Source organism: Cornus florida, unplaced genomic scaffold (genome assembly GCF_030987335.1).
Source record: "Cornus florida cultivar Cherokee Brave unplaced genomic scaffold, ASM3098733v1 CherokeeBrave_3.0.0_Hap2_Chr02, whole genome shotgun sequence".
Classification (NCBI taxonomy): Eukaryota; Viridiplantae; Streptophyta; class Magnoliopsida; order Cornales; family Cornaceae; genus Cornus; species Cornus florida.
In genome coordinates, this window is record NW_026775572.1 from 93,094,725 (window position 1) to 93,166,813 (window position 72,089).

At 35.7% G+C, this 72,089-nt stretch overlaps 1 protein-coding gene and 2 pseudogenes across 1 annotated transcript; 1 reads left to right on the forward strand and 2 right to left on the reverse strand.

The window, feature by feature from the left end:
- The first annotated feature begins 3,290 nt into the window (after positions 1-3,290).
- On the forward strand, positions 3,291-6,092 carry LOC132296545 (histidine kinase CKI1-like). The gene is made up of 4 exons (XM_059794737.1): positions 3,291-3,609; positions 3,727-4,307; positions 4,564-5,646; positions 5,883-6,092. The coding sequence occupies exons 1-4, from the start codon at positions 3,291-3,293 to the stop codon at positions 6,090-6,092; spliced, it is 2,193 nt and encodes a 730-aa protein (XP_059650720.1).
- A 10,834-nt stretch (positions 6,093-16,926) lies between these two features.
- LOC132298047 (small nucleolar RNA R71) lies at positions 16,927-17,025 on the reverse strand (annotated as a pseudogene).
- Positions 17,026-33,382: 16,357 nt separating this feature from the next.
- On the reverse strand, positions 33,383-33,481 carry LOC132297966 (small nucleolar RNA R71; annotated as a pseudogene).
- Positions 33,482-72,089: the final 38,608 nt, after the last annotated feature.

Sequence of the window (72,089 nt, forward strand, 5' to 3'; positions counted from 1 at the left end):
GGGTTGGGTTAAATTAAATTACTATGGTTCAGAATAACAATAAATAAATCTTGAATTAGTGTGGTGTGAGTGTTGCTTAAAGTGAAGCATTTTAAAAAGCTGTTTAATCACCAAATAAATACAAAGTAAATTGGTATACAATTTATTCAACTACCATATATCTAAAATCTCCATTCTAGCTAGATATAATAACAAAGAATAGGAAAAGAGAATTCATGTGCCCTACCTCATTAATATGGAGTTAAGGCAAAGATTGTGATGATGATTCCCGCTAGATTAAAAGGGAAAACAGAAGGCAAACGGTATGAAAAATGTAAAAGTTTCTTCTTCAGTGTCCCTCCTACATTTTTTTTCCCTTTTTTCCCAAGCATTTTCCATGGTAACCAAATAAAGAAGAAGGATTTCCTCGACAATTCTTATCTTTTTCCTTACTATATCAGGGAATTACATAACTGCTAGAAGATGATAATAGTATATGATATGCTTTCTTAGAGATCGATACACACAATGTGTATCATAGCGATGAATAAATCTTGCTTATGTCTTTGAAGTACTCTTCTATTTCTTGAGCAAAAGACACACTCTCTCTCTCTCTCTTCCTCTCTTGCCCTCTCTAATAATATTAAAATATAATCCCATTACATGTCTTTACTTCTTCTAGCTCTTGTTGTACTTGTGTTCATGGTTCTAACATGGTGTTAACACCTCTTTTTCCCCTCATTATTATACTTCACATACTATCCTGTTTATATAAAATCTTAGCCTTTGCTTAGGAAAATTTTGATGCTACATAACATAAATAAGACCATGAATCTTAACCGTATTATTGTCTAATTACCTTGAATTTCCAGAAAATGGTTGGTTAAAGACTTAAAAGTAACAATGAACCAATAATCAAGGAGTCATTTTGTAACTTGGAGCTGGCTTGGGAGGATGTTTTCAGAGCTGTCATATTTAAAATTAACAATAAAGTAGTAATCCAGATGATACACACAGTAAACTAATTGACTGGCTCCATTATATATAATCAAATTTGCAAAAAAAACGTAATAAATATTTTGCCTTTTTAAAACTTATAAAAAAAAATATATATTTTTTTCCTTTTTAAGAGTGAAGTTATGCATTAAGAAAATTACTAATTATTTGGAGAGTGCTATAGTGAATTCACCACAAGCTAGGAAGCACGGACTGGCCTAAAAGGGCAAAGAATTCGTGTCGGACATTGACATGCGCCGGGCACTTCCCGACATGTATCGGACATGCCAAATATCCATTTTGTTTTCATATATATTTTTTAATATTTGGACATGGACACGTCGTAGACACACCTTTGACATAACCATGGATATGTGCCCGACAAAGCATGTTGCATTCTTGGGAATTTTCAAGAAAGTTTTAGAAAGAAAGCTCGAAGTGTAAATTTGAAGAATTGTTTAATAACTTTCAATAATATGGCGGTCAATACATAATTACTTAAAAGTTGTTGTCTTATAAAATAATTTTATGTTAAAATAATCAGATATTTAGGTTTAGATTTTAGTTCAATGGTTCATACTCTTGCGCGATCAACTTTAGTTTAGCTCTTTCTTGTTCTCCCACCGACCAAGCTTCTCTGCGGCTCTCTCTCTCTCTCCTCTTACTCCTCTTTTCTTTCTTTTTCACAAACCCTATATATTTCATTTTTTTTTTTCACAACAAAATTCTTTGTTGTTGTGGTTGATTTTTTTTTTTTCCCTACAAATTCACACCTTTATTTTTAAATAAGCCCTAATTTTGTTTTCTAACAATACCTTAATTCTCTTTGTTTCTTTGTTTTTTCCTTTTTCTTACTTTTCCTCAGCAAAACACAATTTTTTTTCATTATTAGGTTAATAAAAAAGAATATTTCTCTTAATTTCTTAAAGTATATTATCATATGTATATAATATAAAATATTTACCATTTCCTGTATCTGTGTCCTAATTTTTAGAATTTTCCTTGTCTCCGTGTCCATGTCGTACGTCTGTCCCGTATCGGTTTCCCAGCTTCTTAAACCACATGTTACTGTACCATCTTAGAGTTTTAGTTAATAAACAATTGTTAAAATGGTTAAAAGTATTAGCATGACATTTAACAAAGAGGAATAAGTAAATTACCGACTTACTAGACTAATAACAACTTCACCCCCGCTTTATTTTTCTAACAAAGGAGATGATAAATAACCCCTCAAAAGTGGAGCGTGAGTGCGGTTTTAAAAATAATTATGGACTATGACAATGTTTTGAAAGATTTCGTGTTATTTACTTTTTTCTTTTTCTCAACAAATAGCACACCCACCTGTTACGATTATTTATCTTTTCACTTTAAAATGTTGAGGAGATCCGATTGACTTATACTTTTTAAAATAAGTTTGACACTTTTTTTTGGTATATTGTTGTGCAATTGTAAGATGATTTTAGAACAGGCATATGCTAACTAGATTAAAGACATACAATTTGGATATTCAATTTTGAACACACTTCTAGTGACAAGAGTGCGGTTTTAAAAGGAAGTTTATATACAATTGTTTAAGTTTTCTCTATCGCTTTTTTAATTTTTAATTTTTAATTTATTTTTTAATTTTTTATTGGGGTTCTTTCAATATTTTTATTCTCATGTTTTTTTGGTAAAAAACTTCAAGGTCCTGTGTAGAAAGAAACAAGTAATGTTAGTTTAGAGAAGGTGGTTTTGTTGTATTAGGAAAGGAGAAAAGTTAATATGCAATATCACCCTCAAATTATATATAAGGATCACTCTACTTGGTGTGGAGAAAGTTTCTTGCTTACCGGTGAGCAAGTGTTCAATTCTGTATATATATATATATAATCTTTTTCTTTTGGTCATAAATAAATAATCACTAATCTGTTACAACACCTTAGTTCCATCATTACATCTCTTCCTTCTCTTTGACAATTAGGACTAGTTTCACTCTGCAATTCCATGAGGTAATTTTTCAGTAATTTTCTATATTAAGTCTATGTTATGAGGAATTAATTTTAGATCAATTGTTTGATTTTCAATATTACTTCAAATCTCTTTGGTTCTCAATCTACATTTCTATAGAATCACTGATCATGCATACATGTTCACACTCAACTCATTGTTACCTGAAATATAGTGAATATGCATTATAAACATGATTGGTATTTCTTTTACTTACTTGGCCATTCTTTGTTATTTTCTTAACATAATTGCTAATTTATATAGGTTTCAGGTATATGTATTGGCTTTACCACAAAAGGAACTAGAAAACAATTTCAGAAGAACACATCATGTTCACATTCGCGTTATTTCTTATAATCATCGGCACTATGGTTATATCCATCGTCCCATTCATGTTCTTAATTGTTAGAGCAGCTAGAAGAGAGATGCACTTATGTGCTGCACTCATAAGACAAATGGAATCAACCCAACAAGCAGAAAGAAAGAGTATGAACAAGAGTCTCGCATTTGCAAGCGCAAGCCATGACGTGCGTGCCTCTCTAGCCGGCATTACTGGTTTGATAGAGATATGTCGCGAGGAAGTTGCCCCTCTGTCAGAATTCGAAACAAATTTAATGCAGATGGAAGTTTGTATAAATGACCTTCTGGGTATGTTTACTAACTAGTTTTCTATTTCTTCGTAACATTTTTTAAATTCAATTGGAAAGTCTGCACATTGATAAAGATTTATGTCATTAATAAGAAATCTAAAATGTGTTTATCCAGGGTTATTGAATTCAATTCTTGACACAAGTAAAATTGAAGCTGGCAAGATGCAACTTGAAGAGGAGGAATTTGATCTGGCGCAGTTTCTTGAAGATGCCGTTGATTTACATTATCCTGTAGGAATGAAAAAAGGGGTAGATTTGGTGTTGGACCCTTGTGACGGTTCCATTTCTAAATCTGCACTCGTTAAAGGTGACCGGGGAAAATTGAAACAGATATTGTGCAACTTACTGAGTAATGCTGTCAAATTTACCTCCGAGGGACATGTAACGGTTCGAGCTTGGGCAAAGAAACCGAGCTTCAAGAATTCAATACTCGATTCCAATAGGAAAAGTTCATTGAGTTGCTTATCATGCTTATTTTTTAAGAACCATGAAGCATACAATGACCCTGAAGTTGAAGCCATGAAAACAATCCAACAAAATTCAGATTGTCTGGAATTTGTGGTTGAGGTGGATGATACAGGAAAAGGAATTCCGAAAGAGAAGAAAGAATCTGTATTCGAAAACTATGTCCAGGTCAAAGAGACAGCTCTTGGACAAGGAGGCACTGGCTTAGGACTTGGTATTGTTCAATCTTTGGTGCGTCAATACTTAGCCCTAATAATTTCAGCTAAACTTAAGCCGGTTTCAACTACTCAATTGTGTTGCATTTGTTTTCCATCCATAAAAGCACTGCCAAAATATTAGATTTCCCTTCTATTACGTGTTCCGATTTTTCAAAATATTAGATTTTCCTTCTATTACTAGGTTCAGTTTTTTTTTTTTTGCACGAATTAATTGCCAATATTTGAAAATGACTTGGAGTATTTTTAATTCAGATATTTTTTCCCACTAGGTACGTCTGATGGGTGGAGAGATACAAATTGTGGATAAGGAAATTGGTGAAAAGGGAACCATCTTCAGGTTCAATGCCTTCCTCACAACATGTACTAGTAGCTATGCAAGAGAAGATGTCGAATCACATGGTGGTTATATATCCAGTGATTCATATCAAAACTCAGGGCCAAGTAATTGCACCCCCAGCCCAAAGCCAGAGTTGTCCCAAGTCATACTCTTCATTCAAAGCGATGAACGTCAAAGAACTTCACAAAAATTCATGGAGAGCCTAGGGATAAAAGTGCATGCAGTAAAACAATGGGAGCAACTTCCTCATTACCTGAAGAAGATAAAACAGAAACTGAACTTTTGGTGGTTCAGCCCTTCAGGAAGATCAGATGTGAGCTCGAGGAGTGATTACATGAGCAGAACGGGTACTAGAGCAAAGGATTTGCCTTTAAGTGCCATGGATGGGTCAGACCAGATACCACCCGTTCACAGGAGGACTAATTATAGAGGTGTGCCCAACTTCATACTAATTGTGATTGATACTAATGCTGGACCATTTCGGGAATTAAGCAAGGCTGTGGCTGAATTCAGAAGAGACCTTGTTAATACTTTCTGCAGAGTTGTTTGGATAGATAAACCAGGTGCTCATAACATCCATTCGAAAGGCCTCAATGGGGACAAGCTCCCTCCAACCGATCTCATCATATCTAAGCCGTTACACGGCTCTCGTTTATATCATCTGATTGGACTTCTACCGGAGTTTGGAGGTACATTGCAGTGTAATACAACCGAAACAAGGAGGCCAAACAAGTACCAAGTTGAAAAAATTTCTTCCGAGTCCAAACAAGGAGGCCAAACAGGTAGCATGAGCAGTGATCAGCAACCTTTGAGTGGGAAAAGAGTGTTGGTTGCTGAGGATAATGCCTTGTTGCTTAAGCTGACTATGTCTATTTTATCTCGGCTTGGTGCAACTGTTGAACTCTGTGAAAATGGAGAAGCAGCTTTGGAACTGGTTTGCAAAGGTCTAAGTGATCAAAGGAAAAGCAGAGCTTCTGGGGTTCTTCCTTATGATTATATATTAATGGACTGTGAGGTAAATGATTGTTTCTCTCATGCATCTCTGCATATCTTATTGCTTGTTCTACTTAGTGAATGCACACATAAATACTAAATAGTATAACTCTTGGTGACAATATTCCAAACCCACATTTTGTATACTTGCATTCAGTTTTCAAGAAAGGAAGCTAGCCATCCAAGTTTTGTGTTATATCATATGGGTATTTTTTTATTTTTTATTATGAAATACAAGTGCTATTCATTGTTTGACAGATGCCGGTAATGGATGGGTTCGAGGCAACAAGACGTATACGGGAGGAGGAGACATATTACGGTGTTCACATACCCATCATTGCATTGACTGCTCATACAGCAGGTGAGGAAGCAGGAAGGATGATCGAAGCTGGATTGGATTTTCATTTAACCAAGCCTCTGAAAAAGGAACAGCTATTGGAAGCCATCAAATACATCCATAGTAAATGAAATAGCATCTATCTTTAGTCCTCTTTTACCTTTTTTTTCTTCTAGTACTTGTGTACATTGTCTGTTCTTTTTGGTGAATTTATATGATTATGCAAAAATATTTTAATTGTATTCCATGTGAATACAAAAATAAAATTTTCTATTTTTTGTGCAATTCTTGACTTCCCAGTTGGTTCTAACATAATGTTAAAAGTTTTTCTTTGCTAATAGTTTAATAGTCATTTTCATGAAAGATTACTCCTAGAATTAAAGTAAACATATTATCTTTAAGTTTTGATTAAGGCCAAAGCTCTCATAATGGTTAAAATTGTTAGAGTAATATCGAACAGAGAGGAAGAGTTAATTACTCCCACAGGACATATCAATAATCACTTTGATCAAGCAATTACAATCTCTTACACTCAACTCATATACACTTTCAGCCTAATTGATTTTTTATTTTTTTATTTTTAATAGAGAAGAAGATAAATTACCCCTTCAAAATGGAGTGCAAGTACACTTTTTTAAGTTATTGTGAACTGTGGGAGTGTTTTTGAAATATAAAATTGTCATTTTATTTTTGTTTTTTAATGACACTGTGTTAATTGATGTGTTGGAGATACATCAATGTGTTAAATTCAGTTATTTCAACTTCTATTGATCTTCAAGTATATGTTGTATGATGCACCATGTGTGATGGTGAAAAGTTTGTTGTTTTATGGATGATAATATTTCAAGGTATTACCAATCTTCATTAGCTAACTTGAGCAAACTCTGAGATGTGCTTTGACAGATGCTTTAATAGAGAGATTCCTATGGTTGATATTTCTAGCTTAGCTTTTGTTTTGTTTTGGAAACATGTTTATTAAAGGATCTTACCATTTTAATTCTCTTTGCTCTTTTTCTTTATATATTTATGTAGGTAGTGGGTTCTGATCACAGTAATATGAGTCCTAATAAATGGTGAAAAGTTTGTTGTTTTATGGATGATATTACTTCATTCGGCTTATTCGCAGTGGCAACATTAACTTCATTTGGCTTATTGGCAGCGGCAGTAGTTGAGCATTAATAGTCTATCATGACACGTGTTTCACCATTCCCTTGGTTGAGCTCACTATTTCAAGCATGCTTTAGTGTCTCATCCACCATTTCAAAATCCTTGAAGTGTCCCATGTAACTTTGTGTTGTTATCTTGGGGCTCCTATCTGTGCCCTCTCGATACCACCAGTTTTGAAGGCTTGTGACTCAAGGTCTAGGCATCGATGTGTATTTGTTCTAAAATTGTCTCAGGGTCTATAGGACACGATGATTTGGCACTTTGCAGTTTGGGTCTCAATGAGTCTTGCTCAAGGTTTGCTAGACATGAATTTGTCTCGGGGTTTTAACGACTCGGGGAACATTTCTCGAGGTTTGGGACTCGAGGGGCAACGCTAGAGGTTTTTGACCTAATTTATTTCAAGGTTTCTTAGGATTGAAGTTCAGGACTCGAATGGTTTACATTTGAGGTTTTGTTTGACGTGAGAATGTTTAAAGGTTTTCTTCACTCAAGAATTGCTTTACTAGACGGCTGCTGCTGGAGGTCTATTAAGAGCAGCTCCAATGGCCCATAATTTAGAGATTCTGGACCTTTTTTAGCTATTGGACTGCTCCAATAGAGTCTCCAAAAAATGGGCCCCATGTTCTGGGTTGCAGAATGGGTCGCCCTTTTTGGCTACCCAATTAGCGATTGCAGGCTTCTGATGTGTGAGCCCATCCATTGTTTGGATTTTAAACTTTTGTAGCCTAGCAAAACTGTAGCACGGAATACATTTAAGGGCGTGTTTGGCAGTGAAAAAATTTCCAAAAATTAGTTTTTTTTTTTTTCCCTTAAGATAATTGAACTAAAGAGCCGTTAAGGCGCTGTTTGTGTCAGCCAAACAGTGCCTTAAAGGCTTTTTTGGGCCAAAAAATGTTTTAAAAAATTGAAAAAAAGTTAATTTTTTTTTTTTTAATGTTTCTATTGACATTATATTAGTTTTAGGTATTGTTTGGCTGACCCAAACAGTGCCTTAACTGCTATATTGACTAACCAAACAATTTTTTTCTCCTAAAAATAGAAAAAAATAATTTATTAAATATGTAAAAAATATTAAAATATTAATATTTGTGTAAAGCGAAAATGCACTATTGGAGTACATGCGATGACTAAAAATTAAAAATTCTAAAACGTTAACGTGATTATGAAAAATGCTAAAGTGATTATTAAAAATTGTTAATGTGACAAATTAAAGAACCAAAATCTATTGGAGATGCTCTGAAATTGGGAAGTTATCGAGTATTTGTTTTGAATCAAAGTGTTCTTTTATCTTGACCTAAACTGACGTGGTCTTTGTTTCATTTTTGGTGATGTGACCTTGGTTTTACCTTTGCTGACTTTACTAGTACACGTAAGCAGTGTATTTATATGCCTCCGTTGTAATTGTAGGTGAACTATCAGTTTTCACTTTCTTTTTTTTATGAATATGACATTAAACAGAGGTGGATCAAGAAGTAGATATCTGTTGTTTGCTATGAATAGATTTTTTTTCCGTCATCTTTTTGTACTTCCAGAGTATATAATTATTTCTGATTTTTAGAGAATTTGAATGGTGCCATCTTCTTAAGCATGGCATCTATCATTAGACGATAAATGGGTTAATTTTTATAGATGCTATCTTATGCACAACAAGATACCTAAATCCAATTGTTGTAAATATTACTAACGGTTAGTGCTCATCAGTATCAGCTTCTTATTTCTTAAAAAAAAATTAGAGGTTTAAGTTTCAGAAGAGGTGTGTGTGTGAGTACCCAACTAGAAAAAAAAATTTATTGTAAATCCTTTTCTTGATATGTTTTGAGAATTGAAACCCTTAATGGGTTATTTTATTTGGTGCTTTGTAAAAAGTAATGTCAATTGAAATTGATTAGGCTGTGTTTGGTGACATGGAATTGGAATCTTGGAATTAGAATTGGAAAAAATTTTGTGAGTTATTTTTTTTTTTCAATTCCACCGATTTCAATTCTAAAGCTCCAATTTCATGCATGCCAAATATAACCTTAGGGTTTGTGAAGACCCTGTAAATTAATCCGAGTTTAAGCTTCATTGGCATTCACCTCGAAATTTTTTAAGGCCAACTCTACATTTTTAAACAGGTGGAACAAAGTTTCCAGTTTTTACTTTTAGGAAGCTCTTCTCTTCCCTAGAGAATAGGCGTACTAGCACTTTCATTCGGCTCATTTATGAAGTCACAAAAATAGATAATTAAAAGCAAAAAATAGACAAATCTGCTCATGCTATTTCAGGTGAGGCAAACAAGGCATTAAGGAAGTTTTGGCCTTGCATTCTTTTTGGCATTCATTTCTTGTACCTTTTTTTGTTTTTTGTTTTTTTGTTTTCTTTTAGCTATTTCTTGTTATTAAAACCACATCCAACATTACAGACCACCAGGAACTGTCACATTTTCACGAAAAAAATAATTCTTTCTTCAGGGGCTGCCTTTTCTGTTTTTTCTTTCTTTCTGGGAAAGGTATTTTAGACTTTGTAGTTAGGCAAGACAAATATTGAGATAGCTATCTCGAGATGGTACTTGTGCAAACGTTGGGAGTTGTGGTAGTTTACGGTTGCATAGGCCACAAAAAGTAGAGTTGTTTCTAGGTGCTAAGGTCTGTTTGGTTCACATTTTGTTTTTACTTTTTTATTTTAATCTGAAACAAAATAAGTGTTTTGTTGTAGATTGCTTTCAACAATAATCGAAAGCATGTTTTGTAATGCCCATTTATTACAAGATTTTTGGAAGCAAAAGTATGAAAAATGTATTTGGTAAAAAAATGTTGCAAGTTTAAAAATGTCATTTAAGAGAGTTCTTCAAATATATATATTTTTTACTATTCATTGCTATAATATCCGTTCCTACATTGCTGTAATATATAAAAATGTCAAATTGAATTTTTGATTCTTGGTCACTATTCACGAAATATTTTAGCACCGTGCAAAGCAAAACATTTTGGCCACTATTCAAGAAACGTTTTAGTATTGTGCAAAACAAAACAATTTTCCCCAAATGAGTTGTTTTATTTATCACTGCTACAATACTGGACAAAAATAAAAATACGAAAAATAAAACGTGTACCGAAAAATTTCCTTTTCAAATTCATCCATGACCCCTTTTTAGTGGTGAATAAATAAATGGAACTTATCCTTCATATGTTATTTGTAATAATACCTTTGCATTTGCATTTCTTTTCACTTGAATATGTTTAAGTTTGTGAGATATATTTTTGTAATTGGCATATTTCAGTAACAAAACAAGTCCTAATCGAGTTGTACTTTCAGTTACTATATCAGACTTGACATTGACTGTGGAATTCAGAGGTTGTTCAGAAAAGGAAAGTACAGTTGATCATCGAAAAGGAAAGAACAACATATTAGGATTTCGTTTCCCACTTAGGACACAATTACCTACAAGGTATATTTTCAGAGTTCCAAAAATACAGAAAATCCAAGTTAAAGTTGGATTCTGTCAAGTGGGAACCGGTACCTACATTTGGGAACCGGTTCCACAAGCTAAGATTTGAGAACATCTTTTTGTCCTTTGGGAACCGGTACCAAGATTAGGAGCTGGTTCCAGAAGTCCTGATTGCAAAAGGTTTATAGTTTTATTGTTCTGTTTAATTCCTTTTTGATTCAACTTTCCTTTCAAGTCTTATGCACAAAATTTCCTTTACTTTCAGAAGGAATAGGACTTTGCAAACCTCTATATAATCATGTCATACACATAGGTTTATTCACGGCTTTACATCATTATTCATAGATCATACAAAGCCTTAGGAAGTTTATTCCTCTCAGAAAATCAAAGTTGATTTTTTCTGTTGTCTTCCTAGAACACACACATATTCACCTAGTGAGGTTAGAGTTATGGAGTTCGAATCCTGATCGTGATCATACAGTTGTATCTATATCGATCAGAAAAAAGCAGATCTTCGTCTGCATCAAGTGCAGACGGTTGAAGAACAGAAGTAAAAACGATCACTCTTTGAAAGGGTTGGAGCATTCAAGGAGTGTTGTCTAATCTACCTACTACTCTTCTACAAATATCAAGCCTAAGTCTGAGGTCAAGTTGCTGTTGGACGGGGAGTCGTAAAGCCAGAGAATTGTCAACAGTTGGTGTTTGGTAAAATGATAGGGTGTGAGCTAGAGTCAAAGTTTAGTGTACTTTGTTTCAAGCATAGTGTATCGGTTTACTTTGGACTGCACAGTCCACGAGGTTTTCCCATAACAGTTGACGTATTTTATTGTAACAACCCAAGAAGATACCAAATAATAATAATAAAATGTATAAAATTTTGGCATAACCTCCGCAGAAAGGTTGTAACGTCCTAAACCTGAAGGTCCAAACGATTAACCGGGTCCTCACTCGAACCCGAGGTCAACTAAACCCATCCACGTCACTTCTAGTGTCAAGTGTCACTATTACACCTGAATTATACCTTTAGAAGATCTCAAACAACATCCCAAGGCTTAAAGTGACAATGGATGGAGAAATGGACGAAGACTACATGAACAGCTCATTTCGGCTGACCGTAGAATGACAATGGCTGGAGAAATGGATGAAGACTACATGAATAGCTTCATTTCGGTCGACCGAAGTGGAGCTTCGGTCGGCCGAAATGAGCTCTCTGCTCCGGTCGACCGAAGTGGCCAACCAGTTGGCCGAACCCCAAAAGTCCCAAGAGCAACCAAAGAATTGGTTGACCGAAATGGCTCTGATAAGCCCTGGACCTGATGCTGAGTTACTGCACTTGTAAAAATGAATAGAGATTGGAATGGGGGCTTTCAAATGATCTATATTTGCTTTAAGAACACTTCAAATGAAAAATCATGCACAGTCTTTACATTAATTCCATTTTCAACAAAATAGAGCTAAGGCTCATAATTGGATTACAAGGCCATGTTAGCAAGTTTAAATACAGTCCAAAATAAACTTTTACAAAAGAATGGCCTAAATACGAAAAGAAAAAATAGGCTTCTAGTACTCCATCAAATTTGTGGTAGATTGTCATTTGCCACTTCCTCCCCATGACTTGAAAAATGTTAAATATAAATGGGTGAGCATAAGCTCAGTAGGAAGTGCCTAAGATACACTTCTTATATCCCCGCGAATCCATATAATAAATAGATAAAAAGTGAACGGGATCATGCCGTAGGTAAACGCACATTCTCAACCACAACAACAAGTATGTAGTAAATCTCAACTAATCACAAATTTCTTACAATGTCATGAAGTGCAATGTTATGCAAATGTCGCTCCCCATTTCCGAAACATTTCCGTTTGAACTTCCAAACTGTTAGTGTAATCCAACCCAAGGCACCTCCAAGGCGTCACAAATGGAGGGTTGACTAACTATCCACGACCACAAGGCACCTCCAAAGCGTCGCATCCGGCCTAGTTAGCTCAACCATACTCCCTTTTAGACTACACTAATAACACCGACCACTAGGCACCTCCTAGGCGTCCGGTTTTCACAAACACCTTCGAAAATATTTTTCCAAAAATAATTTCATTTGTTTTAAAACTTTTTTCCCCCTTTTTTCTTTCCCCATGGATGCATGAAATGTTCATACTTCAATTTATCAATCCCAGCCATAAAACTTTCACACATGCTATACAAAACAAATTTATAAACTACATACTAAAACTCTTATTTAACATTAACTTTGCATAACTAGCATATAAGGTATGGATTCAAATTCATGTGAGCATGTTTAATCACCGTAAAACAACTAGCATGATTAATCACCCCAAGATAACTAACAAATAATCACCTATATTCCATGCTTATCATCTACACAAAGTTTTGCACAAAATTTTACATCAATTGAACATGTTAGACATCAATTTAAGCTAGAAAACTCACAAAAGTATAAGAATTCATGCATTAGAACACCCCTACGTCAAATTGTAGAGAAACCCTCAAAATGGGTCTCAAAACTCAAAATCCTAGGGGAGGCTAAAACTGAAATTGCTTGTACTCACACGTAGATCTCGCCGCGCTCTCCATTTTGCCGCAAACGGCTCCCAAAAACTCAAAGAAATGAGAGATTAATTGAAACTTTAGTTTTTGACACAAAGGAAAAAGAAAAATGAAGAACAAGAGAGGGAGAGAGAGGATTACGAGAGAGAAAGAGAATCTGTGAGGCCAATGGTAGCCTTTTGACACTTAAAGTAGTGGTGGGTCCCACCACCAAAACTATTTTATTTATTTATTTATTTTTTCTTTTATTTTCTTTTCCTTTTTACACCACACAATTATATATACACATTTAATAATTCACAATCACATAAATATAATAAATAAGATGCATGAGGTGCAAATGGACCCAACTAAAAATCCTTGAACGCAACAATTCGGGTAGTGGGTCCCACATGGAACCTTTCGGCCCCAAAAATGAAAAAATGCAAAAAATGGTAACCTTGGCATTTTAAAGAGTCCTGGACGCAATGAAATGTCCCAACTAGTTCTCGGACACAACCGGCACATTCCGCGATGTCCGGCACGCAAAATGAGAAAAGACGAGAATGCCTTCCAGAAAAATGAAAAATAGCAAAATTCGGTAAATAATTACAATCTACCTGATGAGCGCTGAAAAGTGCGTATTTAAGCCCCTTAAGCTTAAGCATTCTAGTGCATTTATCTATCTTATTTTACCATTTTATATTGATTTTGTATTATTTCCATTTTCAGGCACTTATCCTGAAAATAAGCTAACTCAGCCAAATAAGAGCAGAAATGAAGCAATTCTGGGATAAATCATAGAAAGGAGCTAAGTGGAAGCAAAAGGAAGAAAAAGGTGGAAATCAACGTCTTCGATCGATCTCAGATCAAAGTTCGATCGATCCAACATGATCGATCTCAGATCAAAGTTCGATCGATCCAACATGATCGATCTCAGCACTTCAAGATGGATCAGAGCCATGATGACATTTTCAGAGATCTCAAAAGTTCGATCGATCCAACATCATTCTTCGATCGATCGAACTACTTTGTCCTTATCCAAATGATTGATCTTATCTAGTTGTACCACCCTACCAACCACTTTTGTCCTTTTCCCAAAAATATCTTCAAAATATCTCAGATTTGTCTTTATCCAAAAAGCGCCACCAATGAAGATCGATCCAGCCTAAGTTCGATGGATCTCAGCTATGTTCGATCGATCCAAGTCCAAGGTTCGATCGATCGAACTTCCTCCAGTGCGAAAAAGTTAAATTTCCAGGTCATTGAAAGTTTTCCTTTATCCAATCATTAGGGAATATTGTGTGTACGACCCCAGTTCATTTTGGGTGTCATTTGACCTACCTATATAAGGATAAGGATTGTTTTTTACAAGGAGAGCCAATATCATATCATATCATCTCTTGGAGAGCAAGCTTAGAGGAGGAGGAGGCTAGAGACACCATTGGAGACTCTTCATCAACCAAGGAGCAAATCTCTACCATGGAGTTAGCCCTTGAGGGTTGGAGAAGCAATACTATGAGTGGCTAGACATCCTCTTGGGGCTAGAGTTAGCCCCAAGCATACTTTTTACATCTTGATTTTATGTATTATTGAGGGATTAGTGTTGTAATATATGTTTTTGCACTTATATATATATAGATCTTGTTTATTCAATGATTTATGTGGTTTAATGCTTTCAATTGATCATTTCCTTCTATCCATATGTTAATGTATGTTAGAATAGATGTTCATGTGTTTGTCTCTATTTCTTGTGTTATTGATGCATGTTTATGTGTATTAACGCTATAGATCTAGAGATTATCAAAACATTGTGCTTAAAAGAATGCTCTTGTGATTTTCTAGATGGTCCATGCTCATTTATTGATGGATTGTACCTCTCCCTTAGCTTAATTAGTTTAATTTCATGTCATTAACTTAATTGTAGTGTAGTGGTAGCATAGTTGTTAGATGGGAGGACAATCCATGCTTGTTATTTGATGTTTCATACTTTTGAATGCAAGTAGCATATGTCTTTAACCTTATGGTGTATTTGGCTTGTGAGCTTAATGAAATGATTAATAACTTGTTAGATATATTGTGCTTTTCACATGCTATTTAGACAATATATACTTAATTGCTAGATATATTGTGCTTTGCACATGTTGATTAGACAATGTATGCTTAATTGGTCACCCTTCCTAATTGAATCAACCAAACACACACACATATCAATATTGCAACACAAATTTTCCTCATTAGTTATTAGTTAAGGGTGTAGAAAAGCATTGCTTGGTGGTAACCTCTAAACCCCAAGATCTCTCTCTCTCTTTCTTACTCCTTATTGCATTCAATTATTTAGTTTAATTTGCTCTCTAGTTTAATCAACCAACCAACCATTTGTTTGATCACTCGACCTACAAACCCTAATTGCGATTCCACAAACTAGTATGACTCCAATCCCTTGGGATGATCCCTACTCACTTTCGCTACGTTAGTAGTAGTGGTGGTAGTGGTTTTTATAAATTTAAACTTAACCAAAAAGGCTTTTCTTGAACCTCACATTCACTACATCAATTTAGTGTGTAGGAACGGCACTCTGTCAAATTTTGGCGCCATTGCCTGGGATCTAGGCAACGTCGTATTTGTGGAATTCATTAGGAATTAGTACTTTTTTGATCGTGTCTTTACTTTGTTTTTATTTTTCTTTTGATTACTTATTGTGTTTGTTCATCTTTGACAAGAAGCATTGAGCTAGGAGCAAAGCAAAGGAGCATCCAAGCAAAGGAGCTAAGCAAGCAAGGAAAAATGCTAAAAATTTAAAAAAATTGCTAAGCTAAGCGATAAATTTGGAGTTGAAGTGCTAAAGGACCTTTGTGAGCTTTTTCTTACTCAATCTCTTAGTTAAATCGTCGGCCTGCGTGGAGGCTTGTTTTTAATTTCTTAGATAAATCGTGAGCCCGCATGGAGGCAATCTTTAATTGTCCTTTGCATCATTTTTGTTAAAGCATAGGAGTATGGGTTAAGTGTTTGTGGAGGAAATTTCATTGAAATTGTTGTGAAATTGAAGTGTCTGTTCATTCAATGTGTTTATATGTTTTCACATTGTGCATGTATGGTCGTAGATCACTAAGACCAACTCTTGTCCCTCTTGATTTGCATTTTGAATCCGTAGTTAGAAATCCTAGGAGAAGAGGAAGTTCTAGTTCTACCTAATCCATTACATCAATGGAAGGCTATAATGAAGAGAATGTAGAGGACCTTGGTCACATAGACCAACAACGTATCCTTCATCCAAATGTGCATCATGAGAACATTCAAGCACCATCAGGCATCCCTAGGCTATTTATTCACCAACCACAACAACAACAAGGCCAAGTTCCATTTGGAATGCCAAGGCCAATGTATGCTCCACAACCTCTCATCATTCAAGGAAATCAAAATCAAGGTGCCCATGTTGCACCTCAAATTACTAATCCTCCACTTGCTTTAAGAGATCACTATGTGCCTAATGAATATAATGCACCCACATGCATTCAATTGCCACTATTTAGAGCACATCACTATAAAATTAAGCTACAAACCATTCAAATGCTTCCTAACTATCATGGACTTCCAAGTGAAGAACCTAATAAGCATTTGGATGAGTTTCTTGAAGTATGTTCCACCGTAAAATATATGGACATGCCGGAAGAGGTTTTAAGACTCAAACTTTTTCCATTCACCTTAAAAGACAAGGCAAAGTATTGGTTTAACAATCTTAGGCCTTTTCAATCACTTCTTGGGCAGAAATGCAACAAGAGTTCTTGAAGAAGTACTATCCGGTCTCTAAGACCAATGCCATGAGAACCTCAATTCTAGAATTTTCACATGGGGATGGAGAAACGTTTCATGAGGCATATGAACGCTTTAATGAATTGTTTAGGAAGTGTCCACATCATGACATGCCCAAATGGCAATTAGTTCAATATTTCTTTGAGAGCTTATCGGACAATTACAAAGGCATGGTTGATGCTTCCATAGGTGGCTCATACAATGATAGGCATGAGGATAACGTGTGGCGTCTTTATGAGAGCATGAGTGAAAATTCTTTGCATAGAACATTATCATCCAAGAATGGTAAAAATTCACAAGGTAGGAAGAGTGTTGGCTTACATCAAGTCGACCACTCAAATGAAATAGCCGCCGAAATGAAGTCTTTATCTCAAAGGTTTGATCAATTCTTGATTAACCAAAACTCGGCGAACCAAGTATCTTCCTTCCCTAACCATTCTCATCGTGCATCAAATGAAACATGTATGACTTGTTCTAGTGTTCTTCATTCTACTTCTCATTGTCCTCATGGACAAGTGCAAAATGAACCTAATGAACAAGTCAATGCAGCTTTTGTGAACCAAGGGAACAATCCTTATGGTACTCACTACAATCCAAGCTGGAGAAATCATCCGAATTTCTCATGGAAAAACCAAGGAGAGGGCTCAAACCCTTCCCAAGGCGGTTTTCAAGGGAAATACATTCCACCTCCACTTCAAAACCAAGGATCCCAAAGTTATAGACCTTATCAATTACAAGGGAATCAATTTGCTAATTGTAATTTTCCCAACCAATCTTATTCCCAAGGAAATACTAGAAGTCCCGCCTTTAAAGAAAAAGTTTTAAATACTTTGGGCACTTTAGAGGCTAACACACAATTGCTTCATTCTCACTCTCAATCTATTGCGAAGCTAGAAACCCAAGTAGGGTAAATAGCAAGCACTCTTAATGCAAGAGAGAAGGGAAAGATGCCTATTAATGTCCCACGTAAGCAACAATGTGTTGTGGAAACCCATTCCTCATCGGAAGGCCACACCATTGAACATGTTAATGCGGTGACTACCTTGTGGAGTGGTAGGATTGTGGACAATCAAGTTGGAATGTCCAATGAAGAAAGTGAACCGGTGCAACCTCAAGTTGTCACCCATCCCGTTCACATCCCATTCCTCCTTCATTGCATATACATGATCTTATGAATGAGAAAACTTAAAAATGTGATTTGAAGAACGATTTTGAAAATGATTTGAAGAAAGATTTGCGAAAAAAAATGAATTTGAAAAGGTTTTGTTGAAAAATGATTTAAAACTAAATGATTTAAAAACTTCTTGTGCTGAAGAGACTTCAAAGAAAAATTCTGAAAAAGTGTTTGAACCAAAAGTTCCATTTCCGGATGCCTTGAAAGGATCCATTTCAAAAGACAAACAAAAGGTAAACACTAATGAAATCATGGAAATGTTTAGGCAAGTAAAAGTCAATCTTTCACTTCTAGATGCAATCAAGCAAATTCCAGCTTATGCCAAATTCTTGAAAGACTTATGCACCCAAAAGCGGAAGAACAAGAGCCAAGCACCAAGAAAAGTGGTTTTGACCGAGCAAGTAAGCTCAATTTTGCAACATAACACTTTACCAAAGTTTAAGGACCCCGGTTCACCTACTACTTCATGCATTATTGGTGATCATATCATTAATCTGGCACTTCTTAACGTAGGAGCAAGTGTTAACCTTCTTCCATACTCGGTTTATGTCAAATTGGGCCTAGGTGAATTAAAACCAACGTCGGTAGTTTTACAACTTGCCGACCGATCCATTAAGAAGCCTAGGGGTATAATTGACGATTTTTTGATAAAGATTGACAAATTCTTCTTTCCCGTTGATTTCGTTGTCATTGACATGGAACCGGTCCCCAATCCTAAGAGCCAAATTCCCGTTATCCTTGGCCGTCCTTTCTTGGCAACCGCTAATGCTAACATCAATTGTAGGACGGGGATAATAAAGATCTCATTTGGCCACATGAAGGTGAAGCTAAATATCTTTAATCCCATACCTAATTCATTTGACAAATATGAAGGAGAGGTTAATGTTGTAGAAAAATTTCATGATCTTCAATGTCAAGGAAGTGAGCTTTTGTGTAAGGCCAAAACTTCAAAAGGATCATCTTCAACCTTGCATTCTAAAAGTCTTGTTTTAAATTCTTACTTTGAAAGGGTATGGAAGCCCAAAGATTGTTCTTGCATTGACAAGGGAACAAAAGTTTCTTTTGAGCTTAATCCAACAAGTTCTTCGAAGAACCATTTGTTGGGTTGAGTTCAAAGCATCTATCACCCCAACAAGGAGGGGATGCATTACAAGATCTTTGATCTGGGCTAAAAGAGCCCAATGTCTTGCTAGAAATGTTAAAGACTAGCAAAACCATTTCGTAGGGTGTCAAAACCCTATTCCTCCCTCATTTCTATCTTAAATTTCATTTCTTGCGAAGTCTAGATACTTGTTTTTGGTTCATATGCATTGATAGGAATTGTGATTAGGATTGCATGAATTTTTATGTTGTGATTGAGCATTTTGCATAAGTTTGATCGATCTCAAATGAGAGTTCGATCGATCAAACTTCCACCTGCACCCAACACTTAGAAAAATTTTCTACCTGCATCCACCTGCATCTAAATCACCTCTCTATCCCATCGTTCGAACTTATTCTTAGATTGATCAGGAGACCTTCGATCGATCCAACTTCAAAGTTTGATAGATCTCATGATCTAACACTTAGAAAAATTGTGAGCCTGCATCAACCTGCATATTTCAGCTCTCTGTCTCATCGATTGAAAACATTCCAAGATCGATCTGAAGTTCTTCGATCAATCCAACTTCAAAGTTTGATCGATCTTCAAGTTTCAACACGTAGCCAAATTTTTTGAACCAAAAACCTGCATATTTTTTGCCCTCTGTCTGATTGATCGAACTCTTGTTCCGATCGATCTCAGTTCTTCATTTCATTATTTAACTTTGTTTTGACTTTTTCAATTTTTAAAATCCGAAATATTTTATTCTATTTTATTTTATTTTACAATTTTTAATTTTAATTCTAATTTTTAATTTTAATTTTTCAATTTTCAAAAATTTCAAAACAAAAAATACTTTGAGGAGAGTTCATCAAAGTTCAATCGATCTGAAATCTCAGTTCGATCGATCGAACTAATAGGGAAATGTTTTTAAAAATAAAACCGAGAGTTGTGAGATCGATTATAAAGATCAATCCAACAACTCCCTACCCTACCCCTTGCTTCCCTCATCGTCGCCGTGAACCCCCATCACCCTTTCCATTTCTGGTGAACCTTTGGCATCATCTAGCTCACCTTGAATCATTCTTTCTCTTCATCGCAACTCGGATTTCATCTTTCCCTTTTCGCATCCACTTCTCTCCTTTGGTTGAGGTAAGATCCGAGGCACCGTGCTTGATTTCGGCTTAGATCTCATGTTTACATGCTTTATATGTTGAATCCATGTTATTTTTATGATCAAATCTCCATTGTTGACCTTCGAAGCACTGTATCTCCATATCCATATATATGTGTTGCTTCGTGTGTATATTTTGTATATTTTGATGATGTTGATTTTGATTTAGGGAGTATGGGCCTTATTTGGGTGATCGTAGTTACTGATTTGTTGTGTTGATGGGCCCACGACTTTGTTCGTGTGGCCCCCGTGCTTCTAAAGTCACAGATCTGTGACCTTTGAGTTTTCACCTTCTCACAGTTCGATCGATCGAACTTCAATCTCAGATCGATCTTGAGAGATCGATCGAACTCATACCTCAGATCGATCGAAGTTTTGAGATCGATCTCAAACCTTTATGTGATCGATCGAACTTCACAGATCTCACACACACACTTCATTCATCATGCCTTATGTTCATGCTATCTCATATATGCCAAATGCCTATGATATTCTACATTGGATGCATTCATACTTACATTGTTTAGCATGTTTCATATCTTGTCACTTCCATAGATTCATGTCATATATGTTTTATCTATCTTATTTGGCATGCATGTTTCTATTTTGTGCTTTCAATTCTTAATTCTGGCACTAACTCCCCTTATAAGTTTTTAAATTATTTTTTAGGCTATGACTAAGCGTAAGACTATTGCCAAGAGGAAACATGGGCCTCAGCGACATATCAGACCACGGATATATGAGCCAGCAAAGCCCTCTCATGCACAGGAGGAGCCAATACAGCCTACTCCACCTCAGTCACCTGCTCATGAGGCTGAGGTTCCATCCACCTCTGTAGCTCAGGCTGCATTTACATCATCACCATCTCCACTATATGCTGGAGCTGAGCATTCACTAGTACCATCTCCACCACGCCAGCCAGCTCAGCCAGCTCAGGAGCGTGAAAAGCCAGCGCCTAGATATGCACATATGGCAGTGGACCATGAGTCGGTGTTTGACACAGACTTTTTCTCCAGATCGGTGCTGACCCGATCAGCTTACCATGACATTATTCAAAGGGGCCTTGCAACTATTCTTGCCCCAGTTACAGGGCCAGTCTACCTACGGCTGGTATGGTTGTTCTTCCATAACCTCCGACCGTCCTCGTGTACCACAGCAGAGCTGGTCACTACAATAGATGGCCATCAGATTACTATCACTATGGACTCGCTAGCCCGCTCTTGCCATTGTCCACACAGATGCCCTTCGAAGCTACGGAAGCTATATCCGAGGCTATACAGGCCTTCTTATGCCGACATGGCCGTATTTCTTACAGGTCACCATGCCGATGGCGAGACTTTCGCCACCCACACATTCCTTCCAGATGACCTATGGTTCTTCGATTCCATTCTTTTTTAGAATATATATATGGCCGGGCACAAGATCTAGCGGAGAGGAGACTATTTGATAGCCCTCTATGCATTCTATACAGGCCACTGGGTATCTATTCCCGCGCTCATCTGGAGCGTGATGAGGAAGCTATTTGACGAGTATATCAGCAAGGAGAAGCCTGGACGGGCTAAGTCTCTCCCATTCGGCCACCTCATCACCCAGATTTTGATCGACCAATGCTACCCTATTCATCCTCAAGAGTACCCTGAGAGAGGTTCCTGTCACTTCTTGAAGAAGGACTGGGACAAGAGCTACAATGCCATCATTACTAGACTGCAGGACCACGTAGTAGTGGCTATAGAGGAGCTAGAGGTTGAGGAGACAGAGGTAGCAACAGCAGATCCCGCAGCGGACGATGTACCAGTCGGTCCAGTTGCCAAGCATATAGATATTGATTTGGAGCGACCTGCAGATGACACAGAGCAGTACTCTCCAACTGGGTCGCCAGTACATAAGCAGGAGCAAACTCAGGAGCTTTCTTCTGATTTATCCCTACTTGAGGCTCTTAGTCAGACCCCCGGCTTTGGAGAGCGTCTTCAGGCTCTTGAGGATGCAGTAGTTGCTACCAGAGCTGATATTGCTGCCATTCGAGCCGATACTGTAGCCCACCGAGCTGATTTTGCTACATTTCGCACGGATGTCATGACTGCACTCTGACACTTATCTCGCGATATCTGCGGAGCTCGCCCTGCCCCGACCTGCCTCCTCCACCTGAGATTTCCAGTTCTTCTATCTTTTTATATTACACATCTGTGCTCTATACTTCATTTTTATCACTGTATATTATTTGCATCCGGTCTGTCGGCTTTGATCTTTTGATGTACTCTATACTCTATTTTCCTTATATATGCTTTTGTTATGGATGTCATGTGTTATATTCTTATCTCTGTATGTTTGACTCCATCAGGTACATCATAGTGACTTCAGTGAAAGAGCATTACCCAATTTTCAGGACCACCCTTATACCCTTCTCACTGTTTTATTTCATTTACACTTGCATGTCCACTGTGCACTGATTATCCCTTTTTGTTATTTGATGAGTTTATCCGAGTGCCAAATTTCAGGACCACAGTTAATCCTAAGTTTAGGGGGGTCGTGCCACCTAATTTGGATACTTCAGTCCCGATCATTCTTTCCCGTAATTACACCGGTATACTCTTTCCTTTTGTTCTCTTTGCACATTGAGGACATTATGCCGTTTAAGTTTGGGGGTAATGGTGTATTTTACAGTGTTTGCTTTTAACTTTAAAATTTTGAGCATGCCTTGTGTACTTGAGAGATTTTCTATGATTGGTCTATATCTAGCTATGATTTTGATCTTTTGAGGACTATATTGCTTAAAATTTAAAAATTGCTTGACTTGAGAGTCTAATACTCCTTGTATGCCTTGTGGATGCCATTTAGGAGTAAATTTTTTAAAAGATTGATATCATGCTTGCACTTGTGGTCCACATCATCTTGATTTTGTTATTGTTTTGAGATTCATTCTAGGATTCTACACTAGCACAGACGCACTCTAGCATTCATTTGTGGGGTACATGCTTTGTTGATTATTGAATTGGTTATATCCCAATTAGGCTAGTAGTGCATTGAAAGCTTTCATTCTTGATAAAGGTAAATAACCCCTTTTCACTGAGTAGCTGGGATTCTAGCCTCATCAAGCACTGAACTTCTCGTGCCGAAAGGTAGAGGGCCCAAACTCTAGGTTAATAATTGAACTTGTTTATTCAAAAAGAAAAAGAAAAAGAAAAAGAAAAAGAAAAAGAAAAAAGAATGCAATAAAAAAGTGAGGATTTCTCCCAAAAGGTGAGAAGTGCGAAATGATTAGATGGAGGTTGTCTTGATTTATAGCTTAGTTGATTTGAGCTTGTGAGTTCGTAGGGGTGTTTGAACGTCTAATGCCTTAAAGCCGTCTAGTTTGGGAGTCATTGACCTAACGCTCGACCTCATGGATCGCTAGAAAGCTTAATAGATCTACACATTGCACCATGCTTCCATCTTTGATCCTATAAAAAAAAAAAAAAATCGAGTGAAAAGAATAAGCGCACTTAGAACAATAACGCTTTAATAAAAGGTTCACTTTTTGTCTTGATGATTGGTACTAGATTTGTGTGCTAGTTTGAGGGTAAGGATGTGATTAATTCTTTAGTTAACTTAGATAGCAACATATTTGATGCCGGTCCACTCAAAAGGATTCTAGAGTTGTTTTGATTTTCATGATCATTTTCTTGATGTGTGGAGGACCATACTTGCTTGCTTGATGTTGAGATTTTGGGAGATTGCTTAGAAATGTTTGAAACATTGCATACTTAAGGTAGTCTTCTCCCAATGCTTGTTTGCAATATTGGTGCATTTTTTGAAAGAGTGAGCTTAATGTTTATGGGTAATCATTTCTCGAAACCCTCACGAGACTTCACTCGTCCGCTAGGGGTAACCTAGGGGTTTAAAAGGCTTGTTGTATATGCTAAATGCAATCGTGTTCCCTATGAAAGTGACGTTATCCATTTATTATTTTCTAGATTCATACTTGTATAGTTGTTCATTTCATTCCTTTACTTTCTAGTTCATTGCTAGGGACTAGCAATATTTAAGTTTGGGGGTGTGATGAGAGCTGAAAAGTGCGTATTTAAATCCTTAAGCTTAAGCATTTTAGTGCATTTATCTATCTTACTTTACCGTTTTAGATTGATTTCGTATTATATCAATTTTCAGGCACTTATCCCGAAAATAAGCTAACTCAGCCAAATAAGAGTAGAAATGAAGCAATTTTGGGATAAATCAAAGAAAGGAGCCAAGTGGAAGCAAAAGGAAGAAAAAGGTGGAAATTAACATCTTTGATCGATCCCAGATCAAAGTTCGATTGATCCAACATGATCGATCTCAAATCAAAGTTCGATCGATCCAATATGATGGATCTTAGCACTTCAAGATGGATCAGAGCCATGATGACATTTTCAGAGATCTCAAAAGATCGATCGATCCAACATCATTCTTCGATCGATCGAACTGCTTTGTCCTTATCCAAATGATTGATCTTATCTAGTTGTACCACCCTACCAACCACTTTTGTCCTTTTCTTAAAAATATCTTCAAAATATCTCAGATTTTTCTTTATCCAAAAAGCGCCGCCAATGAAGATCGATCTAGCCTAAGTTCGATAGATCTCAGCCATGTTCGATCGATCTAAGTCCAAGGTTCGATCGATCGAACTTCCTCTAGTGCGAAAAAGTTAAATTTCCAGCTTATTGAAAGTTGTCCTTTATCCAAGGATAAGGATTGCTTTTTACAAGGGGGAGCCAATATCATATCATATCATCTCTTGGAGAGCAAGCTTAGAGGAGGAGGAGGCTAGAGACACCATTAGAGATTCTTCATCAACCAAGGAGCAAATCTCTACCATGGAGTTAGCCCTTGAGGGTTGGAGAAGCACTATCATGAGTGGCTAGACATCCTCTTGGGGCTAGAGTTAGCTCTAAGCATGCTTTTTACATCTTGATTTTGTGTATTATTAAGGGATTAGTATTGTAATACATGTTTTGGCACTTTTATATATATAGATCTTGTTTATTCAATGATTTATGTGGTTTAATACTTTTAATTGATCATTTCCTTCTATCCATATGTCTATGTATGTTAGAATAGATGTTCATGTGTTTGTCTTTATTTCTTATGTTATTGATGCATGTTTATGTGTATTAATACTATAGATTGTCAAAACATTGTGTTTAAGAGAATGCTCTTGTGATTTTCTAGATGGTCCATGCTCATTTCTTGATGGATTGTGCCTCTCCCTTTGCTTAATTAGTTTAATTTCATGTCATTAGCTTAATTGTAGTGTAGTGGTAGCATAGTTGTTAGATGGGAGGACAATCCATGCTTGTTGTTTGATGTTCCATACTTTTGAATGCAAGTAGCATATGTCTATAACCTTGTGGTGTATTTGGCTTATGAGCTTAATGAAAGGATTAATGACTTGTTAGATATATTGTGCTTTTCACATGCTATTTAGACAATATATACTTAATTGATAGATATATTGTGCTTTTCACATGTTGATTAGACAATGTAAGCTTAATTGGTCACCCTTGCTAATTGAATCAACCAAACACACACACACACACACATCAATATTGCAACACACATTTCCCTCATTAGTCACTAGTTAAGGGTGTAGAAAAGTATTACTTGGTGGTGAACTCTAAACCCCAAGATCTCTCTCTCTTTTTCTTACTCCTTATTGCATTCAATTATTTAGGTTAATTTGGTTAATTTGCTCTTTATTTTAGTCAACCAACCAACCATTTGTTTGATCACTCTACTTACTAACCCTAATTGCGATTGCACAAACTAGTACGACTCCAATCCCTTGGGACGATCCTTACTCACATTCGCTACATTAGTAGTAGTGGTGGTAGTGGTTTTTATAAATTTAAACTTGACCAAAAAGGCTTTTCTTGAACCGCACATTCACTACATCAATTTGGCATGTAAGGACGGCGCTCTATCACTACCCTCCTTAAAAGATTTCGTTCTCAAAATCTACCCTCCTTAAAGAAGGAAACCCACAGCCACACACACCTTCCGAGAACACCTCACCAACCCCGAGACTAAAAGCTTAACAACCTTGTTGCCTTTGACACCCAATGTGTAGGACCAAGAAGGGGTGTGAATTGGTCAATACCTTCTTTCAAAAACAAATTAATAACAGTTAAAATAATAAGCAATGAACGCTGCAACAGGAATTATAAGGAAACCCTTTTAATCAGGGAAAACCTTGGTTCTTGGCAAATGCCAATTCAATCATCCACTAGCTGTAAGTAAACTATTACACACTCAGCTGTCTCACTCTCTGCACACACCCTTGTCATAGAAGTAGACACTAGTTTTCACACGTTCTACTCACACACTAGCTCAACAAGTGTATACACACACTCCCCCTATCCTAGGCAACCCTGCCTGGACCAAACAAGCTCTCTACGCTCACCAAATACATCAAAGTATATGAAATACAATAAACACCATCCCTTCCTTCAATTGAAATAGGCCAGACAATTTAGAATGCCAAATTAGCACTTCATAACATCAATTTGCTGCAATTAGTACTTGAAGGGTAAAATGGGAATTTCCTTCCGTGAATCAATCAATAGCATCATATTCAGTCTTCATTCTCTGTGGTACTCATGATCATAACTTAAAACAATGAATTGTAGCATGAGATGATCACAAAGCTCATAGCAGCCCTTGTTTCAACAAAACTTAGTTTAAGTCCTAGGGTTTGAATACTGAAAATTGTAGCTAACCAAAATACTATCACAAAGTCAACTTCAACAAACTAGATTCATCAAAATATACTTGTTAGAAGATCAAAAACTCATAATACAGCACGATACAATCAATTAGTACTTAAATCCAAGAATCTGTCAGCAAATCAAGCAACACCGATGAGTTTACTGTCCAAGATTGATTTCAGCAGGTTTTCAACAAAGCTTTGTATTGAGCAAGTGTAAATAAGTGAATTATACCTGTGTTAGCCCTTAGACTCGACCATAACACCTTTGAACTCAAATTCACTACTCAATCCAACCCTTGCAGCAGTAGTAACAGCAGCAGCAACATCTCTTTAGTAAAATACTTCAGTAAAGCTTGAATCAGTGAGATTTTATAGCATAAATCATCTTAAATACACTCAATGAATCAAGTTCATTCAATACTCTTGAGAGAATATGGGATGCAGCTCAGTTTTTCATCTTACTCAAGGACCTTAACCCTAAAAAGCTATAACAACATATATATATAAAGCCACACAGTGCATAGAACTTCATACACCTTCAGAATACACTTGTCACTTCTGGCCAATCATTGAAACAGCACAATGCAGATATTTTTAGGAGCAAGAGCCAATTATTGAAGGCCACCTCAGCATTTTTTTGTCATTATGCATACTAAAATTCATACATATACACTATAAAGCTGTGTACTCCATTCAGCTCAAGACTTAACCTCCAAGAAAATGTAATATTCTTGCATATTCACTTACTTTAGGACCACTAGAATGTGTCACACTCTTGTGCATGGTAAGGAAGTACCAAAATACCTTTTCAACAGATTTTTAACTTCTCAGCAAAATAAAAGTCCTGAGACTGTATAAATGGTAATGCAGATTCAATTAGGTCAATCCAGTGCAATGTAGCATCCTGAGCATGCGTATATATATAGAATGTAGCTGAGAAATGACAATGCTACCCTTAGAACTATTTATGACAATTTTCATGAACTGAGTCCACACAAAATTCAGCAATTTCAGTAAGAATAGGTAGATATACTGTGATAAATACATTAAGACAAATATGAAGGATAAGTCACTGATGAGAACATGACCACACTATCCTTGAGACTTATTTCAAGCAACATTGATAATGAAGAAGCCCTTTGAAGCCACTGCCACACAGATTTTTGACATTAAAGAGGCAAACAATGCTTAAGGGACTTCAGGACCAACATAATGCCAATAAGCAATCACACACGGTCGTCAGAATAACCCAATGCTCACCACCCTATGAGGGTACTCATCACTCATAACATCAAAACACCAGACCATCTGGTACGCCCTACTCTATACTCGACTCAAAACGGACATCGGTCCACTCTGCACTGCTACACAAGACTTCGGAGCTCGAAAGAAGAACGGTCACAAGACCCTTGAACATGACAATATCCTATCTCAGCCTATCCTTTAAAAGACACACAAAATCCCAGACAAGGAACCCCATCTATCACACAATCAAGCTCAAACTCAAATATACACGTCCCTGTCGGGCCAAGCACTCGCTATCCACCGCATAGCTATACCATTGCACTATATGACAATCATCATACTAAACAACTTCAAGAAGACAAAACAACATATTTCCCAATGACTACATAACCATGAGTCATCAAAATAATAAAACATACTATCTTGTATTCTGGACACAAATCCCCAAAACAAGATCCTCAATAATCAATGATTCTACCACAGACCCCTTTTTATCGGTACTTGGTCCTAACACACCTCGTCACCCGAGACAAACCATCGAAATTCACACTGTCACACCGATACAATATATAATGCTATGCTTTCACTATCCCTGACTTAACCAAAACAATCATAGACCTTTGACCTGACATTATGCTAAAGATGGACTGACTCAGGAGAAATGGTTGGCCAGGCCATTCTCATCATCGATCCAATCTCAACACAGACGTCATTCCTGTCCTCAGGTCTAAACCTCATACACAACCCTATACAATCCACAAAACAACCACGAGATCTACTCTCTAATCAATCCGTCACTCTACATAACCTCAACAACTATACAGTCACATTCTAGCTCTAAAAATCCCAATCACACATTAATCACACAACCCCTAACAAGCTGTAAACAATACGGCAGCAAACGTCACAATCATCAATCAGCATAAATGATCTATAATCTCCTCATAACACCTATACCAGGTAAACAACTCCATGTCATCACTCGATTCAATTCTTACCTCTTCAAAACACTCAATACGACCGTTTCATGCCTGAAACCTCAAAACCAAGGTCAATCATTCCTATTATTCTTCAATGGAATCCCACATTCACTTTCTTTAATCACGTAGTTCTAAGGAGACATTGACAATTGTCCTCAAGACACTGCTTGAATCAAACGCCTATAAAAACATCTGAGTACAAGACTCACATCACGTTACCTAACCATCCTCAAGCTTACAATTCATGACACACCCCTAGCCATCACCAATAGTACTAGACGCAAAAAATGCAACCTCTATTAAGCAACTTGTACCGTTAAAACCACTCTCAAAACAAGCCCCACCTAAAACCAATGACTTTATCTCCCTCCGTGGGAGTGAGTCGACTAAATCAACCAACCTTTACCGATAAACTCTAATAACATAACAAACCACACGCAGGTCCGTCAACCCACGGACGCACACAACTCCTAAATAGGGAACAAGACTTGTGACAATTGACGTCCTTGCCAAGACTAGAACAAATGGAAAGGTAATGAACCCTGCACTCACTAAGGACTGACAACTCCTATCTAAATGTACCTGACACCCTGTCATACTTTGCTCACTAATCATCCAACCATAGATACCCAATCTCACCTAAGATGAACTAAACTCTTTACATACAAGGAAAAGAATCGACTGGATACCCATACGGAACTACGAACTCAATTCTAGGCGACCTCACCCCAAATGAACCGTCATACACTATCAATATAGAAACCCCGCATATGATACACCGTGATACCCCTGCTAACCAAAACCAATTAGATGAGAGCACCGACGCTCACGGCACACTAAAAAGAATAAGCGAACCTAGAACAATAAAGCTTTAATAAAAGGTCCCCTTTTTGTCTTGATGATCGCTACTAGATTTGTGTGCTAGTTTGAGGGTAAGGATGTGATCATTTCTTTAGTTGGCTAAGATAGCAACATATTTGATGTCGGTCCACTCAAAAGGATTCTAGAGTTGTTTTGATTTTCATGATCATTTTCTTGATGTGTGGATGACCATACTTGCTTGCTTGATGTTGAGATTTTGGGAGATTGCTTGGAAATGTTTGAAAAATTGCATACTGGAGGTAGTTTTCTCCCAATGCTTGTTTGCAATATTGGTGCCTCTTTTGAAAGAATGAGCTTAATGTTTGTGGGTATCATTTCTGGAAACCCTCACGAGACTTCACTCGTCCACTAGGGGTAACCTAGGGGTTTAAAAGGCTTGTTGCATATGCTAAATGCAATCGTGTTCCCTACGAAAGTGGCGTTATCCATTTATTGCTTTCTAGTTCATAGTTGTATAGTTGTTTATTTCATTCATTTACTTTCTAGTTCATTGCTAGGGACTAGCAATATTTAAGTTTGGGGGTGTGATGAGCGCTGGAAAGTGCATATTTAAACCCCTTAAGCTTAGGTATTCTAGAACCTTTATCTATCTTATTTTCCCGCTTTAGATTAATTTTGTATTATTTCCATTTTCAGGTAATTATCCCCAAAATAAGCTAACACAGCCAAATAAGAGCAGAAATGAAGCAATTCTGGGATGAACTAAAGAAAGGAGCAAAGTAGGGCAAAAGGAAGTAAAGGGTGGAATTTCAGCAACTTTGATTGATCTCAAGAAAAGTTCAATCGATCCAACTTTCATCGATCTCAGAACTTCAAGATGGATTTGAGCCATGTTTGTCCCTATTCAAAGATCTCAAAGTTCGATCGATCCAACTTGATTCTCTGATCGATCGAACCATCTTATCCTTATCCAAAATTTCCTCCAATGATTGGATATCCAGCTGTACCACCCTACCAACCACTTTTGTCCTTTTCTCAAAAATATCTTTAAAATATCTCAGATTTGTTTTTATCCAAAAAGGCACCGCAATAGAGGATCGATCCAGCTTCAATTCGATAGATCTCAGCTATGTTCGATAGATCTCACCACAAGTTCGATCGATTGAACTTCCCAAATCCCGAGAAAATCCAAATTCCAGCTCATTAAAAGTTGTCTGATATCCAATCATTGGAGGAAATTTTGGTGTACGAGCCCAGCTCATTTGGGGTGATATTTGACCTACCTATATAAGGAATATGAGCCACTTTTTGAGATATACTTAGAGAGGATAGAATTAGAGACTTTGAATAGAGTTGAGAGGCACAATTTTCATATCTTAATAAGGAAGAAAGGAGAGGAGGAGGCTAGAGACACAAGCTTGGAGTTCTTCCATCAACTAAGAAGAGGAGCAATCTCTACCATGGAGTTAACCCTTGAGGGTTGGAGGACACCATCCATGAGTGGCTAGACATCCTCTTAGGGCTAGAGTTAACCCTAAGCATGCTTTCTACATCTTGATTTATGTATTTTTGAGGGGATTTGTATTATAATACATGTTTTGATACTTTTATATATATAGATCTTGTTTATTCAATGATTTATATGGTTTAATGATTCCAATTGATCATTTCATTCTATCCATATGTCTATGTATGCTAGAATAGATGTTCATGTGGTTGTCTCTATTTCTTGTGTTATTGATGCATGTCTATGTGTATTAATGTTATAGATCTAGAGATTGTCAAGACAAAATGCTTAATGGAATGTTCTTGTGGTTTATTTGATGGTTCATACTCATTTCTTGATGGATTGTACCTCTCCCTTATATTAATTAGTTTAATTTCATGTCATTAGCTTAATTGTAGTGTAGTTGGAGTTTAGATGTTAAATGGGAGGGCAATCTATGCTTATTGTTTGATGTTCCATACTTATGAAAGCAAGTAACATATATCTCTAACCTTGTGATGTGTTTGGTTGTGAGCTAAAAGAAAGGATTAATGGCTTAATTTGATATGTTGTACTCACCATGTTGCTTAGACAATATATGCTTAATTTGTCATCCATGCTTGTTGAAACAACTACACACACACACACAATGTTGCAACACATGTTTTTCCCGCTTATTAATCATTCATTAAGGGTGTAGAAAAGCTATAATTAGTGGTGATCTCTAAACCCCAAGATCTTTCTCTTATTTTCTCTCATTTACATTTAATTGCCTACTTTAGTTTAAATTGCATCTTAGTGTAATTCAACCACCAACCAATCTTTTTATCACTCGACCTACTAACCCTAATTTTGATTCCTCAACCTAGTACGACCCACAATTCCTTGGGACAATCCCTACTTGCCCTAGCTATATTTTTAGTGAAAAGTAGTAGTGGCAATTTCTAAATGTAAAACTTAGCCACATTCATCACAGTTCTACACTAATATCTTTTGGTATCACAAACTATTGGGGTTCGGGAGTGGCGACCCAGGCCACACCACTAATCTTCTTAAAATAATTTCTAAACTGCGTCACTTAGGTAAAAAAATTAGTGATAAGAAAATCTGTGAGAAAATCTTAAGGTTTTTACCTAAAAGTTTCCAGATTATAGTTGAAACCATCTCTGAACATTGGGATTTGACTACCTGTTAAGTAGATGAGATGGTAGGTTCATCCAAAACTTTTAAGATGCAGAACTTTGATTTAAGTCAAAAGGTCAAAAATCTTGTTTTAAAATCTACACAAGTTAAGAATTCTGTGGATGATAACTCTGGTATTTGTCTTAGTCCTAGGAAAGAGCAAAAGGATAGGAATAAATGAAAAATAATGAAAGTTTCTATGTCTAAAAATTCTACTTTAAGTGATTATGATTCTCCTCAGGATGATACTAATGATTCTCCTTATGTTACTTTTCTTGATAGAGGTCCTCATTCATTTATCTGACTTTGACAGTTCGAATAACGAAGACAATGAAGTTCATGGTGAACAGGTTGAAGAGGCTGAAAAGGACGATGAAATATTGAAGAAGATAGCCAAAGAAACCATGGAAGTCAAACAGGCAATCAATAAGCTAGCAAAGGAGCTTATCAAAGCAAAAGGAGAGAATGAAGATCTAAAGAAACAGATTGATGAAGGCAAAGTATTGGTTAACAATCTTAGGCCTTTTTCAATCACTTCTTGGGCAGAAATGCAACAACAGTTCTTGAAAAAGTACTATCCGGTCTCTAAAACCAATGCCATGAGAACCTCAATTCGAGAATTTTCACATGGGGATGGAGAAACGTTTCATGAGGCATGGGAATGCTTTAATGAATTGCTTAGGAAGTGTCCACATCATGACATGCCCAAATGGCAATTAGTTCAATATTTCTTTGAGAGCTTATTGAACAATTACAAAGGCATGGTTGATGCTTCCATGGGTGGCTCATATATTAATAGGCATAAGGATGACGTGTGGTGTCTTTATGAGAGCATGAGTGAAAATTCTTTGCATAGAACATTATCATCCAAGAATGGTAGAAATTCACAAGGTAGGAAGAGTGTTGGCTTACATCAAGTCGACCACTAAAATGAAATAGCCGCCAAAATGAAGTCTTTATTTCAAAGGTTTGATTAATTCTTGATTAACCAAAACTCGGTGAACCAAGTATCTTCCTTCCCTAACCATTCTCATCGTGTATGAAATGAAACATGTATGACTTGTTCTAGTGTTCTTCATTCTACTTCTCATTGTCTTCATGGACAAGTGCAAAATGAACCTAATGAACAAGTCAATGTTGCTTTTGTGAACCAAGGGAACAATCCTTATGGTACTCACTATAATCCAAGTTGGAGAAATCATCCGAATTTCTCTTGGAAAAACTAAGGAGAGGGCTCAAACCCTTCCCAAGGCGGTTTTCAAGGGAAATACATTCCACCTCCACTTCAAAACTAAGGATCCCAAGGTTATAGACCTTATCAATCACAAGGGAATCAATTTGCTAATTCTCATTTTCCCAACCAATCTTATTCCCAAGGAAATACTAGAAGTCCCGCATTTGAAGAAAAAGTTTTAAATACTTTGGGCACTTTAGAGGCTAACACACAATTGCTCCATTCTCACTCTCAATCTATTGCGAAGCTAGAAACCCAAGTTGGGCAAATAGCAAGCACTCTTAATGCAAGAGAGAAGGGAAAGATGCCTATTAATGTCGTACCTAAGCAACAATGTGTTGTGGAAACCCATTCCTCATCGGAAGGCCACACCATTGAACATGTTAATGTGGTGACTACCTTACGGAGTGGTAGGATTGTGGACAATCAAGTTGGAATGTCCAATGAAGAAAGTGAACCGGTACAACCTCAAGTTGTCATTCGTCACGTTCACATCCCATTCCTCCTTCATTGCATATACATGATCTTGTGAATGAGAAAACTTCAAAATGTGATTTGAAGAATGATTTTGAAAATGATTTGAAGAAAGATTTGCAAAAAAAATGAATTTGAAAAGGTTTTGTTGAAAAATGATTTGAAACAAAATGATTTAAAAACTTCTTGTGTTGAAGAGACTTTAAAGAAAAATTCTGAAAAAGTGTTTGAACTAAAAGTTCCATTTCCGGATGCCTTAAAAGGATCCATTTCAAAAGACAAGCAAAAGGCAAAAACCAATGAAATCATGGAAATGTTTAGGCAAGTAAAAGTCAATCTTCCACTTCTGGATGTAATCAAGCAAATTCCGGCTTATGCCAAATTCTTGAAAGACTTGTGCACGCAAAAGCGGAAGAACAAGAGCCAAACACCAAGAAAAGTGGTTTTGACCGAGCAAGTAAGCTCAATTTTGCAACATAACACTTTGCCAAAGTTTAAGGACCCCGGTTCACCTACTACTTCGTGCATTTTTGGTGATCATATCATTAATATGGCGCTTCTTGACTTAGGAGCAAGTGTTAACCTTCTTCCATACTCGGTTTATATCAAATTCTCACACTAAGAAAAGATGCATTTCTGGAAGAAAAAGAATATGACACCTAAGATTTCTAGAACTGAAATTTTGCTTAAGAGAGAGGTAAAGAAAGATAAAGAATTTCAAGAATTGAGAGTGAGAACTGTGTGGATCGAAAAGTATGATTTGATCAAATATGTGCCTGTTGAGTCCATGGAACAAGTTTCCAAAAGGACTTCACCTTCAAACCGAGTCCTACGAATTTTAGTGATCATGGCTTGGTTTTAAAAGAAAATTTTGTTGCTATTGGATCACTTGTTAGAGTTTAGTTAGGGTTTTGAGTTTCTGATCATAGTCTTCATGATATATCTTTGAATTTATGATATATCATGAAAATTCTTCCATTGAATTTATGATCTATCTTTGAATGCAAATTTGGACACCTGATTTTTGATTAAAAATAGATTCTTAATTTTTAATCTATACAATGAAAGTTGATCTGCATTATTTAAGGGATTTTTAGATTTGAATCTCTTAAGTTCATAACCTTTTGTGCACTAGTCTAAATCTGAAAAATTTGACTGAAAATCTTTGAATTGTTGATTAGGGTTTATTGATCATAAAAGGTATAAAGGTAATTGTCTAAAAAAAAAAATAAGAGCTTAAAAAAAAATGAATAAATTCAGCTTGAAAAAAAAAAATGAGAAAAATGCTGAATTCTTTATTTAGGAAAAGGCTACTTATTGAGATGAGTTCGAAAGCTCCCATTATACTTTGAGGAGGAGCTAAATGAGTAAAAAGAAAGGTGGAGACAAGTTGAATTGGGGAATTGCTGTCTGTTCTTTAGAGTGAAAGCCACCTTACTTAGAAAAATTACTCAAAGGCAATTTTATCTTGATGCCTTTCGATTAATATGGTTTGGACAATAATTTATTGATAGTTAATTGAAAATTGATGAGATGGATTGCACACACACACTTGAACTTGTTAGATTGATTTCTAAATATTTCATTAAATTTGCAAGTTAAAATTCGTGTTGTGATTATTTCTTGGGAATTAAAATTGATTGAATATTCTGTGGAGTCAAAATTTGTGTTCATAGATATCTCTAACAATTTTCTAAAAATTTGGAACTAGTATGGACTTGAAAGACTTTGGTTGATTGCTTAATGAATTCAAAAAGATTTTTTTGTTTTTAGTTTTTAGATTGTTTTTGTTTTGTTAGTTGGATCATTGAGTAAATCACAAGTTTGGTACCGTTTCAACAGTGGTTAACATTCCACGGTTGCTCACTGCCCAGTGGGAACCAGTTCCTAAATGGGCTATCGGTTCCTAGCAGCGAGAATGGGCTTTAAGTATCTCATTTTTCACATTGTTGGGTATTGTTGCACACAACCTCTATATAGAATTTTCTCTCTCTATATTTTTTTAAGCATATATACATACATATCTTCACATATAATTTCAATCTTGCATCACTTTCATCATCATATTGCAAGTTGAATATGGTATAAACTCTTTGATCTTGAGATTTGAAGATTGAAGGAAGTTGAAGGTTGAGATTGAGGAGTTTGAGTTTGAAAGAAATATTAGAGGATTTAGTTTAGTTTTTGGTGATATTTCTTGGGGTTTGACATTGAAGGCTTTGGGGTTGATCAATTGAAGATTTTTACTTGTGGATTGTTGATTGGTTGTGGGTTTTGAAGATTTAAAACAAACTTGTCCAAGAACAAGTGTTGAAGCGCACTCTAGGTGTTCGAGAAAATTACCAGGTGAAGTTTGGGGCCTCAAACCAAAATTTTTTGAACACAAGATGCCTCCAAAATTGTCTCGGAAAGCTAAAGGAAAAGGAATTGCATCTCCGCCACCTCCTAAGATTGCCCAAATGATTATTACCATCCTAGAACCACAAGAGGGTTCACATGCTCCAAGGGACGAACCATCTTCTCCCGTGCACTCTTCCTCACCTTCTACTAAAATACCATCTGGGTATCCTTTAGTATCTGACATTAGGAAGGCTAAGTTTGCTTAAGAACACTTCTATAAAGAGCATGCTTGGCAGGTATACAATAAGGTGTATAAGGATGGTCCGATTAAGTCAGAACGAAATGTGAACTTAAAGAAGCTTAAAGATAGTCCGGGGAAGAAACTCATTGACTATATTGAGAAGCATAAGTGGTTATTCTTTACCACGATGACAAGTTCTTACTGTCAAGATTTAGTTGACTATTTCTACTCAAATATCCATAAGGTTCATGATTCTAGATATTTTAAGGTCACATTATTCGGCAAGGACTATGTGGTTGATACCGATGTGATTGGCAAAATTCTTGGCATTCCAAAGAGTTTTACAACTAGTGGCTACCGGCTTCCACTTGAAAAGTCCGGGCTAAAGTGGGAAGATATTTGCAATGATATATGTGTTCTAGATTCACTGAGATATCCCGATTATATACCATCCCGTTATCTCATGGATGAAGCGGCGTTTCTGAATTTATTTGCCATTTTGATCGGTCGTGTCGATTACAATTATAATCAACCATTTGCAATAACACAAATCATTGTAAAATAGGGCTATTGTACGGGTAAGTCGAACCACAGGGATTACTAGTTTCTGGCAACCAAGATTGTAAAATTACTTTTAGCTTGATGAAAGAGGTGTAAGGTTTTGTTTGGTTTGTCACTTGGTACGTGGAATTAAAGATTGCATAAAATAATAAATGCAAAGAATTTAAAGGAGAAAGATTTATGTAAAGAGGGCTAAGGAAGTGAATCCACTACCAACCCTATAAACATGCTAGCTTGTGATTAACATTCAGAACAACATATATATATGTCCATGATATGTAACAACACAAAATTGCTACATTATCTTCAAGAAATTCCTGAAATCAATAGGCAAGAATAATCTATCAAAGTTTTACATGCTTGAACTACCTAAACTAGGGTGTAACCTTAGACATGCTCACTAAGCTAGAGATTATCAAACCCTCAATCAAATGATATAGCACATGAAGCTAAGAACCAAGAATAGTCTATCAAAGGAAGGCCCTAAGCTATGGACTATCAAACTTCTTAAACAACATGCCATTAAAACCATTTCACAATCTCATTCTCATTGTCACTATGAAAATGCAAGCCATATAATCATAAGAGAAAACAATCTAAGATAAGATAATAAACTCAAAATGATCATTTATAGACATTAATATCCATTACATCATGTGTATACTTTAGCTTATGAAACTTGGTCCATACATATATTTCATTCCCCAAAATAAACCAAAACTAGGACATGCTTACAAGGAAGGGCTTCATCACATCCCTAGAAAGGAGAAGAGATGACCACACCTTTAATTTTTGCACATAGAGGCCAAAAACAACACAAACCCTCAAAAACTTAATATTTCTCTCTCTAAAACCCCTTATAATATGAGATATCTCTTTACATGATACAAACCACCAAATATATCCTAAAAATCTTATCTATCTCCCCCAATTTGTGGCTCAGAAATCCTTAGAAGGAAGCCTAGCCATTCATTCAGTTAAAGGGGACAACTTGAGCAAAACCATGGAGTGGGTGGCCTGCTTTCTGCAGATTGGCGGGCGCCCGCGCTGTGTCAAGAGGGAGGTGGCGGCATACGGCGGGTGCCCGCAAGGAATGGCGGGCGCCCTCAATTTCATAAACAATTTGCCCCATTTGGCGGGTGCCTGCAAGGAATGGCGGGCGCCCGCAATGCTATTGCCTTGGGCACCAATTTGCTTTATGAACTGATCTTTGCTCGGCTAGCTTTGGCAGGCATCTTCCTTAGTGCCTTTTGTAGGGAAAACATGATATCAATGGGTTACTGGCTTGGGCAAAATGAAGGATCTCGGCAACGGCATGCTTTGATTCTTCACGAACTCAATAAAACCTCACATTTAACTATCTTTGGGGAACCAACCTGAAAGTTAGCAAAAACACGCAAATGAAGCTAATATGTATAATATGATCAACTAATGGACTTAACTAATGCAAATAAAGGCGCTTGAATATGCAATATTCGGCGTTTATCACATCTCAAATCTTGGCTACTTCAGGAAGAAGGACATCATCTCCTCAGATCGTGCAGATGTATTATATCTCCTGTCAATTGATGTAATGATACATCTTGATTCTTTTATCTATCGACTAATGGTAGCACACTACAAGTACAATACCAAGAAGAAATCATCTCCATTCCTTATGATCATCATGGGTTTGTACCGATAGTTTGAGATTCCTTTTCCACCCCATGCTCATCATATTGAAATCATGTCAGAGATGGATGTTAGGACTTTTAACAAGTCTAAATCTGCAAGGGCTTCATCCAGGAAAGCTAGCAGGAGTGTGATGAGCGCTGAAAAGTGCGTATTTAAACCCCTTAAGCTTAGGCATTCTAGTACCTTTATCTATCTTACTTTACCGTTTTAGATTAATTTCGTATTATTTCCATTTTCAGGCACTTATCCCGAAAATAAGCTAACTTAGCCAAATAAGAGCTTAATTGAAGCAATTCTGGGATGAATCAAAGAAAGGAGCCAAGTGGAAACAAAAGGAAGAAAAAGGTGGAAATCAACATCTTCGATTGATCTTAGATCAAAGTTCGATTGATCCAACATGATTGATCTCAGCACTTCAAGATGGATCAGAGCCATGATGACATTTTCAGAGATCTCAAAAGTTCAATCGATCCAACATCATTCTTTGATCGATCGAACTGCTTTGTCCTTATCCAAGTGATTGATCTTATCTAGTTGTACCACCCTACCAACCACTTTTGTCCTTTTCCCAAAAATATCTTCAAAATATCTCAGATTTGTCTTTATCCAAAAAGCACCACCAATGAAGATCGATCCAGCTTAAGTTCGATAGATCTCAGCCATGTTCGATCGATCCAAGTCCAAGGTTTGATCGATCGAACTTCCTCCAGTGCGAAAAAGTTAAATTTCCAGCTCATTGAAAGTTATCCTTTATCCAATCATTGGGGAATATTGTGTGCACGACCCTAGCTCATTTTGGGTGTCATTTGACCTACCTATACAAGGATAAGGATTGCTTTTTACAAGGGGGAGCCAATATCATATCATATCATCTCTCGGAGAGCAAGCTTAGAGGAGGAGGAGGCTAGAGGCACAAAGGGGGGAGTTCTTCATCAATAAGGAGCAGATTTCTTCCATGGGTTAGCCCTTGAGGGTTGGAGCAACATCACCATGAGTGGCTAGACATCCTCTTGGGGCTAGAGTTAGCCCCAAGCATGCTTTTTATATCTTAATCTTGTGTATTATTGAGGGATTAGTGTTGCAATTAATGTTTTGACACTTTGATATATATAGATCTTGATTGTTCAATGATTTATGTGATTAAATGTTTTCAATTGATCATTTCATTTTATTCATATGTCTATGTATGTTAGAATAGATGTTCATGTGCTTGTCTTTAGATTTTGTGTTATTGATGCATGTCTATGTGTATTGATGCTATAGATTTAGAGATTGTTAAAACACAGTGCTTAATGGAATGCTCTTGTGATTTTCTTGATGGTTCATACTTATTCCTTGATGGATTATGCCTCTCCCTTAGTTTATTTTTATGCTAGTAGTGTAGATGTAGTGTAGTCGTAGTGTAGTGTTAAATGGGAGGATAATCCATGCTTGTTGTTTGATGATCCATACTTTTGAATACAAGTAGCATATGTCTCTAACCTTGTGTTGTATTTGGATTGTGAGCTTAATGAAAGGATTAATGACTTATTTTGATCTATTGTGCCTTTCACATATTGTTTAGACAATATATGTTTCATTGCTTAGATACATTGTGCCTTTCACATGATGTTTAGACAATACATGCTTAACTAGTCATCCTTGCTTGTTGAATCAGCCAAACACACACACACACACCAATATTGCAACACACCATTTGCCCTCATTAGTCACTTGTCAATGGTATAGAAATGCATTGCTTGGTGGTGATCTCTAAACCCTAAGACTCTTCTCTCTCTTATTTGCTCTTAGTTGCATTCTTTTGTTATCACTTAGTTTAATTTAGTTGCTCTCTAGTCTAATAAACTAACCAACCAATTGTTTGATCACTCGACCTACTAGCCCTAATAGCGATTCCACAACCTTGTTCGACCCTCACAATCCCTTAGGACGATCCCTACTCACCCTAGCTATATTTATAGTGAAAGGTAGTAGTGGCTTCTATAAATGTAAAACTTGGCCCTCGCCTTAATGCACACTCTCTAAGCTTATGGTAGGACGACGACCACCACCACCAGGATGCACCTACTTCTTCGTCATCTATTCCTTAGATTACTCAGCTTTTTCCAACTAAGCGGAATTTCACCACACTGGATGCTAAACTGCTCTACTTTTTGATTCGTCAGAATCAGAAGGCCTTGATGGATGCTATTCTTGATCTTTAGGATGATGTAAGAGTGCTTAAAGAGTAGAGGACGGGTAGTACATCTGAGGATGTCTACAGGCCAGCAACTCCAGATCCGTCACTTGTTGCTGAGGAGGAGAGAGATCATAATGATGAGACAGATGATGATGCAGAGGATGACGAGGATGGTAGTGGGAGTGACACTGATGGTGGGGATGAGGACATTCTGACTTCCATAGTTCTATTTGCTGGAGATGATGTTGATGCATGATTCTATGTTCATATCATTCATGCATCACTTTTTATTCAGTTTTTACATTATCATTACTTCATACTTTTGGATATTATCTTTTGATTTCTGACATGTATTAAGCTAATTCATGTTTTCTCTATTTTCATATAATCTCTATATTTCACGACCTGTTGCTTTTTTTATTTTTATTATATATATATATATATAAATAAAAAAGAGTAAAATTACAACTAGGAGATCAAATCTCTAGCAAAAATAGAAAATTGGAAATGGACTAAGTCCAATTATAGAGCACAGCAAAGAAAACCTAAACAGACTAAAAAACCAAGTTTCCAGCTGCTTGATAAATCTTGTCACAAAAACATAAGTGAGCACGTGTCACGGCCTTCCAATCCAAATAAAACCTGTCAACCTGATACGCAGTTAAGCTTCTTTAGCAACTTGAGTGCCACTTTCTCAAAAACATCATAAAGAGGGAGAGAAAACAATCAATTTATCCTCTAATCTAATATTGAGGTATGTTAAAACATCCTAAATAATAGATTGAACAACAAATTGAGAACTATCTTTACAGCCTTGATACAGAGTAGTGTTGCGCATGGTCCAAATTTTCCAAATGGTAACTGAGAAAACAACACATAATATCTTGGATTTAATTGATTTAGCTCCAGTCATCGATTGAAACCCAATATATTCTATTTGAAGAATACTAAACAGATGACTCCAAATATCAATGGCATACACACAAGTGCAGAATAAATGATCATTGGTATCCAAATAACCAAAACAATTATGACAGATGGCTGTGACAGTGATCCCTCTTTTCTGAAGATTAACAAAGGATAAGTTCTTGTTATGCAAACTGATACTAACCTTAACTGCAATTCTTGGTTTGCAATGTTTCGAAACTAGTTTACTCTAATTCACAGTTTGTTTTCGAGATCTACAAATTTCCCAAGCAGCCTTCAATGAAAATAATCCATGCTTCCAAATAATTGTATCTTCCCCAGGTTTTAAACCAAAATTTTGTATGAAATTCTTCACCTCAACAGGATAAGATATTGGGATAGACCAGATACCATTTGTAATTAAAGTAGTCACACATTCCGTTTTGTCAATATGCCTGAACAAGTTAGCCTCAAACTTCTGAATTAGAGTTTGATTTCCACACCAAGGATCTGTCAGCAACTTAAACTTCAAACCATCACCAACCTTGAATTCAATGTTATCTAAAACAACTTGTTGAACTTCTAAAATCTGTTTCCAGATTAGAGAATTACCAAACCTTGGAATCACATTCCAAAAAGAAGATCTTCTTAAATAACTTACCTGTAACCATTGGATCTATAATTTATCTTTCTTCTGTAGAAAATCCCAGCATAAAGTGATCTTTGCAGCTTTATCAATATCCTGAATTTGTCTTATATTAAAACCTCCCTCATCCACAGGTAATGTAACCTGACTCCATTTAACTTGGGACATTTTTTTAACATCTTGTTTGCCACTTTAAAGAAACAACTTCAACCTTTTCTCTAACTGAAGTTTAATCCCCCAAGGGACCTTAAAACCAAACATCCAGTGATATAAAGATGAGTAAAGCACTGATTTAATCAGTTTAATTCGACCTGCCAAAGACAAATTGATAGTATTCCAATGTGCTAATCTATTATTCACTTTATCCAGTAAACTTCTAAAATCACCAGCTCTCAATTTACGATTTGACAGAGGAAGCCCAAGATTTTTGAAAGGAAATGATTTAATTTGAAAACCCAGAATAGAAGCCAATCTTCTTCTTCCCCTCACAGACTTGGAAAAAATTATAGAGCTCTTATCTTTATTTACCTGAAGCCCTGTAACAGTTTTGAGCTTTTGAAACACCTCATCCGCTGCTTTTACTATAGGAATTTTAGCCTAGACCACCAAAATAAGATCAATAGCATAAAATACATGTGAAATCTTCATCCCTAAACTCACCACTGTCTTGCAAAGTTTGATTCTCCCCATATCAATGTAATTTGACATAAAAGTACTGAAATATTCAGTAACAAAGGATAACAACAAAGTAGAGAGAGGACATCCCTGTCTAATCCCTTTAGCAGCAGAAAAGAAACTAGCAGGTACACCATTGCACAAAATAGAAAATTTTGGAGAAGAAATATGAGCTTTAATCCAGTTAATCCATTTCCCACTAAAACTATGAATCTATAACCTTGATAAAATAAATCCCCAGTCCACTGAATCATAGGCTTTCTTAAGATCAATCTTCAAAGTCATATTAGAATCTCCATGTTTCTTGCCAAAATCTTAGACCAAATCAGAAACTAAAAGAGTATTATCATGTAATCTTCTGTTTTTGATAAAAGCAGTATGTTCAGAGCCAATCAATTTAGGCAAAACTTCACTTAGCCTATTAGCCAAAATCTTAGATATAATTTTATACACAAGATTACATAAAGCAATTGGCCTGTGATTTGTAATCTTATCGCCATGATTCAATTTTGGAATTAGAGAGAGAAAAGTGGAGTTGATACGTTGGGGAAACTGATTAGTAGAAAAGAAGAAAATGACTGCCTTGATCACATCAGCCCCAACTACTCCCCAGAACTTTTGAAAAAATCTAGCATGAAATCCATCTGGCCCTGGGGCTTTATCTGGATTAAACCTCATCACCACTCCCTTAATTTCCTCTGTAGAAACATCTAATATCAAGAGAATAACATTCATTCGGAGTCAAAATTTCATGTTTCCTTAAACAGTTGTAATTTACTTTTCTGCTTTGGGTATATTATAAATTGTTTTTAGGGTTTTGTTACAAAATTGCCAAAGGGGGAGATTGTGAGATATATTTTTGTAATTGGCATATTTCAGTAACAAAACAAGTCCTAGTCGAGTTGTAATTTTAATTACTATATCAGACTTGACATCGACTGCAGAATTCAGAGGTTGTTCAGAAGAGGAAAATACTGTTGATCATCGAAAAGGAAAGAACAACATATTAGGACTTCGTTTCCCACTTAGGACATAATTACTTACAAGGTATATTTTCAGAGTTCCAAAAATACAGAAAATCCAAGTTCAAGTTGGATTCTGTTAAGTGGGAACTGGTACATGCATTTGGGAACCGATTCTAGAAGCTAAGATTCAAGAATATCTTTCTGTCCTTTGGGAACCGGTACCAAGATTGGGAACCGGTTCCAGAAGTCCGATTACAAAAGGTTTACAGTTTTCTTGTTCTATTTAATTCCTTTTTGATCCAACTTTCCTTCCAAGTCCTATGCACGAAATTTCCTTTATTTTCAGAAAGAGTAAAACTTTGTAAACCTCTATATAAACCATATCATACATATAGGTTTATTCACAGCTTTACATCATTATTTATAGATCATACAAAGCCTTAGGAAGTTTATTCCTCTCAGAAAATCAAAGTTGATTTTTTCTATTGTCTTTCTAGAACACACACATATTTACCTAGTGAGGTTAGAGTTATGGAGTTTGAATCCTAATCATGATCATACAGTCGTATCTACATCGATCAGACAAAAGCAGATCTTCATCTACATCAAGTTCAGACGGTTAAAGAACAGAAGTAAAAGTGATCACACTTTGAAAGGGTTGGAGCATTCGAGGAGTGTTATCTGATCTACTTGCTACTCTTCTACAAATATCAAACATAAGCCTGAGGTCAAGTTGCTGTTGGACGGGGAGTCGCAAAGCCAGGAAAATTGTCAGCAGTTGGTGTTTGGAAGAACGATAGGGTGTGAGCTAGGGTTAAAGTTCAGTGTACTTTGTTTTAAGCATAGTGAATCGGTTTACTTTGGACTACACAATCCATGAGGTTTTTCCTATAACAGTTGACGTATTTTATCAACTGGGGTTTCTTTGCTAAAATCTTGGTGTCATCTTTAACTTTACTTTACTTTATTTTATATTGCATGATATTGATTTATTAATTGCTAAAATAAAGAAAGTTAGTAAAAACACATATCTGTTTTAAAATAATAAAAAACTTTCTAAGTACATTCCGCTACGTACGACTCACAAAGTTCATGATAAGAAATAGATATGATTACAGGTGAATATTTTTTACTGCAACTTAAAGAGAAAAGAAAAGCATGAATTTTGGGGAGATTTGAAAGATTAATCCGTCGACAAATAGTTTAGCATAGTTGGTTGTGATCAAATAAGATAGGTCAAGGCTTCTTCATCTTGTACTCCAATGCAGTGAGAGATGAGAATATGGGTTCTCTTGAGCTAGGAAGCACATGCACTTCATAGAAGTGTTGTGTCGGTATCAGATATTCATAGATATTCCTGAACAGGTCTCTAACACTTCATAACTGTTAACAACTATGCGATACGTGATGAGTGCTCAAATGTGACGTATTTTAGCACCTAAGTTAGGGTATTTTAGTCCATTCATCTATCTTACTTTCCTGTTTTAATACTTAGTTGTGTTTTTGTCTATTTTAGGTCAATAAGGTTCAAATAGGCTAAAAGAGCCTTTTAACTTAGTTTTGGAGCTAAGGAGAAAATCTAGAAAAAGTCAGAAATTTTGCACTAATCAAGCTTTGATGGATCGAAGAAAGTCTCGATCGATCGAAGAAAGCTACAAATGATTGAGATAAAGATGGTGCCAGCTCAGCAATCTAGATAAGGCCAATAAGATATTTTCATGCCACGTCAGCTTCGATCGATTGAAGTAAGTGTTCAATCGATCAAGGTACTGTTCGATCAATCGAGAATACACTGGCAGAGAGCTGTTTTATTCTCGTGTTGGCCTGAACTTCACACCTACCACATGCGATGCGAGATTGGACCAATTAGAAGCCAAAATTTTGACTTGTTGCCTACTCAAAGAGGCTTGTATTTAAAGGGAACTGAACTATTTTGTAATATATCTTTTGTCTTTAATTTTATTTTAATTTTACATTGTAGTAGTTATTTTCTCTCTTTAGAAAAGTTAGATATTAGGGTTAGAAGAAAAGAGAAGAGTGGAGGCACCAAGAACACATCTTAACATTTACACACTCTCTCTATCTAGAATTCAACAAAGAAGAAGAGGAAGAAGATGGAGCCATGTTTGGGGATTGCCCTTGAGGGTTCCAAGATCACATCCACCTCCTCTATGATTGGCTAGACTTCTCCTTGGGGCTTGGATGAGCCCTAAGTTTGTAATCTAAAACTCTATCTCTTTCATACTTTTTGGGGAATAATATCTTGTGATTAGTGTTTTAGCCTTGTGAATTTAATGAATATTGGGTTCTCCTTTGATTTCTATGGATTAATTTTTTCTATTAATTCTCTATTGTGGTTACATGTTGTCATATGTGTGATTATTTAGGAATTAATCTTTACACTAGTTTTTCTATATTAATTGCATGTTTATGTGTGGTTGATTGAGAATCTAGTGATGGCTAGACATGGTTTTTATTAGATGGGTTTGTCAATTAATTTGATGAATTATGCTTATGCTTGATGGGTTGTTCTACAATTTAATTCATGCTTGTAGGTAGGTAGATAATCTTTACTTGATTTGATATTCCATGGTTTATTATTGCAAATTCCATGATTCTTTAGATTGATGTATGCTATAATTGTGACTAGTTTGATGGGTCATGCTTAAGATTGATGGGTTGTTCTATACTTAGTTCAATTATTGGTTAGGTAGGTAATTCATTATTGAATTTGATGGTCCATGCTTAATATTGCAATTGGTAGTTACATTTTGTTCACAAGAATGTTTTCCCCAAATTAGTTGAAAGTGTGTGGTTTGGTGAATGAGCTTGGTGGCGATTCTAATACACCCCAAGACCTCTCATCTATTAAATCCCTAACTCAACTTAGTTTATTTTAATTACATTTTAATTTCCTTGCATTTTAGTTTGATCAACCAATCTCTCTCTTTTGTAATCAATTGATACATTAGAGTCGAAATTAAATTCCAACACTTATAATATCTGTGGACGATCCCTACTCGCTATACTTCATTAGTTGTAGTAGTGATTTTTATAAATGTAAACTTGAATAGAAAGGCTTCTGAAACCACATTCATATTTTCACCTTGCGAAGCGACCTCTCGCATTACAAAGTCCTTTTTCTAAACATTTAGAGAGGGGCCCGTCAAATTTTGGCACCGTTGTCGGGGATTAACGGTTTTGTTGGAATTAGATTAGACAATAGTGTTCATTTGATTTCTATTATTATTTTATTTTCTATTGTATATTCATTTCTCATTCTTGATATTATTTGTCAATTAGGTACTTGACTATAAGAAAGGCAAACTTTGGAACTTGAAGCAATCATTAGAGCTTAAAGCTAACATTAAAATTTGAAGTTGCTTAAGGACCTTTGTGAGCAATTCTTGGAACTCTTGTATTTTAATTGTGCACTTCTTGGCATGCTTGTGATAACCTTTGTTGAGGCTAATTTCATTGCTTTATTTTAAGCCCAAGCATCGGTCCATGTGGAGGCCAAAATTTTTTCTTGCATTTGGATTTTTAATGTGAATGGAGCCATTGTTTGATCCAAGTTTTGGGGAAAATTACATCCTTTCACCTTATGCTCCTCTATCATATTTTAATCCTTATGAGATTGAGTCCAATATTCAACATGCATCATTTTATTATCGGCTTGATCACTCTTTTAATCCTTCTTACGACTACTACCTTCCCCCACCATTTTATGAAGAACTACCTTTATCACCTTATTCACCCGAGTTTCAAGAAAAAAGTGTTAGCTTTACTTGATGTGCATATTTCACAAACTTAACTTATTCTTTCACATTCTCAAATTTTAGCCAAGCTTGAAGCTCAAGTTGAGCAAATTGCAAGTACTCTTTCTCATTAAGAGAAGGAGGAAGAGATAAATGGAAAAATGGTAAGAACTTCAATTTATATAAATAAGGATGATGAGAGTGAAGAGGAAGAAGTAACAAGTGAGCATTTTAAGGAATTAATGAGTCCACCAATGGCTAGCCCAATAGAGCACAACATGATTAATGAGGACTTTCCTTGTTTTGATCATGATTTTATCTTGGCCTTTGATATTTTAGAGAGTGAGGAGACGGTGACCACTATAGAGGTAGGAGATGAGGAGGAGGAAATTGTTAAAGAGAGTCTTCCTTCTATTATCTCCAAAGACCCTCTTGAGACATACCTTTTTGAAATGTATAAAAAGTATGGTTTTGACCTTGAAAGCTCTAAAAATGAAGTGAACTCTCTAATGGACTCCTTAGCTAACTTGGAAGGTGAGGAGATGGTGATTTTTGAGGAAGAGAAAAAGAATAAAGAGAAGGTATTTCTTGATATTCTAAATGAGTCTTTGAAAGACATTGACTTGCCAAATCACAAAGGAAGTGATTCTTTGAATACACTTCAAAAGCACAAAAATGAGGCAAGGCCAACCATGATTGATTTCATTGTAGTATAGTGGTGAGTATTCCTACCTGTCATGCGGGTGACCCGGGTTTGATCCCCAGCAACGACGCCAAAATTTGATGAGCACCTTTCTAAGTGTTTAGAAAACGGACTTTGTAATGCGAGAGGTCGCTTCACAAGGTCAAAATATGAATGTGGTTTCGGAAGCCTTTCTAGTCAACTTTATATTTATAATAACCACTACTACAACTAATGAAGTATAGCGAGTAGGGATCGTCTAAAGAGATTATACATGTTGGAATTTAATTTCAATTCTAATGTACCAATTAATTGCAAAGAGAGAGATTGGTTTATTAAACTAAGATGCAAAGAAATTAAAATGTAATTAAAATAAACTAAGTTGAGTTAGGGATTTAAGAGATGAGAAGTGAGGTCTTGGGGTGCATTGGAATCGCCACCAAGCTCGTTCACCAAACCACACACTTTCAACTAATTTGGGGAAAACGTTCTTGTGAACAAAATGCGACTACCAATTGCAATATTAAGTATGGACCATCAAATTCAATAATGAATTACCTACCTAACCAACAATTAAACTAAGTGTAGAACAACCTATCAATTCTAAGCATGATCCATCAAACTAGTCACAATTGTAGCACAATTCAATCTAGAGAATCATGGAATTTGCAATAATAAGCTATTGAATATCAAATCAAGTAAAGATTGTCTACCTACCTACAAATAAGAATTAAATTGTAGAACAACCCATCAAGCATAAGCATAATCCATCAAATTAATTGAGAAACCCATCTAATAAAAACCATGTCTAGCCATAATTAGATTCTCAATCAACCATACATAGACATGTAATTAATATAAAAAAACTAGTGTAGAGATCAATTCCCAAATAATCACACATAAGACAACATGTATTCACATAGAGAATTAATAGAAAGAATTAATCCATATAAATCAAAGGAGAACCCAAGTGTTGCCCAAGAATTGACTCTAGAGGGGGGGTGAATAGAGTCAATGGCCAAATTTCGTAAATTATAGAAATACAATTTCTAATCAACAATATAACCTATTGTGCAATAATTAACATATGAAAGTAAACAATTTATAACACAATTGTAAAAGAGATAAGGGAAGAGAAATTACAAACTATAACACGGCGATTTTTGCGAGGTTCGAAAACTTCTACTCCTCGGCTCAAGATCCCTCTTGAGACTTCCCAATCCAATAGAGCTTCTCCTTACGGGTGGAGAGCAAACCTTTACATGAAGCAAGACCTTGCTTCTTTTCCTTGATAGGAGAACACCCTTCTCCTAGGCTTCTTTTGGGTTACACCAACCCTTACAAGTTTATAGAAAAGATTGTAATTGAAGTACAAGATTGAATCTCTCTCGAGATAGATATACAAGTGCAAGCTCACAAGAAATATCTCTCAAAGATTGATGTACAAACTTTTAGCTCTCAACTAGAGTATATATGAATATAAGTGAAGCTCAAACTCTATAAATGATATGAATGAGAGAAGATGATATAAGTGAAGAACAAAAGCTCTAATGAACTCAATAAGATCTCTCAAGTGTAGAATAGAACAAAAGCTCTATGAAGATTCGAATTAGATCAAAAGCCCTTTGAATCCATAGTTAAATCTCTCAAGATTTGTATATGAGTGAATGAGAGAGATGAAGACAAGATTGAGAACACAAGCCCTCTTTAATGCAATGTGAAGGCTTTCAAATGATGTCTTTTAATTATTTAGACTTTCCCCACTCTATTTATAGAGTTTGCAAGCTCAATGTAGCTGTTAGGAGATAAATGCACAAAGGTCGAGGAAAATAGAGCCGTTGCATTTTGAAATCTACAGATCCGACAAGAACCGGTCGACGTATGGGACAAACCGGTTGACGTATACTACAAACTGGTCGACGTATGTTATGTTTTTTAAAGTACTGCTTAGATACCGGTCGACGTATGCATCAAACCAGTCGACGTTTTCTGGTGCATTGACAGTTTCGATAGATGATAGGTTTATGCTTAGGACTTTCAGTACAGGACATAGGTTTATGCTTAGGACTTTCAGTATAGGACATCTGCACACAGCTTATTTCCATTGAAAACATTTAAGTAAATGTCCATTTACTTTAAGTTTACAATGTAAATAAGGAAGTACCCCCTATTTGGATTCAATAAAAAATACTAGAAAATTGAAATCCAACTAAATCAAAATGTAGAAATTCAGTTTTAGTACAAATTTGGATTTCTGACAGTTTTCGTAAAAATGAATCCTTGTGTAGACCAATGTAGAATTGATGAAAAAATCCCTTAAAATCAGTTTAGGCTATTTGAAGTATAAAGAGTTATTATCGAGAAAAATTATTTTGAAATAATCATTATTTCAAAAATTCATTTTTCACACTTAGCCATTTTTCATACTTGGCCAGAAAGACGGTTTTTCATTAAGTGCATACTAGGGTCCTAATGTCCTTTACTAAGGCTTTAGAGATGAGTAATTAAGTTCTAAGCCTTAGACTCTACTTTCTATAGACCAAAGTGAATGATGTAATTGATGTACATGGTCCTAGCATTTTAGCTCAAGTGTTGAGTTCTTTCAAAGCTTATGCAAGCTGTAACTAACTCACTCTTTAGCAAAGACTCCATATGACAATTATATATGAATGAAGTGCATAGTCTATTGTTAATAAATATAGGAGCATATGAATGATGGTATGATATGCATGATCCTATAGAGATGAGCTTTAAATGGATTCATAGATACTTTGACATTAAATCCTAAACACTCACCATCCTATCTACCCTTTTATTCAAGCTTTGTCTATGATCTTTAGGCTTTAAGGTAGTCTCGCTTTCTTCCTTCCTTTGAGTTGCTTTCTTGCTCATTGTAGTCCAAGCTATATTTCTTTGGAACTTCAACTCTTCTTTGTATCCATTTCTTTCCTTGATGTGATCTTGAATAATGGAATACTTGGAATGATCTTTATGATCTTCATTGAGGTTCTTCTTTGAATATAAGTCATCTATAACACTCAATGTGAACATTAGTCCTTAAACACCATTAATGGTTTGTTATCATCAAAACAACTAGATTGTCATTGGATGAAATCCTTAAGTTCAACAATCTCCCTCTTTTTGATGATGACAAAACATTGATGTGTTCATAAGCAAATGGAGTAGCATTTGAAAAATGCTCCCCCTATCAAAGTGCATTCAATGAACATAATGTTATAAAATTGCATGCTTGATATATCATAAATCATTTTATACATAAACATGCATTTAAGATCATTTAACACATCACATATCTCTCCCCCTTTGGCATCTCAAAAAGGTGGGAGGTCTAAACAACTTCATTAAGCATTTAGCATTTAGTATAGTGAAGCAATGAAAGCATGAGTTCAATACATCATTAAGGTTCATGGCATATACAAAAGTATATATAAAGAATAAACTTAAGATGGAATATATACTCAATTAAGCAAAGGTATACAAAAGTATACAAAAGTGTTAACCACTAATTGACTCTAGAGGGGGGGTGAATAGAGTCAATGGCCAATTTTCGCAATTTATGAAATTTGTTTTACAACAACTATTATGCAATGATTAATTGAAAAATTCAAGCAATATAAAGCACGAGTATAAAAGAGATAGAGATAAGAAGATGCAAACAATGAACTCGGTGATTTAGCGAGGTTCGGAAACTCCTACTCCTCGGCTCAAGATCCCCCTTGAGACTTCCCAAATTCACTAGAGCTTCTCCTTAATTGTGGAGAGCAAACCTTCAAATTTGAAGCAAGACCTTGCTTCTTTTCCTTGCTAGGAGAACACCCTTCTCCTAGGCTTCTTTTGGGTCACACCAACCCTTACAAGATTGTAGCAAAGTTTGTAAATGAAATACAAGAATCTCTCTCAATAGATATACAAGTGAAGCTCACAACTAGAGAATATCAGAATATTAATGAAGCTCAAGTTCTAGGATGAGAGAATGTAGTGATGGTTGAAAGTGAAAGCTCAGAGAATAATTTAAATGGCTTATTGAATGCTCTTGAATGCTCTCTTGAATGTATTATCCAGTGGTGTATTACTTCAGTAAAATGAGCCTTCTTTATATAGACAACCGAGGCTTAATCTGTCTGTTAGAAGTAGTTGGAAGTCTTAAATGCAGAAAAGTGCCGTTGAAGATTCAAATAATCTAGAAGAGCCGGCTCTACAAAAAATTGGAGGAGGCTCCAATAAATGGGAGGCGGCTCCAATAACTGGGAGGCGGCTCCAATTCACAAAATGCATTCTACGACACACAATTTGGCTACTGGAGTGCAAAGAGCAGGCTTCTATATTTGGGAGGCAGCTCCAATCCTTGTGTAAGACTAAGAATGAGACACATCTTGTTCTGTGCACTTCCTATTATGAGAGCATGCATAAGTAAAGTTCATGGAAAGATTTTAGGCCTTCTAAGAAACTAATTTTTAGAGAAAATATGCATGAACCTAAAAACTTGAGCTTCAGAAGATATTCAAATATGCTTTAACATTTAAATTTAAAGCTCTCACCATCCTATCTACCCTTTTTCTCCATTTCCTGACCATGATCTTTTGAGCTTGATGAAGACTTGCTTTCTTTCTTGAAATTGTTTGATTGATCTTTGAAGTTTGAGTCTTTCTTTGATTTCTTGCAATCTTTGAGGCTTCATTGAGTCCATTGCTTGAGTACTTGAATGCTTGAAATGGCTCATCTATCTCATCATATAAGATATGAACTATATATAACTCAATGAAAATATTAGTACATAAACATCATTAATGGTTTGTAATCATCAAAACCTTTAGATAAAAATTCTTAGGCCAACAATCTCCCCCTTTTTGATGATGACAAAACATTGATGTGTTTATTGACAAAGTAGAGTTGCATTTGAAAGAGAGCTCCCCCTATCAATAAGCATATCTAAAGTATCATATCATGCTTGATTTCATTTAACTTTTTACAGATTTTTTTTTTTTTTTATAAGTCTCCCCCTATCAATATGCATCAATCAAGATATATATAAAAAGTAGAGTAGGCACATAGCATAGTAGACCCATAACATAATAACACATCTTTCTCCCCCTTTGTCATCTCAAAAAGTCTACTTCTATGAAAGAGAAAATACATGCCAATTCATGAACTATTAGAGAATAAGAATTTAAAGGGCAATAAAATAGGAAATATGTCATTTTATAGATTACAGAAGTCAAAACAGTAGATAAGGAAAATATGAACATAACTAGCAGATGTTAGACAAAAGCATAGATCATGATAAAGACTTCAAAAGAAAAACGACATAAGTAAAAACATAGCTAAAAGAGGCTTCTTCAAAGCAGATAAAACAAGTGAGTGCACAAAAAGAGTTTTTAGACGAGGTGATATTGTTCTAAGTAGAAGGAGGAGGGGGTTCAAGGCTTTTTCGAAAGGCTTCAAAGTCTTCACTGATATGAGTGACAGTCATAAGCACTTCGTCAAGTTGTTGTTGTTGATGTTCAAGAGTGGTTTGTTGTTCTTGAAGAGTGGCTTGATTTTGACAAGAAACATTTAGAAGTTCTAGTAAAAGATCATGATTTGAGCGATGTGCAACTGCAACATCCTCATCTTCAGCACTGTCATGGCTTTCATGTTCTTCCTCATCCCCATCATCAACATCCTCAATCTCTTCTCCACGAGCTCTAGCTTCTTCGAATCTTCTTTGCCTAGGATAAAACCACATACCATCGGGATCCCTTTTTAGCCCCATTGTGTCTAGATTGAAAGCATCAAGGATATCTCTTGGGCTTAGTTTGGCTGATTCACTTTTGTCAAGTGGAATGTTGTTAGCAATGAAAATGTGAGTGAGAACCATGGCATAGTGGAGTGGAGTGTTTTTCTTTTTCTTGCATGCCAACATGTGATGAAAGATAATGTAGGCCAAGTCAAAATCTTTTCCATTTAAGACACACCAAATCAGAAAGATTTCCATGCGAGAGACTTTTGAGCGACTGCCGGTTTTAGGAAGAATGGAGTATGCAATAATTTTGTGGATCAATCGAGCTTCCATAGTCAATTGTTTGGATTTGACTTCTTTGATATTGGTAGTGCAGGAATCATAGCTCATTTGGCGAATGGCTACTAGTTTGTCAAAATCTTTCCCAGTGAACCATTTTTGAGGAGAGTAGAATTGAATACCATCATCCATAAAATGAAAGATTTTGGAAATACTTCTAACATCAAGATCGAATTCCACTCCAGCCACATAGCATTGTAACTTCTCTACACCAGGCACTTTCTCAAGGTGGGTGTAGAATAACTGAACAAGTCTTGGATAATACTTGTTTTTCATCCCAACAAATGACCCAAGGCCAATAGCATTAAAGAGTTTGTAGGTGTTGAGGTTGAGGTCATCACAAATTGTGTGTGACAGAACCTTTCCTTTGGCTACTTTCCTATGAAGAAATTCTTTCTCATATAGCCTCTTATGAGTAGGAGTTCTATATAACTTTGTGGCAGAAATTTGAATTGGACTTGGAGGAGGAGTTTGTTCATTTGGGATAGAGTCATGAGATTGAGTGATCCTAGTTTTGCCACGAGAAGGATTCCTTCTACGGGAGGATGATGCCATGGAAACTCAGTAGGGACCTATACAAGTCACAATTTAAAAACTAAACTTATATTAATGTTGAAAGATATGGAGGCATTTTCAAAAGACTTTGAATAAAAATTTTTCATATCTAGACAATTTAGAGAACAAAATAATAAATTAAGCTATGTTTGAAAACCCAAAAAAAATTGTGAGCAACAATATGATTGTCGTTGGATTTTGAAAAGTGAATTTTGTAATGTAGACTTAAAATGGAATTTTAATGGAATAAAACTGAAAAGGAATGAATTCACAAAGCAACCTCCAAAAAAAAATTTGCTGAAAGTATTAATTTTCTAGGGTTTGATAGAAAATTAAGTCTTGAGAAATGTTGAATCAATTATGACAATTCATGTGGAATTGGTAAAATATTATGGAAATGTAAACCCAAGAGGGAAATTTAACTTAATCCACAAGAAAATGCTTAGATTCATGAAGCAAGACCAAAATTTTGGATTAAAATATGACATTTCTAGGGTTTGAACATGTAATGTGAATGAGATTTAAACCAAAATTTTGTTCAAAATTGAAAGCAATTCATGGAGTATTACATCAAAGCATGGATCAATACATATATATGATAGATGAAATAATGAAGAAAGGAGAACAAATGAGGTTGAAGTGTTTACCTGAGATGAGCAAATTCTTGCACAACAATGAGAGAAGAATGAATTAGGATGCAGAATAAAGGCCACTTGATATTATATGATGGATGAAATCATTTCGAGACCTTAAAATTTGAAGCACTCATACTCATGGTGAAGGAGCTCTCACGGTTTAGACTCTCTGGAAATGGTGCCTAAAATGCTACTGCCGAGAGGATTTAAGGAGACATATCAGATTGGAGCCGGCTCAAGGGAAATTGGAGCCGGTTCAAGAGCTTTTTGGAGCCGGCTCTTGATTTTTTTTGGAGCCGGCTCTTGATTTTTGGAGCCGGCTCCTGATGAGTTTTGAGAGATCCCGAGAGTTTGGACATGGATGCAGGTTTTGGGGAGCCGGCTCATGAAATTTTGTGATCCGGCTCTAGAGATACCGAGAGTTAGAATTTGTGATTTTCTTGGATGCAGGTTGGAGAGGCGGCTCTTGAAGAGATGATCCGGCTCTTGTTTTCTATAGAGGCGGCTCTTATTTAGATTGGAGCCGGCTCTGCTGCTGCTACTTCACTGCATGACATTCTGCTCTATGATCATTCCAATTTCTCTTCTGAGTAGACAGAATCTCTCCTCTTGGAGTGGTTTTGTGAAGATGTCAGCTAATTGCTTTTCAGTAGTCACAAAAATAAGATCAATATCACCCTTAGAAACATGATCCCTAAGAAAATGGTATCTAATTTCTATATGCTTTGTTCTTGAATGCTGAATAGGATTTTTAGAGATGCATATTGCACTTGTATTATCACACATAATAGGAATGTGATCAAAGTAGAGTCCAAAGTCTTCTAGTTGTTGTTTAATGTAAAGTGTTTGAGCGCAACAACTACCGGCTGCAATATACTCGGCTTCCGCCATTGATAGAGCTATGGAATTTTGTTTCTTGCAAGACCAAGATACTAATGATTGTCCAATGAAGTGACAAGTCCCGCTAGTACTTTTTCTATCAACTTTGCATCCACCAAAATCAGCGTCCGAGTAACCAACAAGGTCAAAAGATGTATGTCTAGGATACCAAAGTCCCAAGAATGTGGTATAGCTCAAATAGCGAAAGATTCGTTTAACGGCACATAAATGAGATTCTTTAGGACAGGATTGAAAACGAGCACATGAACATACACTAAACATGATATCCGGTCTACTTACGGTTAAATATAAGAGACTACCAATCATACCTCTGTATTTTTTAATATCTACATCAGTGCCTTTTTCATCTTTATCAAGTTTCAAAGATGAGCTCATTGGAGTATGGGCATGTTTGACTTCCTCCAAGCCAAATTTCTTTAGCAAATCTTTAACATACTTAGATTGGCAAACAAAAATGCCATCAAGTGTTTGTTTGATTTGCAATCCTAGGAAAAAAGTAAGTTCACCCATCATGCTCATTTCGAATTCATTCTGCATACTAGAAGCAAACTTTTCACATATCACACTATTGGTTGATCCAAAGATAATATCATCAACGTAAATTTGAATGCCCAATAAGTTGTTATCGATGGTTTTAGTGAAAAGAGTATTATCAATTTTACCTCTAATAAAACCATTAACAAGTAGAAAACCACTTAGTCTTTCATACCAAGCTCTTGGAGCTTGTTTCAAACCATACAAGGCTTTTGATAATTTGAAGACATGGTTTGGGTAATTATAGCTTTCAAAGCCCGGTGGTTGATCAACATATACTTCTTCTTCAATGATACCATTTAAGAAAGCACTTTTTACATCCATTTGATATAACTTGAAGTTCTTATGGGATGCAAAAGCAAGGAGCACTCTTATAGCTTCAAGTCTAGCTACGGGGGCAAAGGATTCCTCATAATCAATTCCTTCTTCTTGATTATATCCTTGAGCAACAAGCCTTACCTTGTTTCTTACTATGATTCCCGATTCATCCTTTTTGTTCCTAAATACCCATTTTGTGCCAATGATAGTTTTGTCTTTAGGCCTTGGAACCAAAAGCCAAACTTTATTTCTTTCGAATTGGTTAAGTTCTTCTTGCATGGCCAAAAGCCAAGATTCATCATTTTCGGCTTCATGAATATTTTTTGGTTCAAGTTGGGAAACAAAAGCTACATAATTGCAAATATTACTCATTTGAGATCTAGTTCTTACAACTTTAGATGGATCACCGATAATTTGATTTATTGGATGATTAAGCACTTGTTTCCAAGCCTTAGGAGGAGTGTCTTCATGAGAGTGACTTTCTTTTGGAACATCTTTGGAGAGATCTTTATGATAAGGATCATTTAAATCAAGATTTTCAACATTCTTTTCAATCTCAACCACATCTTCATTTTCATCCAATGAGCATTTAAGAGGGGATAATGGTGATTCATCAAATACAACATGTATTGATTCCACAACCACTCGTGTTCTTTTGTTAAACACTCTAAATGCTTTGCTACGAGAAGAGTATCCTAGGAAAATACCTTCATCTGATTTAGGTTCAAATTTTCCTAGATTATCTTTGTCATTTAACACGAAGCATTTACACCCAAAGACTTTAAAGTATCCAATATTTGGTTTCCTTTTGTTCCAAAGATCATAAGGAGTCTTATTAAGGAGTTTTCTAATGATGACTCTATTTATGACATAGCATGAGGTACTAACAGCTTCGGCCCATAGAGATCTAGGAGAATCATGTTCATTTAACATAGTCCTAGCCATTTCTTGGAGAGACCTATTTTTCCTTTCAACAACTCCATTTTGTTGAGGAGTTCTAGGAGCCGAAAGATTATGATTGTATCCATTTTCATCACAAAATCTTTCCACATCTTGGTTATCGAACTCTCTACCTCTATCACTTCTAATGGACTTGATCTTACATTCTTTTTCGTTTTCGACTCTCTTACAAAATTTAGTAAAGATTGTATGAACCTCATTTTTATGTGTAAGGAAAAATACCCAAGTGAATCTAGAGAAGTCATCCACAATGACAAATGCATAGAGTTTTCCACCAAGACTAGCAATTTTCTCCGGACCGAATAAGTCCATATGAATTAATTCTAATGGTCTTGAAGTTGTTATATCCTTTTTCCTTTTAAATGATGACTTGATTTGCTTGCCTATTTGACATGCGCTACAAGTTTTATCTTTAGAAAAATTAGTCTTTGGGAGGCCTTTGACCAATTCATTCTTAGATAGTTTTGAAATCAAATCCATACTAGCATGACCTAACCTTCTATGCCACAACCAACTATCCTCATTTGAGGATACAAGACACTTGACATCTTGATCGTGTAGTTCACATAAAAGCAAATAATATACATTACCATTTCTTAGAGCGTGGAAAACTTCAACATTGTCCTTTTTGACAATGCATTTGTCCGACTTAAACAAAACATCATATCCTTTATCACATAATTGGCTAATACTAAATAGGTTATGTTTTAAGCCCTTAACAAGTAACACATCATCAATAGATAGGGAGGAGGAGATACCAATAGTTCCAATGCCAATGACCTTGCCTTTTGAGTTGTCAACGAATGTGACGCTTCCTCCTTTATGAGGTTTGATGGAGTGAAATTTTGATTGATCTCCCGTCATATGCCTTGAACATCCGCTATCAAGAAACCATTTGTCCTTGGATAAATATGGAGACTTCAAGCAAACCTACAAAAGGAATTTGAATAATCTTCTTTTGGTACCCACATTCTCTTGGGTCCATGAGAGTTAGGAAGAGGTGTATAAGTCCCTTTAATAACCCAAACTTCTTTTGTCCTACATGGCCTAATAGGACAATGATTGATCTTATGTCCTTTTTTTTTTTTACAATAATTACATTGTGGACTAAAAGAGCAATTTTTAACAAAGTAATTGTTCAAAGGTTCTCTCTTTTTCAATAAACAAGAGTCTTTGTTGTGAGGATCAAATCCAAGTCCATCCTTGGCATAAGCATTTCTTTGCTTTCCAAGTATGAGACCCAAATTTTCTCTACCTTTTGTGAATTTTGCTAAGGTCTCAATTTGATCTTCAATCATAATTTTTAATGATTTATTTTCAGAAATTAAATCTATTGAAACCGATTCTTTAGCTAATTCTTTTTCCTTTTTCAAAGCTTCATTTTCAAGTTGAAATTTTTCAAGGTTTTGAGAGATGATATTCTTTTCCCTTTTTAGAGTAGCACATTTTTGAACCATTTTGCCTAATTCATCATGCAATTCTCTAAAGGCATCTAGCAAGTAATTGTGTGCATTAACCAATTCATCATAAGTAGTTTCCAAATTAAATGAGTCATGATTAGAAATTACCTCATCGTCATCGGCCATGAGACAAAGATTAACCAATTCATTGAGTTCATCGTCACTTTCGGATCCATTTGAATCATCATCCTCCCATGTAGCTTGCATGGCCTTTCCTTTCTTTTTCCTTTCCTTTTCATTTTTATAGGCATAGCAATCGGATTTGAAATGCCCCGGTTTTCCACAATGGAAGCAAGTAGGTGTTTTTCTTTTTCCTTGCTCACTAGATGACCCATTTCTTTTGAAGTTGTTGCTCTTTTGGAACTTCTTCATTTGAAGGATTCTTCTCACGGTTTTGGTAATGAGAGCAACTTCTTCTTCTTCTTCATTATGAGGAGCCTTATCAATTACAACTTCTTTGGTAGTAGCTTGTAGAGCTATATCCTTCTTTTGAGTTTCTTTATCTCTATCATTCATTTCTAGCTTGTAAGCCATTAATGAACCAATGAGTTCGTCAATGGGAAGTGTGTTAAGATCTTTGGCTTCTTGGATGGCGGTCTTCTTTGCTTCCCAATTCTTTGGCAAAGATCTAAGGATTTTTCTTACATTGTCAGATGATGTATATTTTCTTCCAAGAGCTTTCAAAGGATTAACAATGTTAGTAAAACGAGAGTACATTTCACTAATAGTTTCTTTGTTATTCATGGTAAAAAGTTCATATTTATGGACAAGCATATTCATTTTGGATTCCTTAACATGACTAGTACCTATATAGGTAACTTCAAGTTTATCCCAAATTTCTTTAGCCGTTTCGCAATCCGAAATTCTATTGAATTCGTCTTTGCTTAAGGCACAATAGAGATTAGTGATAGCCTTGACATTACATTGTATAAGCCTACGGTCATTGAGGGTCCATTCAATATCGGGTGTTGGAACATTTTCACCCTCTACTATCTTGGTTGGAACATGGTCTCCTTTTTCTACGGCTTTCCAAACATCTAAATCTATGCCTCTTAAGAATGCTCTCATTTTGATTTTCCAATAGTTGTAGTCACTTCCATCAAACCAAGGGGGTCTATTGTTAGATTGACCTTCTTGATGAAAATTTGTATTAGCCATGATCGTTCTCTAAGATGATTAATCTTTTTCTAGAGATTAGGCTCTGATACCAATTGTTAACCATTAATTGACTCTAGAGGGGGGGTGAATAGAGTCAATGGCCAATTTTCGCAATTTATGAAATTTGTTTTACAACAACTATTATGCAATGATTAATTGAAAAATTCAAGCAATATAAAGCACAAGTATAAAAGAGATAGAGATAGGAAGATGCAAACAATGAACTCGGTGATTTAGCGAGGTTCGGAAACTCCTACTCCTCGGCTCAAGATCCCCCTTGAGACTTCCCAAATTCACTAGAGCTTCTCCTTAATGGTGGAGAGCAAACCTTTAAATTTGAAGCAATACCTTGCTTCTTTTCCTTACTAGAAGAACACCCTTCTCCTAGGCTTCTTTTGGGTCACACCAACCCTTACAAGATTGTAGCAAAGTTTGTAAATGAAATACAAGAATCTCTCTCAATAGATATACAAGTGTAAGCTCACAACTAGAGAATATCAGAATATTAATGAAGCTCAAGTTCTAGGATAAGAGAATGTAGTGATGGTTGAAAGTGAAAGCTCAGAGAAGAATTTAAATGGCTTATTGAATGCTCTTGAATGCTCTCTTGAATGTATTATCCAGTGGTGTATTACTTCAGTAAAATGAGCCTTCTTTATATAGACAACCGAGGCTTAATCTGTCTGTTAGAAGTAGTTGGAAGTCTTAAATGCAGAAAAGTGCCGTTGAAGATTCAAATAATCTAGAAGAGCCGGCTCTACAAAAAATTGGAGGAGGCTCCAATAAATGGGAGGCGGCTCCAATAACTGGGAGGCGGCTCCAATTCACAAAATGCATTCTACGACACACAATTTGGCTACTGGAGTGCAAAGAGCAGGCTCCTATATTTGGGAGGCGGCTCCAATCCTTGTGTAAGACTAAGAATGAGACACATCTTGTTCTGTGCACTTCCTATTATGAGAGCATGCATAAGTAAAGTTCATGGAAAGATTTTAGGCCTTCTAAGAAACTGATTTTTAGAGAAAATATGCATGAACCTAAAAACTTGAGCTTCAGAAGATATTCAAATATGCTTTAACATTTAAATCTAAAGCTCTCACCATCCTATCTACCCTTTTTCTCCATTTCCTGACCATGATCTTTTGAGCTTGATGAAGACTTGCTTTCTTTCTTGAAATTGTTTGATTGATCTTTGAAGTTTGAGTCTTTCTTTGATTTCTTGCAATCTTTGAGGCTTCATTGAGTCCATAGCTTGAGTACTTGAATGCTTGAAATGGCTCATCTAGCTCATCATATAAGATATGAACTATATATAACTCAATGAAAATATTAGTACATAAACATCATTAATGGTTTGTAATCATCAAAACCTTTAGATAAAAATTCTTAGGCCAACAAAAGGTATACATAATAGTTCGTAACAGAAATAAAAATGAAGCAAGGATTAGAGTAAGCCAAAAGGCAAAAACCTTTGTAGAGGCAAATCTAAGAAGTTAAGTATGCTTCAATCCTAATATAATTTTCCCATTTGATGTATTCAATAAAGAGGGAAATATTATCAAAATCATGAAAGTTCATAGGAATGAATATAATGACCAAAAATCATTTTAAGACATGTTTAACAAAATATGCAATATTCCTTCACAAGAGATTACTAATAATCTCCCCCTATCAATATGCTTCCATTTGCATCCTATATTATTCAATGATTATGCAACTAATTGAATAATAAAGCAATGATTGGTAAAGTATGCTTAAGATATATCATGAAATAAGTCATACTTAAAAACCCTTAATTCATTAATGGAAACGATAAGATGTATTATTTGAAAATCATGGGTTTCCCAAAAGTATATTAGCCAATAAAGAGATGTAATTATAACACGTAGGAGCAAGTGTGGCTAAAATCATCAAATATGAGGCCTTGATACCAAAATAACTTCTTTAAGAGATGTAGTGAGAGATTGGCTACATGAATTTCCATGTGGATGAACTAACTATCTCTTCTAGATGCATTCTTTAAGAAGTGATCAAAAAATATCACATGAAATTCTAAAGTGCTAAAAATGGATACGTCAAAGTAGAATAGCACTTGAGATATCACATTAGTCATCTAAGCTAGAATAACGTGTTCTTTGAATGACATATTCCTGAGATTAAAGTGTCAAATAAATATATGAATTTTAATTTTCATGACACTAAAGGAGCTTCATTCCTTAGAAGAAGTTAAGTTCACTTATCATGCTAATATCAATTTATTTTGCGTGCTTGAGGTAAACTTCTTTGTACAAATCATAAATGTTGATCCAATGATAGTACATATGATCAATCAATGTATTTTCATGAATGGTTTTGAAAACACATTTATATCAATTTAGTCAAAAACCATCAATATTGAAAAAATCACTAGGCCTTTCAAAGAGAGCTCTAGGAGCTTATTTTAATCATATAAGGCCATTGAAAATTTTAAACATCTAGTCCAAAATTTATGCAAGTTCGGGTGATTTTTCCTCAAAAGACTTTTTAGATATGAAGACAACAAATTATACATTTGAGAAAACTCATTTCATGCAAAAACATGTAGCATTTTTATTCCTTCAATCCAAAAACAGATGTATACAAAGACATAGAATTTATTTCTCCTTTTTGGTTTGACTTCTTAGGAATAGTCTAGCTAAGTTACCAATGATAACTCAAGATACTTATCATGATTTAATTATAAAGGAACAAAGATGTATAACAACTTTAAGAAAGAAGTAGTTCCTTTAATTAGCACAATAGAGTATTCACCAATTCATGCTCAAATGGATGGTGGTGAACACTTCTTCAATTCTTAGGAAGATATTATAAATTCTCATTCTTTATTTTCATGAGATAGCTCTTCCAAGAAGATTCACTTCTTGAGGTTTTCAAGTGAGGACTTATTTGATTTTTCATTACTTTAAGTCCATCTAAACATTTTCAAGATTAATAACCTCATTTTCTATATGCATAAAAGTGACACAATAAAATAGATAAAGCATTTAGGATCACAAAAGCATATAGATGATGTTTTAGACATTACTACTTTGATAGATTTGATAAGGTTTAAATGAAATAGTATCAATGGCCTTCATGAGATAGTGTATGCTTTCCTTTGATGACATATCTTCCAAAAAGTAAATCTTTCACAAAGATTGGGCATAGTTAATCTAAAGATTATTTAAAAGATAGAGTAACATTTCGTGTTAGCATGTTTATAACTCATATGCCAAAACAAACTACTTTCATGCAAAATTATCAAAATCTATAACATAGACATTTTTACATCTATTAGCAACAAGTTGCATATTAAGAATGTCATGCTAAGAATTTCACGATTGAATTCTTCATATAAAAGCACATTAATGAGAAAGGAATTCTTTACCCATGGTGCTAACTTCATGAGCTTGGGAGTTATTTCTTAATGGTTTGTTATCATCAAAACAACTAGATTGTCATTGGATGAAATCCTTAAGTTCAACACTAAGATTCATTAAATTCACAAGGCTAAAACACTAATCATATGATATTATTCCCCAAAAAGTATGAAAGAGATAGAGGTTTAGATTACAAACTTGGGGCTCATCCAAGCCCTAAGAGAAGTCTAGCCAATCATGGATGAGGTGGGTGTGATCTTGGAACCCTCAAGGGCAATCTCCAAACATGGCTCCATCTTCTTCCTCTTCTTCTTTGTTGAATTCTAGAGAGATAGAGTGTATAGATGTTGAGATGTGTTCTTGGTGCCTCCACTCTTCTCTTTTCTTCTAACCATAATCTCTCCCTTTTCTAGAGAGAGGAAAAATCTATTACACTGACCTAAAATTGAAGACAAAAATATATATTACAAAATGGTTCAATTCCCTTTAAATACAAAGTCCTTAGAGTATGGAACAAGTCAAAAAATAAGCCTTTAAAATATCTAATCCAGGAGCTATGTGGTAGGTAGCATTTGGGCGTGCGGGAATAAAACAACTCGCTACCCGCGCATTCTTGATCGATTAAAGAAATCTTCGATTGATTGAAAAATCTTCGATCGATTCAAACCCACTGGTGGCGAAAATCTGCATTTTTCTTGAAATTCTGCATTATTCTGAAACTTTCTGAAACTCTATGCTTAACTCCAAAAAGGCTATAATGGACCATTTTTAGCCATTTGAACCTTATTGACCTAAAATAGACAAAAACACAAATAAGTACTAAAATGGGAAAATAAAGATAGATGAATAGACTAAAATACCCTAACTTAGGTACTAAAATGCATCACATTTAAGCACTCTACAATACGTGGTCAATTTTCCTTGTACATTTAATTAGTTTCCAATCTTTTGGTTTTCCTTGCATATCTAATTAGATTCCTATTTCTTTGGCTATTCTTTTGCTCTTCTTGTATATGGTGATACAATTGTAACGTGAGTTATATATATGAAATTATCATTCTGTCTCTCTATGAAAAATAGAGAACACCAACTTCTGGCGTTGTTTTATTCTTATTGTAGTATCAACCTAAACCTTTGGTTTTTTTTTTTTTCCTCTTACTTACGATCTTTTCTTGCTTATCGTAATGGCTGGCGATGGTAAAGATGGAGATAAATCTGGTTCGTCAGAGATGTTAGGTGATTGTGACGGCCCTGGTTTTTCAAGCCAGTGCGTCTTGTGATGAACCGTAGTTTGACCCGATAACAGATCCGAAATGAGGAAGCGAAAACAGAAAACAAGACTCTAAGAAGTCAAAGTGACCTTCCATGAGGTTGTGGAACTCAATGAGAACTGATGCGAAAGCAAAAGACCAAAAATATGACAAATAAGACCCCAGGGGTAAAATAGTCATTTCTAAAAACTGTGGACTCGGGTGCCACCGAGTACACCACTGGAAGGAAAACTAAAAACTAATTAAGATGGACTCAAGAATCACTTAATTCAGAGTTCGGATGAAGAAAATATGAAACTCCAAAGTTTCATAAAATCAAACTTTTGGGTTAGAAATCAATGCGGCAAGGGTACTTTACAAGGGGTAAAATGGTCTTTTCAAATATAATTCGATGCAACCGTGCATACCATTATATAGACCAGCAAAAACTAATAAACTTAGAATCAAAAATCACTTAATTTGGAGTCCGGATGATGAAGATATGAAGTCTCAAAGTTTCAAAAAAATCAACTTATTTTTTGGGTAAGAAATCTGGGCAGGAATAGTGTTTTTACAGCAAGCAACATTTGATTTTTTTCTCAGAACTGAGACTAAAAACGGACCCTTAAATGAGTTTTTCTGGAAAAACACGAAGAAAAAACCCCCCTTAAAATCACGTTTTCTACCCTGCCACGGTGAAGGAAACAAAAAAAAAAAAAAAAAACACACACTGTAAAATCCTTAAAATGCCCCCTAGATCAACATAGATCAAGAAAGTCCAAAAAGGTGCTACAAGATTTGTTTTCAGAATCTGCCCGCAATTGAGAGCAAAAACGGGCTAGAAGATGAATTTTTCTGGAAAAACACGAAAAATTAACCCCTCCCGAAATCAAATTTTCTACCCGGCCATGTCGAAAGAAGAAAATGAAACTGATGTGACAAGTCTAGAAAGCCCCTAAATCAGATTATGCAACAAAGTTTCAAAATGAGTCCATAGGAGGCTCATTTCACCAAAGAAGAAGGTTGCCCGGAAACGACCATTCACGCAAACGTAACTTACTTATTAGGACGTGCTACAATGGTCCATGGCTTAAAAATACCACCGATACAAAATCCGACCTCCCAACCGGCAAAAAGGTAAAAATGAACAAGAAAAGGGAAATTTGAAAACCAAAATTAACAAATGATTTCAAATTACCGTTTGGCCCTTGGTCACACTTCAAACATGATTTATAAGACCCTATGAAAGAATAAAAATGGAATTCCCACACCCGATGCAAGCATAGTGAAGCAATGACTCGGCATTTTTCAATATTTTCATAATATTTCATGAAGTTAAAAGTTACATAGGATACAAATTAGATGTCATTGGCCTATGGCCTCATCTCATACATGTCAAATATATTGTAAAGAGTGTACTTATGTACACATTACAAAAATAGAATTAAATTTACACATTTTGACATATAAAGCTATAAATGGCATTTCAAGCCAACATTTACAAGAAATGAGAACTTCAAGTCTACAAATCATCCAAGCATGATATGAATCCCGAATCTTGATCCCAGTACCTGAAAAAATTTCCCCACTACGTGGGTGAGTATTATAAAGCTACTTGTAGGAGATGAGCATGCATCGAACTAGCATTTTACAATTCTATCACCTTAAGGTGAAACATGTTAAAGGGGCTCATGCCACCTAACGTCTATGTCAAAGTGTGACTCAGGGATCATCCTAAGCTACTCATGCAATTGAAATGAACTACGGCATACAAGTATACATGTTCAAGTACACTAAACCGTATTAAAACATGATACATGACATTCAAGTACACATGCTCACAAGTATACTAAATCATGTTAAACGGGATAAGCAATATCTAGCATACATACACAAGTATAAGATATATGTATAGAGTACTCATAAATCAAGTATACAAACACAAGTAAACTAAGCTAAACACATACACACGAGACAAGCATACATGGCACAAGTATACAAAAATGAAATCCGTACACACAAGACAAACATACTAAGCGTAAATACACTAGATAGAATTTAGATACACTAACAAGGATACAAGTTCAAGTATATAGTTTCAACTATACTAAAGGAGATCAAAATACATAGGCAAGCACCAATTCTCAAGTTACAAGTAATCCATGATTAACAACTTGAAATTGAATATGAAATCAAAGTAGAAAGACTAGGACATGTGGTCACTAGACCAAGTAAGTATTTCCGGGTAATTAAGACCCACAAGGCACTACATAGTGCGCACTTATGACTTAGAAGACTCTTGTCTCCATACTAGAGCCAAACCCTAGCCATCACGTGAAATATGTCCTTACAAGTTTTTCAAAATCAATAAGTCCAAAACTTATACAAAAATCAATAAGTTAGACCAAACTTATACCAAATCCAATAATGCATAAAACCATCTTCCATGCACAAATAAGGTTTAATCCACACAAACCATGTCCTAGAATTCAAGTCTAGATAACATATGATATGTCAAGCCTCCAATATGCAATTTATACACCAAAACAAGAATATTTTACAACAATTGAACCACATTACTACACTAAGCCACAAGTACTAAATAAGTCCCAATTTAGTAACTAGCTTCCAAAGTAAATAATTGTAATATTCTAACAAGTTATACACCTACACAAGATATATCTAAACAAGCTATGCAAGTCAATGATATTCTATATCATGCTAAGTCCAATTACCATTTCCAGATGTCTCAAGTACTAATTCTATATCAAATTAGTAACATGCTCACAAGGTGATTAAACAGACTACATTTCAAGGGATTATCAAACTATTACCTCTAATATCAATTTAAGTGACCAACACACTTAAAATAAAATTAATTAAGCTCATTCATTAATTTTTTCTCTAGATTTTCAAATATATCCAAATGTCCTCAATTTAATATATGCTAAAGAACTCACCAAGGCCTACTTTAATATCACATTACAAGTCGGTTTCATGCTTGATACAACTATGTAAATTAATCTTTAACAAAAGATAAATATTAAATAAATTTTGCAATTCTTATTCAAATGCTCCAAATTTAATATATGTTACACAACTCACCAAGGCCTAATTTACTAACATGCCACAATTTAATTCTAAACTATATATCATTATTAAAATTAAATCCTAGACAAAGAAAATAAATAAATTAAATTCTAAAATCTTGAACAAAGCATGCTCACAAGTTGTATATGCTTATAAAACAATCAATACAACAATAATTTAAACCTAAGACATCCCCTATCTCAATTTGAGATGAAAATTTCAAAAGCCCACCAAAAAAAAAAAGTGCTCTGAATCCGACGATACCGAAGGGTTTTGTCGGGAACAACACGATCTACATGAACCCATAAGAAGTCCCATCAAAATCACAACTTGACTTCAAACCCGAACTTAAAATTTGGCCAAAAAGGGTTCTAATAAGGGGGAAAGGTAGAGCACGTCGAGGGGAACGATAAATGTTAAGGCCGAAGAGTTTCCATTAAGGAAATCAAGTGGAGGAGAAGAAAGAATGAAGGCAGCCCCTTGGGCTCCCATGGCTGCTGGCCAAGAGGGTGAAGAAGATGATGGAAATTTGACTTTTTGACTTAAGACCCCCTATTTGTAGAAAATCTCAAAAAGTGCCCCGAAAGGGTCCCGCTAGGTCCGAAAAAGTGAATTTTGAGCAAACGCACTCAAATGATAAAACTCTATGAACAAAAAAGATTAAAAATGAGAAAATATGAGCAACGGAAGAAACGGTGTAAAAAACCGAGTTTCGAGCAGAGAGATATGCCCTGAACAAGTTCGGCGGCAACCGGGGCCAGAAACTTTGAAACTGAAGAAAAACGACCAGAAGGAAATTCCATGATTACAGGACTCGATGAAAAGTGAAAATGAATTCTGTATGAGGATCCAGGCTCTAGACGAGGTATTTTGTAATAACTTTCATTAATTGTACAATGGCCCCTCTAAAAAGTGAAAACTGCACTAATGATCCAGAATGAAAATATCTTCCAAAAATATTTTCTTAAAAACCCCTGAAATAAAATATCTTCAAAAGATATTTATGCAAAACACCCCAAGAAAAGAAAAAGATTATGAAAAACTATGCATCCATGCCCCTATGGACATCGGGAGCAACCAGAGTACTTTTCTGCAAAAGTAAAGATACGTATTTCATGGAAACCACTTAGAATGAAGATACATGAAGTCAAAAACTAACTCCGAACACAAGGAGTGAGGTTATGCCAACAAAGTGTCAAACGGGGAAAAGACAAAATAGGGAAGGGACAAAACAAGGAAAATGACGAAAAGTGAATAGTGGTGAAAAACGAAAAATGTGGAAATGACTCAGTCTTCAAAGGATGTTGTCAATCCAAAGGAAAGAGTCTTAGAAACCATTTTTGAGCACTCAAGACGACAACTAACCGACGAGAAGCTGAACTCAGAAAAGAAATTTCAACGAAAAAAATTCGTCCGTAAAATTCTGAGGAAAAAGGAAAGGAAGGAAATGACCGGGTCATTATAGTGATGATCCTTTCTCCATTCACTACTTTGATAATCCAACGGCAGTGTTGGTTTCACCTCCTCTAAATGGTGACAATTATGGATCTTGGCTCAGCACAATCACCATGGCTTTGTGAGCCAAAAATAAAATAAGGTTTGTGGATGGCTCCATCCAACGACATGATAAAGATAAAGCTAATGAAGTTTCTCAATGGGGGAGGTGTAATTATCTGAACTCAGTCTCTAATGAAATTCGAAGTAGCATCTTATATATATGTTGACAGTGTGAGACCTTTATGGATTGATTTGTCAGAACATTTTCGCAGTTTAATGCCCCCAAAATTTACCAACTCAAGCAATCTATATCTTCGCTCAAACAAGAAAACCTGTCAGTTTTGGCTTATTTCATGAAACTCAAGTCTCTTTGGGATGAACTGAATTCCCTCCAGGCCTTTTCGACCATGTACTTATGGGAGTGGAAAGATCTTTTCCGACCGTCTATAACAAGATAGGGCGATGAAATTTTTATAAGGTCTCCATGACCGATTTGCAGCAATTCGAAGACAAATTTTGTTGATAGAACCCTTTTCGAGTGCAGTAAAGATGTATTCTCTTATTCAACAAGAAGAAAAACAACAAGAAATACATTCTCTATCGACTCCTGTGCCGAATGCTGATATTCTCAATATTGTAGCGAAATCGAACAACTATAATCCTAATCAGATTGTTACTGGTGGAAACCACCCACACCTTTGCAATGGAAATCGTCCAAGTTCTTCTACTAACAAGCCTAAATATCATTGTGATCATTATGGGCACGATGGTCATTCCAAGGAGCGATGTTTTAAGATTATTGGGTACCCTACCAAGTGTTCTGAATCTCCAAATCTTTCAACTAAATCTAAGCATAAGGTGACTCCTCCTGTTATAACACTAGAGCAATATGACAAGTTACTAACAATGCTTTCAGTAGGTAACATTAACTCTAGTTCTCATCTAGTAGGTATTGCTCTCTCCATCAATTGGATGTCCATAATACTTTTTTGTAAGGCAATTTAGATGAAGAAGACTATATGGCACTTCCACCCGGCTTTGCTCGAAAGGGGGAGACAAGAGTCTGTCACCTAAACAAATAAATTTATGGTTTAAAACAGGCCTCAAGGCAATGGTTTGTAAAATTTTCCTTAGCCTTGTTA

Bases quoted from the DNA above. Each gene is read 5' to 3' on its own strand.
- LOC132296545 (XM_059794737.1), top strand. From the start codon at position 3,291: ATGTTCACATTCGCGTTATTTCTTATAATCATCGGCACTATGGTTATA. The intron at 3,610-3,726 runs GTATGTTTACTA...GTGTTTATCCAG, and splicing joins TTGTATAAATGACCTTCTGG to GGTTATTGAATTCAATTCTT. The intron at 5,647-5,882 runs GTAAATGATTGT...ATTGTTTGACAG, and splicing joins ATATATTAATGGACTGTGAG to ATGCCGGTAATGGATGGGTT.